We start from the raw sequence: 61,629 nt of genomic DNA on the forward strand, positions 1-61,629 counted from the left end.
AAGTAACTGTAATAAGGGGGAAAGAGGTGAAAGAACTATCCGAATTATTCCTCTTGTATAAGAGAACGAGGGAATTGTAGTTTTATTTGATTTGTTTTTATGCTAAGTTGGTTAGGCTAACTAATGCGAGAAGAGTGATTTTGTGTGTAGGAAGAGTGGTGTATATATGTGTTAATAGTGCGTTGATCTCTGAGCCAAAATTTTTGATTGTGGTTTGAAGACTCTATATTCTATCATCGGTTTGCGCCGAAGACGAGTGTCTCTCGTATTGTAGTTTTCCGATTGATTTTCGGGTATTTCAGACAAACTACAAGGTGTTGGGGGGAAGGTTCATAATTGGATGGTATGTCTGGGTTGTCTAAACTTAACGAGACGAATTTCGACAATTGATAGTCGGTTATTGGGAAGGAGTAGTAACAAGGAATTTTCCGAAAAATATTTCTCCATTTGTTCTTGAACGAAAACTCCTTTCGGGTAGCAATGTACAATGTTACTTCTTTAACGAGCTATTTGTTTACCAGAGAAATCTTCTAGTTTATAAGTAACCAGTGTGCGAGTATCGATTATCTTGTAAGGTCCAATTTTTTGGTTGCAATCTTTTTTGATATTCCTATATCTGTGGTTTTATTTACGATTAAAACACAACTTTTAATTTTAAGTAGTTGCGCCGTTCCGAAACGGCGATTTATGAATGTGCGTAAAGGTTTATTTTTGTTTAATTAATTGTGAACTTCGTTATAAACTTCTGAGTGTATCTTTTCACGATTGAGAAACCAATGTGCAAAGGTTTTTTCTGTATTTTTTTTAATTTGTGGATGATGACCGAGATGGTCAGTGTGTGAATGTTTGGGGGAAAAAATACGGGGTGCACTGGATGAAGGTTTACAATTTCCAAAGCTATCTGTTGTGAAAGATAGAATAAACCTTATTGGTCTTTTTGGTTTCTGACGAAATACAAGTTCATATTGTGATAAATTCATATTGGTTCTAACTTGTGAGTTAATCGCAAAAGGAAATGTTTTTACTCTCTGTGATCATGTGTTGTATTGTCAGTCTAGAACTTTGCGAAAAAATGTGTTCAGCTGAGGATTTTTATTCTCAACGAGTCTATTAGACCATGGTCCGTATGGCGTTCGTGGTTTAAATTGCACATTATATGTGGGGCAAAAATGTGTAAACTCTGCGTTAATGTATTCATTTCCATTATCTGTTACAAAAATATCGGGTATTCCGCATTTGACAATCCAGTGCTCAAATAACACAGTGAGTGCATTTATTGCGTCATTTTTGGGAGAAGGGTGAAGAACAACAAAATGTGTGAAGGCGTCTACGATAACATAGACATAGGAAATTCCATCCGAAGACGGAGAAATTGGGCTTTTTTGTGGAGCCATGAGGAGGTTTGGCATGGATTTGCTCGTTTGGCAATTCAAGCAATCTTGTGTAAATATTGCGATCAGTGTTTTAATATTCGGGAAGTATTAGTTTTCTGTTATTGTAGCGTGTGTTTTTTCACGATCAAGATGGCCTGAAAGATCGTGAGAATTTGCAATATGAAATACTGTTAAAAGGAGCGAGAGTGGTAAACAGATTTTTGGTGAGGTGGTTTCTTGTATATAGTATAAGAGATGATTCATTTCATTTATACTTAGGTCTTGGAAAGGTCAATAGTAATGTAACAATCCTTTGTTTGCTCGGATAATTAGTAAAGGGACAGGTGATTTTTACTTTTCTTCCAAAAGAGAAGTTGTCTAATAACCGGCTACTGTTGTTGTGCTTCATATAGAAAAGTATCGTTTATTTCTGTTTGTTCGTTGCAAAAATAATTATAGATTTATTGAGATTTAGGTATAAAATTGTCCAGTGCTGGGAACGAAAACTTAATGGTGTTTATTAACTCCTGTTTTATTCGTGTTTCGAGCGAGATCTTTGTGTTGTACAATATGATAGGTCTCTAACAATGAGTGGATTTGATTTAAGCTGTTTTATTCTGCTTTATTGCAAATGTTCTGTGGGTTGTGCCTTAGTTTTGAATTCGTGATACGAGACAGGAAGATAAAGATCGTTTTCGAGTTTTACTTTAAAATAATTATCTTTGACTTGTATGTATATTGGAAAGTGTAGTGATTGTGTAGTAGTAATCGTAGTTATTGTGTTAATACATTCCTTTGATACAGCATAGTGACACTGTATACGTTGAGTGTGGTGGTTATGTGTCATGAAAAACTTTATTGTATCTGGGATTTCAACAGTTCTCACACGGTATTCGTCTTGTGTTTTTGTCGTTAGTGAACGACTCAATAAATCCAGAAGTGAAAGGTTTTTCCCTTCCGTCCAAACTATGCGCGGGTTTGGGATTTTCATTCCAAGTAATAGAAATTTTTATACTCGATGATTTAGTTTGTTTTTTTTGTGTGAACAAAAAAAGAATTGTTTTGTGGTCAGTGTGTAAAATAATTGGGTGTTGTGACCCCTGAATAAAAAATTTATATTCTTAAAGTGCATAAATTACTGCTGAACTTTCGCGAAGAGTGGTTGAGAGTCTAAGTTCGGTGGTATAAAATAAACGAGAGTTTGCTGAAACTAATTCCATTTTTCCTACTGATTTTTTTTTGAGAAGTGCAGATCCAATTCCATAGTTAGAGGCATCGAATAGAATATAAAAGTGTTTTCTGAATAAGGAATTGCGAGGCGATGTTTGCCGTCTGTGAGTTCTTTTTTTTGTCGAATGTTTGTTGTAGTTCTGAGGTCCATTCAAAATCTGTTGTATCCCGGAGTTGGAGATAAAAAGTCTTAAATTAACTTGTAAGTTATATATATATATATATATATATATATATATATAAATTTTGAAATAAAAATGAGAAATCCATCGTAATTTTGAATCTTTTTTATTTTTTGGTGATTGTAATTTCAGAAATCCATCATTTTTGGATTTTAACTGGTGTATATGATTGTTTAGAGTTTGGTGTCCCAAAAATTTAACTGAATCTAAGAAGAAGAAGAATTTATCTGGAGCGATTTTCAGGTTTTTGTTTTTAAGAATTTTGTGGCAGTGTTCAAGTATTTTCAACATTGTGTCTGTTGTAGTCTCTTGTAAGAAAACATCGTCAAGATATATGATGATTTTATTTTTGCGAAACAGTGGTTTGAATATACTACTCATGAAAAATCAAAAGGCTGCTGGGACAATTGAAATGCCCTAAAAAAACGTTTTAAGCATTATTGTTGTCCTTCGATTTATTGTCGTGAGTCTTTGTGACAGTTTGTCTGGCGGCATCTGGTTGTATTCCTGCTCATGTCAGCTATAGAAAAAAATTGGTCCTTTAATAACTGTGAGTGTTATTTGGATAGGGTCTATGGGCCAGCTCTTTTTTTGTTAAACAATCATTGTGTTTAGCTGGCGAGCATCTAAAACGTTTTTAGTGATTCTCCTTTTTAAGAATAAATACTGGGTTAATAAAAGTATTCCCCCTAGTAAGTGCATTTGTGTTCAGGTCAAAATGTTTTAAAATATCGAGTAAGTGTTGTACTCGTTCTTGTGATTGGAGAGCGATGCGAGTTTTGCGCTATTTTTTAAATTTTGCTGTTGTTTTTAAAGGTAGATTGAGTTCTATTTTGAGTTTACATACTTCGAATTTAGACCTAGCGTAGCATTGTTTAAATTGTTTGAGAAGTTGTGCTAATTGTTCGAACTGTAGTTGTGTTAATTTTGTATGTTCAAAATTAAACATTGTGAGAAAATCTTGATCCGTTTCTGTGAATATTGAAACGTCAAATGGTTTATGAAAATTTTTTTGTTGTGATTTTTATTCACGTGCGCTCAAAATTAAAGGAAAATTGCGAGAAAATCTCGATCGGTTTCTGCGAACTTTGAGACATCAAATCGTATATAAAACTTTGTTTGTGATTTATATTCACGTTCTTTTTATTTAGTGAGGTTCATTTTCTTAGGTGTTTCAGTTGTATCGTGTGTAAGGTAATTTAAAACGTAAGCATCAATGAGTTCTGTAATTTCATTGATGCGATTTTTCGTTGTTTGTAAATCATTGAGTGGAACATCCTATTGTGCGTATCCAATTAGTCCTATTACAACTGTTAGTAGATGATTTTAGGGGATTTGTATTAATATTTGGATAAATTATTGGTACGGATATTCAAAGTTGTTAATTTCTATTATAGAGAAAAATATTTTTGCGAAGTGGTATAATTGAAAAATTAGATGCATAAAGAATAGTGCCGTTGGCATATTTGTTTTTACATTCGTATGCAGTTGAATAATAAGTTACAAATCTATGTTCAAATGGTTGAAAATATAGCGATTGTTCACAAAAGACAGGAAATAACCGTGAGTAGTATGGGGGTAACTTTTTTGAAGAGTCATTAAATTTCAGTGATGTCAATTCATGACTTTGTTTAATCTCTAGTTTATGCGATGAACGTTTAGAGGGATGCGTGTTGCTCTTTGTTTTTTAAATACCGCTGTTGCTTTTAAAGGTAGATTTAATTCTACTTTAATCATTAACTACATCGGAATTAGATGTAGCGTAACATTGTTTAAATTGTGTGAGAAGTTGTGCTAATTTTTCAAACTGTGGTTGTGTTAATTTTGTGTGTTCACAATTGAAAATTGTGAGAAAATCTCGATCAGATTCTGTGATTTTTGAAAGGTCAAATGGTATATGAAACCTTTTTTTCGTGATCTATATTCACGTTCTTGTTGTTTAGTAAGGTTTAGACAATAGAGTTTTTTAAGTGTTTCTGATGTGCCGTGGGTAAAGTAATTTGAGGTATAAGCATCCATGAATTCTGTGAGTTCATTAATGCAGTATTTTGTTGTTTGTTAATCATTTAGTGAAACATCTTGTTGTGCATATCTAATTACTCCTTATACCAGTGTTAGTGGGTGATTTAAAGGGTTTTGTATTAATATTTGGATAAATGATTGATGAGAATATTCAAGATTGTTAAGGTCCATTATAGAGAAGTACTAATTCTTACGGAGTGGTATAAATGAGAAGTAAGATGCATAAAAAACTGCCGTTTGCGTTTTTGTTTTTACATTCATATGCGGTTAAAGAATAAGTGAGAGTTCTGTGGTTGAAGGGTTGGAAATAGAGTGCTTGATCACCAATAACAAGAAATAACCGAGAATAGTATGCAGGTGATTTTGTTGAGGAGTCATAAAATTTGAGTGATTTCGATTCGTGTTGGTTTTGAAGCTCTAGTGTATGAGATGAACACTTGATGGAATCGACCTATTTTTCTAGGAAAGGTGTTACTAGTATGTTGCATTTTGTGTTAGATACGTTAAAAGTAACTGTGAAAGAAGTACTACGAAGAGTTCTATTTCCCTTTACATCTGGGTAGAGAGTAAGTTTTATTGCGCCATTCGATTGTAGTTGAGATTTATTTCTGCTGAGAGAACAAATGTTGATATTTTCAGTTATAATTTCTGGTATTCTATAATTTCATTCCAAGTATCATAATTTAGTACAATCAGCGTGGCAGTTGATCTTAGAAGAAAGTCAATTTCTAGATGGGGTGGGAAAATGTTTTCTTATAATCAAGTGTTTGTTGTGTATAAATTGTTGGTGGTAATACACAAATCATACTTTTACTTGATGGAGAGAGAATATATTTTTCTGTGAGAGTGTTACATTCCTCCTGGCAATTAAAAAATTCGTTTTGGTTATTCTGATTGAGTTCTAAGTGTAAATCATTAAATTGTTGTTCTAGAAGTTTTTCTTCTGAGACACTTTATGTTTCAAAATTTTCTGTGTTTGACATTGTGTCGTCTGTTTGTTCTTGGTCTAAGAGTGAGTTATTGTAGTTTCTAACATTGCAAAGTCAATTGCGTGAGAATGGTCGTTGTGAACGATTTCCATTTCTATTATAGGGAGGTGATTGTAGTCTAGAGTTATTTGGATATGTGTTATTAGTGTTATAAATGGGTTTGTTCTGATAGTTGGAGGGTCTTGGGTATGGTGAACCATGTCTAGTCGGTGGTTTAAAATTACTATTACCGTAATAGGGTTTTGAATTTGAGTATGATGATTTGTTGGGAGTTCTAAGTCTTGAAATATTGTGATGTTCTCTACTGTTGCATCTTAGGCGATAAGAAAATGGTAGTGGTTTACGGTCATATTGTTTGATGTGAACTGTTTGTTTGGAGGGTTTTGGTTACCTTTCATCGCTTGGTTGAAAGTTTGTTTCTGATGCAATAATTCTTTCGTTGTTTGTATATCATTGAGTGAAAGATCCTATTGTGCGTATCCAATTAGTCCTATTACAACTGTTAGTAGATGATTTTAGGGGATTTGTATTAATATTTGGATAAATTATTGGTACGGATATTCAAAGTTGTTAATTTCTATTATAGAGAAAAATATTTTTGCGAAGTGGTATAATTGAAAAATTAGATGCATAAAGAATAGTGCCGTTGGCATATTTGTTTTTACATTCGTATGCAGTTGAATAATAAGTTACAAATCTATGTTCAAATGGTTGAAAATATAGCGATTGTTCACAAAAGACAGGAAATAACCGTGAGTAGTATGGGGGTAACTTTTTTGAAGAGTCATTAAATTTCAGTGATGTCAATTCATGACTTTGTTTAATCTCTAGTTTATGCGATGAACGTTTAGAGGGATGCGTGTTGCTCTTTGTTTTTTAAATACCGCTGTTGCTTTTAAAGGTAGATTTAATTCTACTTTAATCATTAACTACATCGGAATTAGATGTAGCGTAACATTGTTTAAATTGTGTGAGAAGTTGTGCTAATTTTTCAAACTGTGGTTGTGTTAATTTTGTGTGTTCACAATTGAAAATTGTGAGAAAATCTCGATCAGATTCTGTGATTTTTGAAAGGTCAAATGGTATATGAAACCTTTTTTTCGTGATCTATATTCACGTTCTTGTTGTTTAGTAAGGTTTAGACAATAGAGTTTTTTAAGTGTTTCTGATGTGCCGTGGGTAAAGTAATTTGAGGTATAAGCATCCATGAATTCTGTGAGTTCATTAATGCAGTATTTTGTTGTTTGTTAATCATTTAGTGAAACATCTTGTTGTGCATATCTAATTACTCCTTATACCAGTGTTAGTGGGTGATTTAAAGGGTTTTGTATTAATATTTGGATAAATGATTGATGAGAATATTCAAGATTGTTAAGGTCCATTATAGAGAAGTACTAATTCTTACGGAGTGGTATAAATGAGAAGTAAGATGCATAAAAAAGTGCCGTTTGCGTTTTTGTTTTTACATTCATATGCGGTTAAAGAATAAGTGAGAGTTCTGTGGTTGAAGGGTTGGAAATAGAGTGCTTGATCACCAATAACAAGAAATAACCGAGAATAGTATGCAGGTGATTTTGTTGAGGAGTCATAAAATTTGAGTGATTTCGATTCGCGTTGGTTTTGAAGCTCTAGTGTATGAGATGAACACTTGATGGAATCGACCTATTTTTCTAGGAAAGGTGTTACTAGTATGTTGAATTTTGTGTTAGATACGTTAAAAGTAACTGTACTAGAATTATTCCGAAGAGTTCTATTTCGCGTTACATCGAAGTATGGAGTAACTTTTATTGTATCATTTGATTGTAGTTTAGAGTTATTTGTGCTGAGAGAACCAATGTTGATGTTTTTAGTTGTAATTTGTGGTATTCTATTATTTCATTTGATGTATCAGTGTTTAGTACAATCAGCGTGGCACCTGAATTTAGAAGAAAATCAATTTCTAGATGTGGTGGGGAAACTGTTTTCTTATAATCAAGTGTTTGTTTTATATAAATTGTAAGTGGTAAAACCCAAAAATTACATTTACTTGATGTAGAGGGAAGGTATTCTTCTGTGAGAGTGTTACATTCCTCTTGGCAATTTAAATATTCGTATTGGGTATTCTGATTTAGTTCTAAGAAAAAAAATCATTAAATTGTCGCTCTAGAAGTTTTTCTTCTGAAACATTTTGTGCTTCAGCATTTTCTGTGTTAGACATTGTGTCGTTCGTTTGTTCTTGGTCTAAGAGTGAGTTAATGTAGTTTCCTACATTGCAAAGCCGATTTTGTGAGGATGGTCGTCGTGAACGATTTCCATCTCTCTTATAGTGAGGTGATTGTGGTCTAGATTTGTTTGGATATGTGTTATTAGTGTTATATGTAGGTTTGTTCTGATAATTGGAAGGTCTTGGGTATGGTGAACCATATCTACTCGGTGGTTTGAAATTTTAATTACCGTAATAGGGTTTTGAATTTGAGTACGTTTATTTGATGGCACTTCTATGAGTTGAATTATTGTGATGTTCTCTACTGTTGTATCTCAGGCGATAAGAAAATGGTAGTAGTTTACCGGTCATATTGTTTGATATGACTTGTTTGTTTGGAAGGTTTTTGTTACTTTTCATCGCTTGGTTAAAAGTTTGTTTTTTGAAAATTGGGTTTTTCAAGAGGTTTTATATATCTCTCATCAGGACAAGCGGAAATGCTGTGTCTCAATCGTGAGGGAGAGTGGTTTCAGGAAGAGTGATTTCCCTGAATGTTATTAATTGACGAAGAAAGAGTCGAATTTGCGCAAAGTTTATGTCTATCTTTGTGTGTGTTTGTGATATCTCCTTGATGTCATTTTCTGCTAATTGTGCGAATATACGCTTTGGTTCCAATGCAGTTGATTTGTGTCTTTCAATCTTTTTAAAGCTATTCTGGCCAATGGTGGATCAAGTGCGTCATTCATTTGTGCACTACGCATATCTGGAGCGTTATTAACATATGTTTTTCGAGTCATTTGTTCAATTCTAAGTGCTAGTGTTTTTATCGGTTCAACAGAAACACGTGTTACGCTTTCTAAAAATAGTTTCGCTTGTGTTTGAGATCGTTGATTATCGAAGGATTTTTGTAATTCACGGCAAAACGCTTGCCAGTTCTTTTTTTTCTAGTGGTAAATGTTTATACCATTGTTCTGCCGGGCCAATTAGGGCCGTTTTTATCACGGCAATTCGTTTCCGGATCCATGCTTCATGATATTGTGAATCAGTCCGTTCTGGTCCTGCCGTCATTACCATATTTGCTGTGATGGCATTTAAGAAAACCTCTGTTGTGCAAGTAGGATCAGTACCATCAAACGGTCATAGAAACTGTTGCTAGTCACTGATCCTCTTAAATAAGGATACATCATTTGTGTATTTCGGCCAACTACAGTTGACGGTGTTTCTGTAGACGCAGCCTAGGGATAATAAGGAGTTAGGGCGATTGTTATTAGTTGATTATTGTGTGAATTGAGTTGTCTAACACGATTCACTAATTGTTGTGGAGTATTTGAATATTTTGATTATTTGTTAGTGTTGGTTGAGTTGAATTATTTAGTTTAATAGATACAGTGTTGTGTTAAAGTGTACAGAGTTCTATCTTTGTAGACGTGGTAAAGGTGTGTTTACGTTTGGAAACGTCGGTAGAGTTGTTTTTAACGGATCTGAATTTTGTGTCAATTCAGTCGAGCTCACAGGTTGTCTGTGTTGGTGATTTTGGTATATATTTGTGTTGCTAGTAGTATCATTAGAGATATGATTGTAATCATTAGTTTGGTAATTATTTTGGCTTTATCTTCAAAGTCATTTAATATGTTCACTGTATTTATGGAAAAGAGTGTTCCATCATCTAATAATGTGGAATTAAAGTCTGTTTCTGTAGTTTTGTTAATACAAGTGTCTGTAGTTTGTGAGTGGCCTATATTATTCATATTGTTTATCCGTGATGCTTTCAGATAGACTATTGTGTTCTCTGGGATGTTTGTACAAGTAAATGGTTGATTCTCTGCGTTATAGTTCTTTATTTCGATTTCTTTATGGTTAATGGTTAGTTTTTGTATAAATTCCGATTGTACATCTGTTATATTTACAAAGTTATGTGGGAACCAGTTTGAATAACAAATTTAATGTAGTGTTTCTGGTAGTTTAGATATTAACTGTGAGTATTATAGAGTATCACAAAAATTAATGTGGTCTTTCTGGTAGTTTAGATATTAACTGTGAGTCTCAGCTATTAGTTCTGTAGCTGGAAAAGTTTGTCTCACGAGATTTTTCCAAAACCTGTGTATGTACCAGGATAGAAGTGTAAGAGAATCGAGAATGTCTTCTTCGTCTAAGTCTGCGTCTTTTACAGAGCTTATATATGTTTTCAGAAAATCTGTTAAACCTACTACTTCTTGTCGAGCCATTTTGTGTACCCTCTCTTTTCGTGATTGTAGAACGGCAGTATTAAGTGTAGAAGTGAGACGTTTAAAGAATTTAAAAGAAGATTTTCGAATTATACCCGTTTTATCTGAGGGTTGTATTTCTGACCATATTCCGTTAAGTAATTCAAATAGTGTATCTGATAGTGGTTTAAATAGAGTGTCAAATATAAGAGAAATATATGTGTTTGTGTGAGGATAACAAATAAAAAGAATCGAGCCCTTTGTGAGTTGAGCTCCGTAAATTTCAGTTAGATATGAGAGAAAAGCAGTTCGTGAAACTTGTGATGCGTTCTCTGGTATAGAAAGGTGAGGCATTTGCTCTACTGCAAAGTTGTTATGGTGTGTTTAAAAGTAGATTTAATTTTTCTTGGTGTCGATAGTGTTAACCTTCAAAAAGTAAAATGTCACGTAGAAGACGTTGGTTCTGTTGTGTAAGGCAAATTGTAGTTCGTCAGAGTCTGTGTCTGTATTAGAGAAAGATTGACCAATGTGATGGTTCATTTTCTCAGCTTGTATTTTGTGTTTTTGTTGGGGTTGTGTTCCCCCTCTTTTCTAAGTTTTAAGTGATTTTAAAAGATTATGTAAACTCTTTCTAAATTTTTTTCTCAAGAGAGAATATTGTGTTTTGTGTGAGTTCTTTTTACTGTTAGAATTTGTTAACTCACTGGTCGCACCAGTTAAAGCAGACCATCATTGGGCTCCTTTTACAACCTTAGGGTATAAAGAGTTAGGGCTGTTATTTCTACGCGCGAAGTAGACTTAGCTATATCTCTCAGATTAACCGACTCGATAAAATGCTGAAGATATACTTCAAATATAAGGATGTATAAAAGAGTTAAAACCGAAGTCAGAGGTATACATATCGTGCAACTACTCTAATAGACTGAATATATTTAGTAGAATTCTCTCTATATAAAAGAGAATAGTGTGTTCTCAGTCTCTGATTGGATGGAGGTGTACATCCAGTATTTCTACTGCTACAATATTGTATTAATTTTAATTTCGCCAGATTGTACGAGGATTGAACAATTTTTATCTGAGAACTCATTTTAACAAATTAGCAATGCGTTGTGAAGAATTTTTTTATTAATACATTTTCTTCATGACCGTAGTTTTATAAACTTCTCGAAAGTTCAAATAAAACAAGCAAATGACAGGATATTTATCCAACATTAGTGTGTAGACTAGTAATTTGTTCTAAAAATATTCCGATGCGTTTCCTTAGTTAAAAATTTTGATTTTCCATAACATTTTTTTAGCGAAATTCAGAAAAATAATGAATTGTCAAACTTACTTGAATAAAGACAACAGATTTTGTGGCAAAGCTTTCTAAAATTTTTCTCAGGAGTTTTTCTTGCTATTATTTCAAGTTATTGAGGGTCAAATTTACTCGCAAAATTGTTTATTTTTAAGCATCTTTTCAACTTGAAAACTTCAAAAATTTCAAACAAAAAACTTATAACTTAAATCTGATTTTGAATAGAAGAAATAAATCATTACCTCTATTCTACTTTAATATTACGAAACATAATTCCGTCTCATTTTTATAATTTTGCATCTGGACTTGTCCAAGCAATTCAACATGCTTATCTTGGCCTGGTTTGACTATTGTATCAACAAATTTAGTATTAAACCTATACAACTTTTGGTCAAAAAAGCGGTGTTATAAAATGTTTCTAGCCTTTGTGAAAGATTCTGACAATTTTTTTCAATCATGGCCTACCTCAGGTTTAGCTGTTTATTATGCCTTATTATTATAATAGAGCCTCGGCCGTGTTTTACCTTTTGATTAATGAAGATCAAGAAGTGATACGAAAAAACCAAGAAGTGGTAAATCCATCACGAGGGTTGTTATAGAAAATTAATGGTTATGACAAAGTTATGACAAATTTCGGATCTTTTCCTCTGCGCCACCCCCCCCCCCTAGTGGTTGTAATTTTTGCACCCCCAGACGCACGTCCCATTATTAAACGTTATGATTTCCTATGTAATGGAACGCACTCTATACGTGTGGGGGGAGCACAACGTAATGCGAGCACAAATTCAAAAAATCACGAAGTTTTTGTAAAATTAATTTTCTTCATGACTCAGTTCAAGTCATCTGGTCCCTGAGGTTTTCTTTCTTTTTGAAGATCTGGAGATTTATACTAAGTTTTTCATACCTATCGGTGGATCCCAGAACGTCCCTTTTTGCACCATAATAAGATCGCTCCCATTGTACATATTCGGATCCCATTTAGCATACTCAGAATGATAAAAATGGTAAATGAACATCTTCACCACTATTGTTCCTCTTCTTTCGTCAACATCTAATATCTGGAACAAATCTCCGGACAAGTAGACAGTGTTATTTGTAAGCTGAGCTGGTGGGTGAAAATTTTGGAAGTTGTTTGTTAAGTTACTCCAAAGTTGATTCATTTCTTCTACCCCATTCGGTGCAAATACTTGGTTATAACAAGTTAATAAGACGACTAGAAAAAGATAAATGTGCATCTTTATATAAAATTCGTTTATTTATAGATCATAGTCAACTAATGGGATAATAAACGGAAAAAAATTCAGCAATTTTTCAAAATTCAGCTACAATTAGTTTATAGCAGATAAATTATATGTATGAAAAAGGCCAAAAAAAACCTTAATACTTTTCAACTTTCCATTGTTTCTAGTTTTGTAAATCAATCCTGTGCAAAAGAAGTAGGTAAATTTTCACAGATTTCTTGATGAAAAACTAAAAAATTTTAATTTAGGTGTGTAAATAATGATTAAAGCGCACGAGTTTTTTCCAATAAACTTGATTGTTTGGTGGGTAAACAAAAGAACGTTTGCCCTAGAGGTATAACTATTTAAATTTTATTACAGCTATTTATTTCTTCCACCAAATTCGGTAGAAAAAAGAAAGTAGAGTAATTTTGTTGTAATTTGATTCTGAACTGAACGCTTGGAAGCGCTCTTAAGTTTTCATTTCTGCTATAATTGTCCGTAAACCGCGGCAATGTTTGAGGATAATCGATTTCTAATTATAAACTCAAATAAAAAACATTAAGCTGCTGCTTGATGCTGTTTTCACAAAAAAAACTATTAAAAAATTAAAACTGTCGAAAGTAAAAAAAAATAGCAAATATTGTTTTGAAGCAAATTGACGGATGGTTGTTTGGTTTTTCATATAAATAAAGTTTATCATAAAAATAAAGTTATGTTCGTGGTAATATTCATCTAAAATTGTTTGTTTTCGAACGTTAATTACTCGTGAATGTCTCGCATTTACTAGTTATTAACGTTTGAGAGCAAAGAGTTTTAGATGAATATTACCACTAACATAACTTTATTTTTTATGATAAACTTTATTTATATGAAAAACCAAACAACAGTTTTAATTTTTGACAATTTTTATTCCTTAAACTTTTTTACTCTGATATCTGAGACAGAAAACTTAAACGGACAAATGAAAAATAGAGTTTTCACAAACGTTAATCCGGATTTTGAAACACCTCACTAAGAAACATAGAAAACGTGGTTAACATGTTGCGCCATGTAATATTAAATTAACCATGATACGGAAGAGAAATGTCCGGTTGCGAAGTTAAGAACCAAACCAAATCTTCAACTAACACAGCAGAACATCAGTTTTAAGCTTTTGACCTCCATCAAGTGAGTTGGGTACTATATGTTCTGACCAAACATCGTCCAAAATGAGAAACCAGACCAAATTAACCTGTGATCAGAGACCCTCACAGACTGAAACGACTTCTGATCAGCCTCAAAATTTGGTCATAGATCGATCTCTCGAAACCTTTTTTCGCTTGAACTGTCTCCATGATCATAGACTCAAGTGCACTAAAAACCGCGTCGGTTCAGACACATGTGAGCTAGAATCCACAACTGATCAGAATCAATTGCAGTCAAATATGATGAGACCAATCTTCGTTCTTCAAGTCGCTCTAGCAACAATAGCTCAAACACACAATACATTTGTATGCATTCGACCGAATTTGAACAGAAATCGATTGGGCCTGAGACCTCAATTTTGATTTGCTGAAGGGCATTAAACAAAGAATTTTACGGCAGATTAATTTCAGTATAATCACACAGTTAAGTAATAGTATAAGATTCAAAATCGGAAAAGGATTAAATTTTTCTCAACTGCCTTTACCACCGAACGTAATCATAATCGCATTTTTTTGGAAGTGCTTTCCCTTTTTAGCTATTTATTTGCCGAGTGGAAACTACTTACGCGTAATTTAAGCGTTTTTCACGTTGGGCGTCAAAATACGGCGGGAAGTGCGTGCCACATTCCTTGTAGCTAGTTTTGTTGTGGTACCGGTCGAAGCTAATAATATTTTTAATTTCAAAGAAAATTAAAAACGTTCATACTCATTTGTTTTCAAAAATATAAATATACTATTTGTATTGTTTGAAGTATGGAATCGGTAATTTTTGAGGGAATGAAAAACCGTTTTTCGTTTATGGCAAGATTAAAACAACTTACCTTTTCTTATCACTATTAACCAAGGATAATTATCGAATAGCTATTCAGCAGTCAAATATATGTTTTTAATAGCAGAATCTGGCGATATCTTAAAAAAGGTGAATCATGAAGAAGACATTTTTTTATCCTACAGAGTTTAAAGATTTAAATGGTTTTGACGCTTAGAATTGGTTATCGCTTAAGTGGTCATAAGAAAAAGAAAGTCTCCGCCACTTAATCTTAAACTTACATTTGCAGCAGTTGTAATTTTTTTTCATGATAGTCTCTACGGCCTGGTTCGGAAAAAAGAGAGGAGAGATTTTTTAATCTTTTAGAACAATACGTGCCTCTATGCGTTAGTTCTCAATGAACGTTTCACTATCGCTTTTATCCGTAATAACACTAGTGTATCAAATGAACCCCGATTTCAACAAAGTTGTAAAATGGTAAATTATAGCCTTTTGGGATCTGTCATTTTTTAAAACAAATTATCAAATTTGGCTGGGCTGCTACAGATCACACAATACGGGATCTCTTTATGTATGCCAGTCAAACTTGACAAAAGATATAACAAATCGAAGGCAAAGATATATGCCTAAGACCTGTCTGTGCTATAAGTCTCAATTTAAAATTGTTGGGGGGCTGAAAAGTTCAATTAATTAAATAGATAGTTTAAATAAACAAGCTTACACTGAGTAGTATTTAACCGGGTTGAGCTGCTACTTGATTGTGTTGTTGTTAAGTGAGTGCGTCGTTGAAACTTCTCCCAATCGGTTTCTCGCAAGAAAGTTCTGTTTGAAAATTGGCTAAGTTAGAAGTCTTTTCCATAATTTCTTCTCTGTTTGAATTTTTAAATTTATGTTGTAGAAAAAATGAAGCAGTTGTCTGCTGCTGGTCGTCGGCTCTCTTATTTGTCTCTCTAATTTTATTCCGTCCCACTTCGCTGAGAGAAACAAATAATTCCCCTCAGCTCCGTTTGGGCCGATAGGGAGCGAATCACAAACTCACGTTCATAGTGAGGTTATTCTTAATTTTCCTATTGGCCGAGAAGGCAAGAGAATTAACTCTTTTTTATCTCACGGAAAAATTATTGAAACTCCAAAAAATAAAAAAAAATCCAAAAAACTGAGAGCATCAATTATTGATTTCGTAGGCGCCTGTTTTCTGCTTTTCCCCTCTTCTAAAACCGCAGCAATTATGGTTTTCTTGGGGGCTTTTTATGAGACTCTATTGTCTTTTCCCCTGAAGCAATCTGCTTCATCTTTATTGAACTTGGGGGGAGAGATCTGCATTTACCTGTCAAAAGCAGAAGTAATTTAAATCAAAAGAAACTGTGGTTTTACAGGCCGCCTACGTTCAACAATGTACATTTTTTATCCTGGATATAAGCGAGGAGATCCAGGCCTAAAGTTGTGTTATTTAAATAAGTCGAACTGAATTGTTTAAATACTTGTGTACTGGTAGTCTTAACAAGCGTTAGTTTATTTAGCGCGCGGCGAAAGAATGGTTAATTAGCGCCTAAATACGTTCGCTCTAATGCGGGATTAATTATCCGTTCATTTTTAACGGCTCTCGTAATACTACAGCTCACCCCGATTTTTAGTAAGAAATAAATTTAATAAATTTATCTACATCATACAAAAGTTTTAAATGAAAGTCAGGTAAATTGTGAGTTCTGTTCAAGTTTTCGTTGATTGAGTTGAGATGGCGGCAGTCATTTGAGTTGGAGGTGGCAAATGTTAGTTGGTTGCGACAGGTTGTAAAAGTTGATTAGTCACGAGGTTTGATGGCGTCGTAATATAAAACCAATAGCAAAGGGCGATAATGTTGGGTTATAAAATCAATCGCAAAGGGCGATAAGGTTGAGTTATAACATCAATCACAAAGGGTGATAATGTTGAGTTATAAAATCAATCGCAAAGGGCGATAATGTTGGGCTATAAAATCAATCGCGAAGGGCGATAATGTTACGCTTATATTAATTAAAAAATTCTGGTGGCAAAATGATCGGGCTCGTTACAGGACTGTCATCGTCTTCGATTAAAAGGACTTCTTGTACATCGTCCTCAGTTGGTTCGTACTTATCCCTTGACTGTCGCTTTTTGTGTTTTTTCACCTTTCTTTTGAGCTCGGAAATTTTGGCTTTTTGTTCTTCGTTTTCCTTCATTAATTGTGTTATTTTCTTTCCTAGCTCCAGATTCTTTTCTCCAAGTTTTTTGTTGGCATTTGTTATTTCTAATTGTTTCAAGGAGAACGTTTTTAACATAGTTTGCGCGTTGGATTCGCTGGTTTTTTGGAGTTGATGGGCAACGACATATTGGCGCCGCCAATAGTCGTTAGGTAGTTGCTTCTCCTCAGGTGGTTTCTGTGATTCCATTTTCAGTTGTTCAAATTTCAGTCGCAATTCTTGCAACACTGTTTCCTTTTGAAATATTTCCTGCCTGAATGTGGTGTTTTCCTCTATTATACTACTGGTATTGATATTTGATAGTTCTGGCATCTCAACAGGAAAAGCGGAAATTGCGTCGTAAGGGACTTCAATATATGCGTCGAGCATGTTATTCCTAAGAGTATAAGTGCCCTTCTTAGGGTCGCGATTTTTAATTCTCCATTTGCTGTTTTCTGCGGGAAGCGAGAAGGTTTTCAGGACTGGAATCTTTTCGCTGTTGACTAATAGCTGTTGGTGTCCGTTTAACTGGATGACGTTTATTTTACTAGCAACCTCAAATTTGTTTTAGTTTGGTTTTAGGAAATAGAGGAGGGTGTTCACGTATCTCGGGTTCTCTTTGTTCATGTTCTCCTCTCTTGGTTTTTGCAATTTCAGGCATTCTGAAGGTATTTTCCTGATAGCGTCGGGAACGAGATCTTCAATGTTGTTCATCTTAAGAATTTTGTTTTTGTGACTACTAATTTGTGGGATGTGATTGATCTCTTTCTGCTAACTTGCCAGTTGTATTGTGGGTGATATTCTGAGCTGTTTTGGGTTGTTGAAGATTCTGTGTTTCGAGGTTTGAATGGTGGGCTTGAGAAAATAGGAGGTAGAGAAGAATGGGTTTCTGTTTGTTCTTGTTGTGTTGTCACTTGTTGATGTTGCCTGGGGAATACTACGCTTGCGAGTGTGGGTCTGGCAGTCATTTTGAGTGTTTCCTTGTTAATGATCTAAAATATTTTGATTTTGATTAGCCTGTGTCATCAATATCACACATTATGGCTTCTTTTCATGTTTGCAAATGTATTGCTAATATAAAAAAGTATTATATTGTAAAAATGTTTTTGTAAGGTTTTGTTGCTAACTGCTCTATTTTAAAAAATACAATGCTAAATGCATTTGTTATTGAAGTTTGATAGAAAAGTTCTTGTTTTGCTAAATGCAAAGTTAACTTTAATAAAAGAAGGGGGCAATAATAAAACAATTTTTATACTTATGCCAGGCGGGCAGCCCTGGCACAAGTACGTCTTTCTCCGCTGCCCGGAGGTGTGAGTCTTGGGGCGTGTGTCACACTAACACGGCTGCAACGACCCGTTCAGCTGGGGAGACAACCTTGCTGAGCTGAAAGAAAAATTTTTCGGGTCATTTTTGAAAATTTCAGTTATCTTGTTAGTGTTCTGAATTATTTAGGTTCAAAAGCCAGGGGGGCAGGCTGGAGAAAGCTGAGGTAACCCCTTCCCGAGGAAAAGTTAGAAGGAAAAAAGGATCGTTTGGATTTGAGTTGTTTTTAGTTTATTAGACAACGTCGTCTAAAAAACTTTTGCAAATGGGACATTTTTTTTGCTTATTTATGCACACCCGACAGAATCGGTGTTCGTCATGTTGGAAAAAATGTGGGTGTTTTGTTACTCCTAATTCTTTTTTCATTGTTTTGCATAAATTGCATCGGAAGTAGGATGTAATCAGGACGGGAAGACATGGTCGAAGACAGATGGGACATTTAGGGTTTGTGTATCTTTTAAAAAGTGCCTTTCTGCAAGGAATACATACATAGTGAGTGTTTTCTTTGGGGAATTGCTTGTGTAGTTTTTCTACAATAACGGTTTTTCGTGAACATACGGGGCAGATAATGTCCTTATGGGGATAGAGCCAACGGAAACTGTCGAATAGGGATTGTGAAAGACCCATCGAGTGACTGTTCTCTTATTTTCCTTAGACAAAAACAGGAAAACCTTTGAGAAACTGCAGTAGGATGAGATTAATGAGGAACGATATGGCAAGCAAGGTAATTAGGATTAGGATAAATATTTTTGTGGATAGGTCTAGATTGGTCATTTTCAGTATCTGGAGAAAATTTGGCCAATTGCGGAAAGGAGGTAGTGATTAATAAAAAGGGATATTGCCAATGCGCATAATAGAACAAATAGAAAAATAAACAATGTTATGGGGTGCATTTGGTCTATTCAATGAGTAGTGTAGAACTAGGGTGAAAGAGGTGACTTGCTCCTGGTAAAAAATGAATGGAATTAGGGATATCGAGTGGATTACAAATAAAACTGGGGAAAGAAGTAAAATTTGGGAAGTTCTTGGACGCATTTTAGATTATGTGGTTGTTTTTTCGCATCGAGGGCATAATTTATAATCTTCTACGCAAAATTTACAAAAGTTGACGGGCTCATGGTCACTGTGATGAAACGTTTTTGCAACAGAATATTGAAATCTTGTTTGTTTGCAAATATCACATTGAAACCAGTTAAAGATTGAAAAGATAACATTAAATTTAGAGCATTTAGGACAAAAATCATAGCCCATATCTTTTATAACATATTGGTAACAGAGCAGACACATAACGTGGAGTAGTTCATTAGGGGTGTTCTCGTGTAATTTCTTGAAAACAATTGTTTCGCGTCTGCAGCATAAACAAATTAATGAGACCGGTTTGGATTCTATAGTATTGGTTTCTTTGTCAATGGTATTAATTTTCGAAAGATTGTTATTGGAGGGGATTATGGGATTGGCACGGTTGGAGGATTTGGTTGTTGATCATTTTGGGATGTTATTGTTTGGTCTATTACTAATATAATTATAAACATCAAAAAGTTGAAAGGAATACTTACAACTACGAGGAAAACGGTTAAAACGAAGGAGAAGGCTGCTGCAATAATCATGAGGGCCATTAATAAAAAATCAAGTAATTTGGGGGTAAACATTTTGGATAGTTTGTGAACGTAGTTTTGAATTGAGGATTTTACCACGGGTTGTTTGGGTCAAATGTTTGTTTGCATAAAGGGCATTTAGTAGTTGTGAAAGTCATACACTGCAAACAAATTGATTTTTTTGGGTGCAAGTCTCTGAAGTGGCTGTGGCAGGTGGATAACTTTTTGATTTTTTGGCAAGAATCACACTGGAAATAATAGCAACTACTGATTGTATAAATGGGAGTTACGCAAATGGGGCAATTAGGTTTGTTCCAATATTTAAATAACTCAATTCTACAGGGGATGCAAACAAAATGGGGCGGTTGACCATTTGGGTTTTTGTGTAACTTTTTGAATTGACGGCAAGGAAGGTAACAAATAGGACATTCGATTTTCGTGGTTGCGTCAATTTGTGGTTGCTGAGATAATATTTTCAAATTGTTGAGATATTTGGGTATGCGACTTCTAATCCATGGTGTTCAAGTTCGTTGGGGATAGTTACATTTAAATCTGCAATAGCAAAAAAGAAATTCCAGTGTTTCTCGTTTGGATAGATGTAATAACGATTAATGGTACCTGTGCTTTGGAACATATAAGTTATTTTGATACATGCTTTATATTGTATGAAACAGATAGTAAACCATCTTTCTACTTTAACAATTTTAATTTTTTCCTTACCAATGAATAAAATCATTTTATTTTTAACAATTGGGAAAAAAATGAGGGAATGGGAACAAATTGATTGGAAAAAAAAGGATAGAAATAATGAGCAGCGAGAAAAAAGTAATTTTTGGGGAGAGAAAGCTATGTGAAACAATTTACTTCACTGAAGAGCGCCCGAGTTGACTGGGAAGTGCTCTTCGATATCAATGAGTTCTAGAAAGAATTCCCAGTGCATCATTCCCATGGTGACTCGAGTAGAACCCTTGCATCCACGCTCGTAGTCTGTATAGTGTATGATTATACAGGGTTTAATCTCTGCTGTGGAATTTTCAATGAAAGATCTCTCGAGGGACTCTATTTTGACTAGGCGCTCACCAAAGTGGAACAGCATTATAGAAGATCTAAATTAAAAGGGATTTTAGAACCATTTAAAGCTTGGGATATATTTACGAAGAATGTCCAATAGGGGGAAGATGGTGTTAAGGTAATGGTTCCATCAGTCCAAGTGTTTAAATATTCAAAATGGAGTATTAATTGTGGGATTACTCTGTTGCTTTTTGTCGTGATAAATGATTTTTCAAAAAATTGAGTTTGTATAAGGCAGTTTTGGTATGAGAATATCATTGCTGCTTTTAATTGTTAATAGTTTCCAACTCTTTAAGGATTGAATCGTTTTGGCAAGAATCAGTTTTTGGGGAATCAAAATAAATATTGTTAGGTACACAGTTTGGATTTTCTAGAATGAAGAGGAAGAATTTCCAATGAATTGAGAGAGGATTAATACATATTAAACAATTTTTTTCTCTTTGGATTTCTTTGAGTGTTACTAGCATAGTAGGTACAGGAGTTGGGTATGCATCAAAAGATCGTTGAATTTTTTGCAACTCTACAAATTTATTGTTAACTGCAAATATCATAGTTTAGAATGATACTTAAGCAATGTAGATTGGATGTTGTACTTGAGATATTGAGTTCTCTTTGTAAGCTAGAAAAATGGTGAATTCAGCGAACTGAGGATGAGTAATGAAAATGGTTAAAAGTCTAAAAATATTTGTCATGGGTTTTTTTGCAAAAGTCATTATGCTTATAGCGGAAACATAGTATACGGCTAAAAGCTCAAAATTTTGGTTTCCGATTCTGACTTGTAAGTTTCTATTAGTTAAATGAATCATGTTTGCGGGTCTAGCTCATTTGGCAAACTATTAGGGTCGAATTGTGCTAAATGCACGAAATAATTCCAATACAACGAATGAGGGGTTAAAATCACACTATCGTTTTCCCAAGTGTCCCAAAACTCGAAGTTTATAACGATTTGAGGGAAAATTTCTCCGTGATTTTCTTCAAAGTTTCCTTTATTTGATAAATTGTAACAAGTCGATCTTGAAACAAAAAGTACATTAATGGAAGCGTCTTAGTTGTTAAATGGTTTATTGCTCTTCAATTCAAAACTATGTATTAAAGTATGTAAATTTAAAAAAGGATAAAAAAAGGGGTGTCAATTATTTCTGAAAATAGAATTATTGACAACGGTTGATATTTATAGATAATATATCAATCGGATTCAGTGTAGCAAAATCGAAGTAGGGGGAGAGTGCAGGCAATAGCTAGATAGACATAGTTGGGATTACATAGTTGAAACTGGATTATAAGAAATAAAAAGAAAGAAAGAGATCCATACATGTCTCTCAATGTTGAACTTACAAGAGAATTCAAAATCTAGTAATATTTTTCTTCAGGCTCTTAGAAACAATTTGTATTCGATTCCAATGTTTACGAAGGTAATTGTGTTATCAATCAGGGCTCCTAACAACGAGAAATATTGAAAATTTGAATGCGGTACGTCCAGATCAATAATGTCTCTGAAATAGAAAGATGCAACTCTAATAGTTACTGTAGTTTTCAAGGCGGAAATACTTGATGATAATATTTGTACGGTGTATTGTCCAAATCGAATGAATAAAGCGTTAGGCTGTTTTATGAATTTGGGCTGCATAACATAGCATTCTTGAGGTGTATCTAAACAAGATATTAATTAGATTACAGGGTCTAATACAAATAATTTTTATGCTTTTTGAGATAAATTATTTTTTTTATAAAAGGATGATTTTTTTGTCTTAGTCGCAGCTTTAAGGGGGTGCCACCACGCTTCGAAGGGTAGCCTCATTTTGTGGTTGTGGTTGATGTGAATCGAGATTCGGGTATGGTTTATTATTTTCAGTATGACAATGCTCATCAATTTTAGTTTCTCTTGGTTGGTCCTCAACGCATTTGTAATTTTTTTCTATGGTGCTGTAGGGTTGATAATTACTAATCGGTAAAAATTGATTGTTGTTTTGTGGGGCCGATGGTGTGGTTTCGTTAGAAAATACCGGTGTAAAGAACGATAAAATACAAAGATTATAAGTTGCTCCTAATAGAATTTTCCAAAAACCCATTGTTTTGTTGGATATTTTGTGGATTTCGAACGCTCTAATTATAGTTACAATTACATCAGTAAGGAATTTTATGCACAAGAAACAAGCAAAATAAACTCCAATTTTTTCCAAATAGAAAGTGATAATTCCGAAAGTGCCTTTGAACTGCTCGGTAAAAAATGTAGGTGAGAGTAGAGAGTCTAGATAAATTTGTCTATTTACGCCCATCGCGGACGCATAAATATCTTTTTGAGAGTAGTCTATGCTTCTTCCTTCTAGAACTTCTCTTGAAATTTTTGTCAAAACTGATTTTGATGCTTCCGAATGCAAGATATTGTCCCAAAAATATTTTAGTTGATTTGGTGTGTAAATTCCGGCACGTTGTGATTCGTAACCGGTAAATTTTGGAACAGAAATAACAACTCTTGAAGAGAATATTTTTGGCGGTTGCAAAGGAACAGGTGCTGGCATCAAATGGTACCATGAATTATCATTATCAATATCTAATTGGTAGGCATTTTTGTAGCCTCCAATACAATTTACTTCGTTAGCAAATGGATAGGTTTGTCGAGTAATTGTCTAAGAACATCGAGCGGTTGCCGGTTAACATGTATCCAGCTAAACGATTATTTTGGATAGCCTGCATGAGTATCATTTGTTTTTGAGTTCGATCAAGTTCGCATTTGTCTATGACCAAACCTTTCCATGCTTGTTTTATTTGCATGTAATTATGATATATGACAAAATCCATTTTTACCGCAAGGTTAAGATCATAGTCTAACTTGTCTTTGTCTAAGTGATCCCATGCAACAAAACCATTGTCGGATGTTCGGATCTGATCATCTGAAGGCTTCCTATTAAACCCATTTACACTTCGGCTGTTGTCAGAATCAATACGAAGTTTATGAAAAAATTGTTGAGTTTTTGATAAGGTTTGCCAGTCTTCATATTAAATCCGCCTGTAGAAAAAACATATAAAGAATCTAAATTTGTTCTGTAAATAAACTCAGGTTTTCAACACACCTTTTCTTTTTCATCAACTACGCTAACTTTTATATCCATTTCAGCAGGAGAATACGTTCCTGGTCCTTCATAGGGCGTTTCCGGTTTTTCATCACTCACTATGAAATACTGTACGTTACCAAGTTCGTTCTAATGTTTAAGCATTTTAGCTTTTTATGAAAATCTTTTAGTAACTATACAATTTTCCGGTGCCTCCCAATTGTATGCAAAGGGGTCGAGTGATGTCGAATGACAACCTCCTTCTGAGAGGGCACTAGAAAGTTTTAGTCCTTGACTGTTATAGACAGTTCTGTCATTAAGATCAATATCGAGTAGTGTTTCTTGCATCAGGTTTTCAAAAGAAAAATGTTTAATTTGACCACGGTTATCACAGGATGTTGATGAATCACCTTCAAGATCAACTCCATGGTTTTTATAGGAGACAGTTTTTATTCCATGCCCTATGTCAATTTCCATGTCATCATAATCAAATTCTGTAATAGTAATTTTACCAGTTTTGTTAGCATTTAAACATTGTTCAGGCGAAACAATAATATCATATGTTAATATTGGAGCGTTGTGTACAATTGAAGAATGGGAAAACATACCACAATTATAACGAATGAGCATTGCAGTGACTTTGCACATAAGAGCTTTGACAAAGGTCCGATAAGACCGCTGATAAAGTGTTACATGTGTATCAACCATCTGAATGTTTTCGGGTGTGATTTTGCAAGGAGAAACTTGTGTTAGAGCATACATTTTGTTTTCTTTCATTTTAGAACAGTCATAATGAATGACCCTTAGTTTGTTAGATACATCATTAATATCGTCAAGGAGGGGTTTAGTAGAGTTAATAACTATAAAAGGAGTACAAGAGTAGAAAAGATTTATAAGTAAATAAGAAAAATAGAGTTTTTCAAAACAAGGATATCTTTTCATCCTGTTCTTTTTTTAGCGCTTCAAGCCGGGGGTTAAGGCTAAGAGTTGTAGTAATAGGCACGTCCAGAAAATGTTGACTGGGTTTTTGGTACCTAAAACAAATTAAAGTAAATCCGGCTTGATATTGTGATGGCGGTTTAGTCGAGCGACTAGAAGTTCGCCTATTATTATTATTTTCTGAATTTTGTAAATTAGAAGGTCCTTGTTCCGATCTATTAGGGCGGAGAGGACTTAAATTTGGGTCTAGAAGTATTCTAGAATTGTGCTGTGGGCAAGGAGTTGAACTTCTTGTTCGACTACCGCTAAGCAGGTGTGTTTGGACTGGAGGTGGGTTGTCACGACCACCTGAACTTGCTTCGTTGAATCCAGAATCGAAATTGGTAGGAGTTCGGTCAGGGTCGAAGTTCTGCACAGGGGAGTCTCTTCGTATGAAATTCTCCACGGGGAAATATTCGGTGTTAGTGGGGCTTTGGAAGGAGAATTTAGTCAAAGGACTGTTGAGTTTATTCATCTGACTTGTCATTAGATTATTATAAAATGTATCACAATTATTTTTATCTATACCATATTCTAGGGTTAACTCTGGTATAGTTTCAGTAGCTGGGTAGTACTCGACTAGGTGATTTCTATGAGCGACCTTCCTGGTGACCGAGTTGCTATCTAAAGTTAATTCATAGTTAACATTGGTTAATTTTTTAGCTACAGTATAAGGATCTGATCTTAGCTCGTGTAGTTTTTTGACGTTCCTAACTCAATTTGATGGTTTTCCATTAGAACTTTTTGTCCAATTTCCAGTGGCTTACCTAACTTGTGTTTGTTTCTGTTTTTATGTGCGCGGTTATTTTTTTCTACGCTCTTTTTATAAGCGTTATTGTATATTTGTTTGAATTGGTTTTCTCGCATAAGCAACGAATTGTTAATAGTTGGTTTTAGAAGTTTGTCGATTTCGGTGTTTTTTGAAGTCTGCAAGGTATGCCTGTGAAGAGGCAGGTCGTTGCAAAACTCGGAAGAGCCTTTGAGTTGTGAATTTCGTAGGAGTCCTAACTTAAGTGACAGAGGTATCTGTGGTTTTTGTCCGAACACAATTTCATAAGGTGAGATTCCAGTACTAGCATTTGGAACCATGTTATGAGAAAAAGCAAATTTTGGTGCCAGTTCATCCCATTTACCTCGAGCTTGTTCTAGAAAAATTCGGAAATGTGCTTCTAGATGTTTGTTTTGGATCTCGACTTTACGTTAGTCCAAGGCGCATAAGCAGTTCGAGGTGCGGGTGTTATACCTAATTCATGAATGTAACTCGCAAAATCTTGGTTCATGAATGCCGAACCCTTATCATACCCAAGTTTTTGTGGTATTCCAAAAGACAAGATGAACTTTTCTAAAGCTTTTATGGTGTGTACTGCGTCTGTGGAACGTACAGGGTATACTTGAATGAAACGCGAAAATGAATCAACAATAACAAAACAATGATGTTTACCGTTCGATGGAGGATTTAAAGGTCCTTTGTGATCAATGTGGACCGTATGAAAAGGGAATGGGACTGTATCAGTCCACTTTTCGAGAGGTGCTTCGTGGATGTCTCTCCGTTTTTGTTTATTTTTTTGGCATTCAAGGCAATAAGCAGTTAGGTTTTCGATCCATTTATACATTCCGGGCCAATAAAAAAATCGTTTTACATTAGCAAGTGTTTTATCTAAACCTACATGACCTGACAGTTCACAATGAGCTAACTGAAAAACTTTAAAGAACAATGACAATGGTACACAAATTTTTAAGTATTCAATATCTGGTTCGTCTGTTTGTTGTTGAACAAATAAGATGTTACCTACAAAACTCAGTTTCTCAAAGTTATTATTATACGACATTATGGTTTTAGATTGTCGGAATTCAATTTTCTTTTCATCTGTGTTATTGTCCGTCCTTAATTGGCAATTTTGTTGTATCACTGGGTCTTTTAATTGTTCTTGACAAATTACCGATGTATTTAAATCAACTTCTTTAGAGAAGATTGTCAGTTAATCGATGAGTTCTCTTGCATCTTGTATTTTTGTATTTTTGGGAAATTTTTTTGCTAATTCGGTTTTATCTATACCAATTAAGTGTTATTTTTCACGAGAAAAACTTTATCGTATTCTAGAGGGAATCTGTACTCCGAGTCTGTGGTATTAGTTTGATCAATGTACAGTTTGTCAAAATCTAATTCCGGCAACTGGTTCTCATTGAACAATTCAAATTCCGAAATTGGGTCAAAATTTTGTTCGGTTATTCTTTCATCAGGGTAGGAATCAATTTCTGTATAGTGATCAGACGTTTCGTTATCCTCCTGTTCTGAAACAGGGGTTATTTCATGTTTGCGGTGACGCCTATAGTGGTTAATTGATGAACCATACGAGAAATCTTCCGAAATATTGTTTATTGAGCAAATTCTGTTTTGATTATTGTCGTAATTTTGCTTTATCATTTTGTCATTTTTGAAAATGAATTTGTCGATACCCGTTATGCTTTGTTTTAGGATTGGAAAAAAATCATCTGCTGGTCCCTTTTCATTATCACGCAAAATGAAGCATTTTTCCTCGTTACCATGCTCGTCGTAAAAACTAATGTCTTTTGGTATATCTTGTGTTTAAGTTGATACTTGTCCAGATCTTTAAGTTTTACATTGCGACTTAGGATGTCGGGAAAAGCTAAGTTTTTTCCTTCAGTCCAAATAATTTTCAAGTTCTGAAATTGAGATATTACTAACTGGTATCTAAAAAACCTGTGAGAGAATTTTCCTCTTCTACCCCATAGATACATTAAAGGCTTATGGTCTGTGTACACATATACGGGTTGGGGAGAACCAATTAGGTAATGCTCATACGTTTGTAGTGCAGATATTACATCGCAAAGTTCGCGTGCTGTGGTACTCATTTTTTGTTCCTCTTTAGTGTAAATTCTAGAATTAAAAGACACTATTCGTTTCCCTTCTGGAATTTCTTGAACGAGAATTGAGCCTACTCCTATAGAAGAAGCGTCTACATGCACGTGGAAAGGGTGTTTAGTATCAGGTATTGCTAAGATAGTATCTTCGCTAATCCTGTCTTTAATGTCATTAAACAGTTTTTCGTGTTCCGTTGTCCAGACAAACTTAGTTTCTGTGCGGGTTAGGTCATAGAATGGTTTGCAGTCAACATGCAAATTTTTGATGTACATGCTGTAGAATCCTATACAACCTAGAACTCTCATGACGTCACGTTTGTTTTCAGGCGACTTAAGTGCTGTTAAGTCTGCTACTCGCTTCTTGGCTGGTTGTATTCCATCTTTACCTACTACGTGTCCTAAGAACTGTACGTTCCTAAGGAAAAATTTAGTTTTTTCAGGTCGAACTTTTAATCCTGATTTCCTTAAGAGTTCATGATACTTGTCAATTATTTCAAACATTTCGCTTTCATCTTGTGCTTGCATGATGGTGTCATCAATGTACGTTATAGCTTGTTTTTTTCTGATTAATGGTGCAAAATGAATAGTCATTATACGACTGAAGAAATTAGGTAGACCCCATAGACCGTAAAATCCGCGTTCAAATGTGTTTTGCTTTGGACCAATTACAAAGCTTACCAGCTGTTTGGTTTTCTCAGTTAGAGGGACTTGGTTATAAGCTGAACAAAGATCACTGGTTGTGAAGAAATTACCTTAAAGTCTAGTTAATGGGCTTCCGATTGGCTCGAGTGGCCATGAATATCGGCTAAGATCTGTTATTGAATTCAAATATCGGGCATCTATAACCAGTTTTACTGTGTTCCCCTTGGGTAGGATTATGATTGGATTAATAAATTCTGAACCCATTTCTTTATCATTACCCATTTCCCGAATTATACCTGTTTTACAGAGTTGTTAACAAAAGGTTTTCTAGTTTTTCTTGATAATGTAATGGTACTTTGGATGGTCTTTGTTTTGTTAAAGTTGAATTAGGTAAAAGTTTAACATGAAACTTTTGTTTTATCTTTCCAACCTCGTATTTGTGTTGAGAGTAAACGTCTTTATTTTTAGTTAAAGTCCTCAGTAATTTGTCTAAGTTTTCGTCATTGATATCAGCTTGACTGAAATCAAATTTTTTGAGAAACGCTTGATCGGTCTTGTCAAATCTGTTAAGTTTTTCTTTGGGAAGTTCAACGGGTCTGATGTTTTCATCTGTTGTTTCTAATTGTGGCTTAAGATCCTTGAGGTCGTCGTTAAAGTCTGTTTCTAATTCGTAGTTGTTGGTAAAATCTTGTTGTCTTTTTCGCTTTTCTGTTTTCTGTTGTTTTTCAGGAGTTTTGTTTGCGAAGAAATTTTGAATTTTTGAAATTTTTGGACCCTGTTTTTCACTAACATGGAATAATTGATCCCAATTTGTGTCACTATTCATTAGGTGGTTTATGAATGCAACGTTGTCAACTACAGAAAATTCTGGGTCTTGTCTAATTTCAATGTCTTCTAAAGTGTGCCCAATAGGACCCTTTTGGATGACAACCTTGTTGTTTCGAGGATTGTTTAGCATTATTGGTAATTCTTTTTCTTTTCTAAAACACTGAACGTTGTAAGTATAAATTCCTTGAGCTTGCAGTTCACTTCCAATTACGAAGGAGGTTCCCTTCCTAAAAAATTCATTTGGTGGTCTAATTGATATTACTCGAGTTTATTTTGGTGCTAATGGTAGTTGCTGGTCAAGAGTTACAATTTTGTAAGAACTAATGTATGGATAGCTTTTCGTTTGGTATCTAGATAATTTGACGGCTACTTCAGGGTAAGTTTTTAAATCAATTTTTGGAGTGGTTAGGTCAATAGATTTTATTGTAGATTCAAGGAAATCCATTCCCAACAAATTCGGCTTGCAACCATCTTTGGCTAAAACCCATGCGGTAACTTCCACTTGATACTTTCCTTTAATGTCGAAAGAAGTTTTGAAAGTAATTCGACCTAGAAGTTTTAGTTTCTCACCATTAACCACTAAAGTATGAATTTTTGAAGCTTTCATTTCAATGTGTTGTAATTTACATAGTTCAAGATAAGTGTGGTAATTAATTATAGAGCTTGATGCTCCTGTGTCCAACAAAAACTGTGTTTCTAAGCCGTTATTTTTGTTTTTGTCTCCGATGGATTGGTATAAATTAATATAAATATGTGAGTAACTTGCTTTGTTATCAGCAGTGTTTATGAACGGAGACCTGACTAGTTTAAATACTCGTCGTTGTGATTCTCATTATTGTAATAGCCTCTGGGAGTTTCGCTGGTAAAGTGGACTCGAGGGCTTCGCCCTTCACTGCTATCTCTTGAATGAGTATTATTGTTTTGTCTAGTAGGTGTCCTATCCCGGTCATGGTCTCTACTCCTATCACGATATCGATTATCTGATCTTGGAGGACCGTTGATTTGTCTGTCCCTACTATTTTGCCTATTGCTATCTATGTAAGAGTTGTTTCTATAGTTACTTTGTCGTTCCTGTGACCGGCCATCGTTGGATGATGATCGATAATTGGTTGAAGAGTTTGATGGGTACGGTGAGCGATGTCGGTATTCAGACCTAGAATTGTTTTGTTAATTTGATTGATTCTGGTTATAATTATTTCTGTGTCGGTCCCTAGAGTTTTGATTGTCATAATTGTTTGATCTGTAATTTTGTTGGCCTGGTGAATGGCTTCGACTACGTTTATAATTATCTGTGAACTTTTCTCGTTGCTGAGGTGGGTTTCGATTTTCGCTTTTAAAGTCCTTGTACTTAAAACAGAATGGTATTGTGTGACCTGAACGTTTGCAAAATTTGCAGAATCTAGTTTGGTTTTGTTTGAATCTAGGATTGTCGTTATTGTATGTGGCGTTTATTTTTTGATCTTTCATGAGATTTGCAATTTCTATGAGTTGGTTTTTTAACCCTTCTATTTCTATTTTATTGTAAATACTACTTGAAGCGGTACCCGTGAATTCGCTGCTAACGGAAAAGCTTGAGTCCTTAGTTGCTACATGGTCCTTTAATTGTTGCCATGTTGTAGTTGGATCTTCTATTAACAACTGATGTGCCTTTTGTTTGAGTGCGGGAGGTGTTAGTCCTCTTACAAAGTACTCCATACATTTAGCGGTGCGCTGATCGTTGTTAAAATCAGGATCTGGCCACCCTTTTTCAACTGTTTGTGTTACCCGGTGAATATAACTTTTTATCAACTCTTCTGGTTGTCTTTTAATACTCTCGACTTCGATTCTTTTTCTATACTTATCTTTTGCATCAGTGAAACGGGCAATAAACTGATTTCTAACTTCGTTTCATGCTAAACCTGGTGCTAAGGTTTCAAACCATTGGGCTGCTGGCCCACGCAAAACCGAACCGAATAACGCTTTTTGTCTAGCGTCGTATGCTGCTTGCAAATCAGCATCCGCAGGATCTCTGGTTCCTAGCGAGAATTGGATTTTTCTTTGTATTAAACTGAAAAATTCCTGGGCATCTTCAGATGGATCTAAGCCTGTAAATTTCTCTAACGCTATGTCAGGGTACGCAACAACGTTCGCTGCCATGTTTTATTTTAGTATATGAAAAGAATATTTTATACGAAAGTACTATTAATTTGGGTAATTAGTGTAGAAAATATTTTTGTTATAAGAATTAAGTAATAAAACACTAAGACTAAAGTAGAAAATTGAACTGTTTGTTTTGTGTTATGAATTTTATTTGTTTAGGCCCGTTTAATGATTGTATTTTAAATTCAAAGTTTTTGCCGTTATCAGTGCTAAAAATTTCGACCCAAGAGTAGATATCGGTTTGCTCAACGGTAAAATTTAATAACCAAGGATAAGTGCTTCCAGAGTGTTTAAATTCAAAAGAGTATTGGTGAAATCTATTTATTTTTGAAAATCTAATTTGTGTGACAAATTCTGTTTTTATAAGTAACTTAACTCTATCTGGTAAACTCGGATCGTCAGGAGAAACGTTGATGTATTTGGGTTTAATGATTTTTAAGATTTGTAAACCAAACGGGGAAGTTATATTTTGGTGGCTCATCCACACACTAGGTGATAGCGTTTATGCTAATTCTATCACACTGTTTTGATTTCTTAGAGCAACCAAAAGTTCATTAAAGTTTGGGTTAGTCCACTTATAAGTAATGTAGATTTCGGTCTGTGTTTCGTTAGGACAATGATGGTAAATGCATAAAAAGTTTCTGTTCTGATCAGTTAAATAATATGAAACTTTGCCTATTTTGTTCTGTACTTTAATACTTATGTTTAAATTCTGAACATTTACTTTAATATATGACATAAATAACATAGAACAATTGTCTTTTTTCTGTTTTATTATTGTATTTTTGTATGAAATTACACAGAAGACAGTATAAAAACGTTTAATACGGGTCGTTTAGTACATCAGTAGTTGTATTTTAGTAGCTATTATTATGTAGAAATGTGTATGTATAATGTTTCTAAAGTGGTTGAGTCTGTTAATGACCGTATTTTAGCATGAAACAACAATTTTTCTATGATAAATTTGTGTACAAATTGGGTTAAAAAGGCTAATTTACGCTTTTAATTAATTTTTGGCTAAATTTTCTGCAGGAATCTCGATCACACTGTTTTTAGTTTTTAACAAATTAGTAAATTCTGAAAATTAGGGTTTTTAGATGCGTAAGTTATACAAAAATCAGCGGGAGAATTATGTTCAAACAAGTAAAAAATAGCTAAGAAAGTAATTCCGTCAGTAATAAACCGTGTTATTTTACCCCTTCTAGTGTTTTCTATTGCTGTTAGATTCAAATGTTCTACAATAACTATTCCAGTTTGGTCCATGCACTGTTTAAAACCTTTATTGGTGAAAATGCTTGTGTGAAACCGGCTAAACTGGGGAAATTCTCATCAATTTTTGTTATTTCCAGGCTACAAATCTATGTTGGGGGGATAATATAATGTAACAATGATGCTAATTTGGCTAATTTTTTTTGTAAAATTGATTAAAACTGGATAAAAATGATGTTGTTACAGCTTAAATCTGATAAGTTTCCCTTAAATTATGATAAAAATGACGTTAATTTTGTTAAATTCTGGTTAATATTTGAGAATTTAGGTCAAAATGATGTTTATTTGGATAAAATTTGATTAATATTACCCCACCCGGGTTAAAAAATTGATAAAACAGAGTGAATGTTCAACTAAGGAGGACTTATATTTAAACAAAATTGGGTTAGTTAATGTGAAAATGCAACAATGTGTGCTTAATTGTGTAGAAAATTAGATATAAATTACATTAAACACGTATTGGGGGGATGAATTTTGGTTAAATTTACGTTAAATTGTTTGAAAATGCTATATTTTGGGCAAAAATTTAGTAAAAATTAGACATATGTTACTCTAAATATGATTTGGGGGGATGATTTGCGGTTAAAAATTGGCTATTTAGTGTGAAAATGCTAAAATTCTACTGGGAAGTTGGTGAAAATTGGCTAAAGTTTAGTTTAATTAGGTGTTGGGGGGACGAAATTTGGATAATTTTTGGTTATTTGGGGTGTAAATACTAATATTTTACCATTAATTTGGTTAAAGTTGGGTCAGAAATAGACTAAACAAGTTTTGAGGGGATAAATTCTGTATAAATTTCGATTATTTAGAGTGAAAATACTAAAATTTAACCATAAATTTGGTCAAAATTGGGTTAGAATTAGACTAAACAGTTTATGGGGGGATGAATTTTGTATAACTTTCAATTATTTAGAGTGAAAATACTAAAATTCAACCATAAATTTGGTGAAAACTGGGTTAAAATCAAATTAATTGTGTTTTGGGGGGATAAAATCTGGTTGAATTTCGGTTATTTAAAGTGTAAATACTAAAATTTAACCATAGATTTGATGAAAATTGGGTAAAAATTAGGCTAAATAGGTTTTGGGGGGATGATTTTTGGTTAAATTTTGACTATAAAATGTGAAATTACTTCAATTGTTACATAAATAAACTAAAAAATGGACATAGATTACCCCCACCCGGGTCAGAACAATTTTACAAGAGCAAAGATTCAGTTGCCTGTTACTATTTTAATGTAAATTTACTGTATTTCGGCCGTAAATTTGATATAAATTACTCTTTTTGTTTGTCTATTAGTGTGCTTTCACTTCTGTGGTAGTGGTTATTTTACTATTTTAATCCGATCGGATAGAAAAACAAAAATTCAGGCGTGATTTTTTCCTCTGGTAGCACCAGTTATCAAATTTGGCTGGGCTGCTACAGATCACACAATACGGGATCTCTTTATGTATGCCAGTCAAACTTGACAAAAGATATAACAAATCGAAGGCAAAGATATATGCCTAAGACCTGTCTGTGCTATAAGTCTCAATTTAAAATTGTTGGGGGGCTGAAAAGTTCAATTAATTAAATAGATAGTTTAAATAAACAAGCTTACACTGAGTAGTATTTAACCGGGTTGAGCTGCTACTTGATTGTGTTGTTGTTAAGTGAGTGCGTCGTTGAAACTTCTCCCAATCGGTTTCTCGCAAGAAAGTTCTGTTTGAAAATTGGCTAAGTTAGAAGTCTTTTCCATAATTTCTTCTCTGTTTGAATTTTTAAATTTATGTTGTAGAAAAAATGAAGCAGTTGTCTGCTGCTGGTCTTCAGCTCTCTTATTTGTCTCTCTAATTTTATTCCGTCCCACTTCACTGAGAGAAACAAATAATTCCCCTCAGCTCCGTTTGGGCCGATAGGAAGCGAATCATAAACTCACGTTCATAGTGAGGTTATTCTTAATTTTCCTATTGGCCGAGAAGGCAAGAGAATTAACTCTTTTTTATCTCACGGAAAAATTATTGAAACTCCAAAAAATAAAAAAAAATCCAAAAAACTGAGAGCATCAATTATTGATTTCGTAGGCGCCTGTTTTCTGCTTTTCCCCTCTTCTAAAACCGCAACAATTATGGTTTTCTTGGGGGCTTTTTATGAGACTCTATTGTCTTTTCCCCTGAAGCAATCTGCTTCATCTTTATTGAACTTGGGGGGAAAGATCTGCATTTACCTGTCAAAAGCAGAAGTAATTTAAATCAAAAGAAACTGTGGTTTTACAGGCCGCCTACGTTCAACAATGTACATTTTCTATCCTGGATATAAGCGAGGAGATCCAGGCCTAAAGTTGTGTTATTTAAATAAGTCGAACTGAATTGTTTAAATACTTGTGTACTGGTAGTCTTAACAAGCGTTAGTTTATTTAGCACTTTTCTGGACACGTTCCAATTTTTTAATTTACAGTATGCTTGTTTGTCAAACATATAATTAATACATTAATATAAAAAATTTTCGAGCTTTTTTGGTAAGCTTGTGTAGTGAAGAAAGGTTTGGAGGGAGGGGTGTGGCGAGAGCAGTCAAGTTTGGTTCTACAACAGCAGATTATGTAAAGAACTATTAGGGGCTGTTTCTGCTGCTTTGCTCTTATTTTACCGAGAGTTGAGGAAAACAGAAAAAAAAGTCATGCTTGCTTGTTCTGATTTAATTTGAAAAATCCACTCGAAATTCGTAAGTCACTAAAATGTACAGTATTATCACAACGGAGGAACGAAATCAATTTCTCTGTTCTCTGATCTCGAAAAAAGCGTTTTTGCGACAAATCTTGCGCGGCCAATTTGTTTTAGCGTCTAGTTTTTATTTTGAACTTCCATATATGAATTTGATTTATTCAGCTGATATGCTCTGTTCGGACCTCAAATGAGTCTGAAACATAAAGCTTGTCTATGAGTTTGATCATATTTAATAAACTGTACAAACCAGCATTGTTCAAACTGAGCAAAATATGATAATTAGCCATGTTCAGATGAAGATCATCAGGCAAGTTCCAGTTTTCAGAATAATCGCAGAGGTTAATTAGTTTTTCTCACTTTTATCTGCATGTTTGGTCTTAGAAAACAACTGTTTTTTTATTGTTACATGGTTCGGTGCTGTTTTCAACTGATAACTGATGATACTTTTGCCTATAAAATGACGCAAAATTGCAGGTTTTCGGTGATTTGCAATTTTTGGCATGCTGTCTAATTTTACTAAATAAACTAGTCAATTTGAAAACAAACGTAAATGTTGCCTTCCATTATATCCCCATTTTTGGCCATTTACCAATCTGCAATAAACAATTTTTCAGAAATGTAATGTAATTTTTGTTTGATAAATGGTTTGGTAGTTATATTTTCTGATAATATGTTTTGGTAGCACTACTTCTTTAAAATGAAACCAATCCATTTTTTATCTCCGCCATAAATTTTTCCGCAGCCGTTATTAACAATCTAAGACTTCATTAGTTATCAACTGCATTGCTAACTGATTAAGAACCGAAAATGAAATACTATAGAAGTTGCTCTTATATATATCCTCAATCATCTGAATGAAATCAACGATTTTCTTTATTGAAAAGTTAAGATAGGAAATTTTTTGTATTATTTGTATTCTTTTTAGTGTTAGAGAAGATCTTGAAAACTAATCTGCTCTTTTACAATACAGTGCAGACGAACGCGAGAAATAGAGGGCTCTCTGATTTTAAGGGTTAAAAACAAAATGCAATTGTTCACATTTTTTTTTGAAAAACAATCTAAAATTGTTTTTGAAATCTCAGTATTTCTAAGTCGCTCTTCAATCTGATCTTCTCTAGCCTTTGAGTGTTTGTGACAATTGAAAAGCGAAATAGTTTTTTGATCATCAAACTCTACAGTAAAAACAGAGAGTTTTTTTGAAATATGAATAGAGAGAATTTTATTTATTTTTCAGTTCACATGTCAATAATTAAAATTTTCTATTTCTATTTAAAAAAAGAACTCCAAAGAGTGAAATTGCCGAAAGGTAAACTTTACTGAAAACCATTTTTTCTTATCACTAGTAAAAAAACTGCCGTATACATCAGACACAAAAGGAGGATCTTAAAAAAAATTAGAAAATATTCTTAATATATGCAATGAATTGTGTTTTTAGATATGTTTAAAATTGTTTCAGCAACCTTGAGAGGCATGTTGGAAGATTTTGTGCAACGCTCAGACTCGCACGAGCCGTTTTGTTATATTTATTTTTTTCAAAAAATTGAAAATAAACAGCTTCAATTATGAATTTATCTACTGGCCAATATTCAATACAGATGAGGGCACATATCCTTGCGCATTAAGCCTGGGTGACTGAACTAAAACCCATTTCGTTTGAAAGTTGTTATAACTTGGGTTAACATAAACAGTTTCTCCTGGTATTACTGTTATTTGGTTTTGGTTCATTGCATCATACCGCTCTGTGACTACAAAAGACTTCGCAAATGAAGACATTCTTGGGGCGTTTGGGTTTGAAAAGTAGTCGGGTTTTGGAACCGGAGGCTTTGTCGGGTTTCTGTTAAATTCCAATGTCCCTCCCATATATGGAAATCTTTGCTGATATTGACCAAAGCTTTCGTTAACCGGTTTATTAAGGGGCAGTGTGAACGAATTTTCATCTTGACCAAATTGTGCTTGATGAGATACCGGGTTTATATGACGGGCTTTTGGGTTAAATTTTGGGGTTGCGTTTTCAGTTTGAAAGTTTGTCTGAACGCGAAGTTGTTGGTCGATGTTAGAGTCACTCTGAAAAACGCGTGGGTTTGTTCGAATCGATTTGGGGTTAAAACTGGGCTGATATTGTGTGAAATTTGGTGTCCTGTCTAATTGAGGGTTTGTAGGGGGTCGTTGTTGCTGAATTTGATGTTGTTTTTGACTTTGTTGATTTGGTTGACTTGAGAGATCTCTTGGAGGCATCCGGGGTGATTGAATATTCTCTTCTTGTTCCAAAGCCGCCATGACTTCTGTATAAAAATTTTATAAAATCTCATTGGAGAAGTATATATCTGAGCCTATTATACTTTCAATTCTGATTGGCTCAAATATCATTTCATAGTAGTTCAAAGATAAAAGCTCCTAGTTGTTTTTTAGTGGCTTATATCCTAGAAAAATTGATGTAAAGAGTACTTAAGTGGTCTTCAACAGTGACCCATAATAAAAACTTCTCACATTGAAAAGAATCCACTTCTTAGTTGCCAGAAGTGTGCAAGAATAACATTACGACGCCAATCCTACATTTTGAGCAAGCAAATCTGCTTGCTAATGTCAGCTTTGTCCGCTCCCCCTTGTTTTAAGATTCGGCGTTATAGGCTTTCGCGGACCACAGTGACAGTGAGGTAAACCATTGCAAATTTACTCAAAATTGAGAATATTTGTCACTGATATCCGCAATTGATTATTCCTTATCCCTTTGTTTTGAAATTTAATCATATTTCTTTCACGCGAGAAGTGGTGACAAAATGTCGTCCCTCAAGTTCGCAAACGCAAACTCTGCTGAATTTGTAGGATTGGCGACGTAATGAATGGATGAGTAACTTTTAAATCACGTTAATTCTGTTAGATTGAGTTTATCTTCGAAAATTGTAGCTGGTGAGCTTAAAAATTGTTTTGTTTGGAATGAATATCGAAACGTATGTTATTGATCCACACATCTTGTAACAAAGTGCCGCGATAAACTTGGCATCTAAACTTCTAAATATAAATTTCTGCAATTCGAATCAAGAGTTCTGAGAGAAAAACTTTGAGCGGGAAAACAGTGCTAAATCACTTGCTGTGGGCTAAACTTTAAATTGAATTTGTTTATTTTACAAAAAACGTCATTAAAAAATATACTGTTTATTTTGAGCTAATTAACGCAAAGAAATTAACGGCAGAACTTCATTATATTGGTATCTTTTTGAAGTAATTCAAGATTCAATCACATAGAGTAATCATAATAACACCTTATCCTCCACATTAAGGCAAACGCGTTAAGCGAATCTTTTATTTAAAATAAGGGAGCGATAGTGGTTTCGATAATTCTCAAAAGTAATTTTAGTTTGTCTAAATGAGCACGCTGAATTCACAAATTTCTGTAGAATCTCTATAAATATTTGAAGTAGCCAAATCACTTCAAATATACAAACTGCATAATTTGCATTTTTGATTTTTAAATAATTTTTGGATAACTGAACCCCATAAGAGTTCAAACGTTGACTGCCGGGAAATTGTAGTGGTATTACCATAAAATAATTGTATTAGACAGATTGAATTGTGATAAAATTTTCACCGATGTTGACTAATTTTTTTATTTGGTTACTTTAAGTAAGTTGTTCATAACTGTTAAAATCAGATCGCAGCTCAAAATCTCAAATCGGATGATAGTTCCGAATAACTTTTAGACCTCAAATTGACAGCTAAAAATGAAGCTACCATTTTTCTTCATTTGTTCAAAATTGCTTCAACTTGCAAACTCGTTCAAAATTGTTCTTTACTGCAGAGTAGCTGATGCAACTATCGAATTTTTGGCCATATCATTTACCAAAATTTTTAAAAGAAAAACAGAATTAGGTAAGTGTTCGTTTTCAGAGTGTTCTTGTGTCAAAAATAATAAACATAATAGCTTAATCTGAAATCTGACGACGCAGCATTTGGATGTAGAAAAATAATTATTTTTAGGAACCTAGACACAAATCCATCGGCTCTGAACTCTAATTGCCCAAATTTTTTCTTAATTATACAATGATCGTATAAAACCGAAACTTCAATCAGTAAAAAAAGCTCTGCTTTGAGATTAGACATCTTTTCTTTTGACACTCGCTTCTCACCAATGTTTCTATCTGAAGGGTGGAATGAAAATTCAGGTGAAAGAAATTTTATCACACTTTCAGATTTTCCTGGTAATCATTGTGCTCTTCCTTGTTATTGCATTGACGAATTATGCAACATTTATGTAAAAGTTATGTAACAATTATGCAAAATTTGCGATCTCAATGAGAGTAGATCAAACACGGCGGCCCGGTAATGTGCGATCGCACATAAGGTTCCAACCCCGTTCATCCACAATTTTGGCATAATTGTCTACCAAATGAGGAACAGATGGAAAAACAAAAAATTCAAGTATTTTTCAAAATACTGGTATATGAACGAAAAGATAGCCTCCAAAGCAAATAACTCAGTGGAGTAAAAAATGATGCATTAGATTGATGAGATATGCCGATATTAAGAAAGCAAGCGAAGACGAACGGCAAAATCAAACAAAAACAATAACAAACATTAATTACATCAAAAAATTTATGACCATTAAAAAAAATTAAAACTTAATAACAAAGTCAAAATAGCGTCAGATTAAACTGAAAATAAACAAAATAACTTGTAATTCACCAGAACAAAATGGTTATTCACCAGTTCATAATAAAGCTTGGTAACAATTAGACAAAAAATAACAAAAACTTTAAAGTTAGAAAATTCGCTGAAGTTTTTCTAAAAAAACAGTTATTTTCAAAGTAAGGAAAACCATTAGGAATCAACTAAAACATCCCATAGGTTTACAACTACCAATGCCTCTATGGAAGGGAATTAAAAACTTTTGGTATTCATTTTTTTATGCAGTTACAAAATGAACAACAAATAGACAACAAACTAAATACCAAATAAAACTTGCCAGAAAATGCTTTGGAAGCCGTAACGCCATACTTTGGCCCCCAACATATGTTCAATTGCACCTTCGTCGAACACCGATAATGTATTATGTGGCTGCTCATTAATGAAATTAAGCAACAATTAGACAAAAAATGCAAAATTAATTATAACTTATTTTATTTCGAAAAAAATTTATTTCCGAAGACATAAAAGCCGATAATTACAAAATGAAAAATTTGAATAGGTTCATCCATTCCTCCAAAGGAGACCCTTGAGACCTGCAATTATCCAGAAATTGTCTTACGTCTACAAAAAGAATGTCAAATATGACAAAAATCAAAAATTCATTTACTTTTTTTGTGAAAAACCCGTGTGGAAGCCAGTAAATTCATAACGATTTCTCTTAAATCATTAGATTTTATGACACCAATCCCTTTTCACACCTTCCCTTGAAATGTATTATGTGACCTCTCATTAATGAAACTAGGTAACAATTAGACCAAAAAGAAAAAAACAAGATTATATAATACTTGTTTCTATCGAAAAAAATTTATTTCCAAAGACATGAAAGCCATTAATTACAAAATGAAAAAATTGAATGGGTTCGTTTACTCTTCCAAAGGAAGCCCTCGAGACCTGCAATTATCCAGAACAAGTCTAACGTCTACAAAATGAACGTCAAATATTACAAAAATCAAAAATTAACTGACTTTTTTTTGCGAAAAACCCGTGTCGAAGCCAGTAAAATCATAACGAATTCTTTAAAAACATTAGATTTTGTGACACCAATCTCTTTTGACAACTTCCTTTGACAAAAATAAGCCATCTTTAACCTTTAATTAACGAGACCAGGTAACAAACAGACAATAGAAGGAACAAAATTGCGAAAATGAAATGTTTTTTTTTTTCATTTTGGAAAACAATTCTTTTCAAAGTCATGCAAGCCATTATCTATCTTCTAATATCAAAACATCGGCTCATCAACTTTTCCAGGAAAAGGCAATAAAACGGATCATTGTGCCGGAAATTAAATACGACTAAAAAGATAAAGTAAAAACGACAGTTAAAGACAAAATTAAAAAATTCAATTAAATTCTTCGAGAAAGTACTGTCGAAGCGGTAAAGAAACACAATCTATATCGTTAAAGATTTAAAAATTATCAACTGTGCCTTATATTGAACGCAAAAATTGTGATATATGAACTGACAATAACGTGATAATTTGACAAAACTAGAAATATGAAAAATGGGCAAATACCTAAAAATTAAAAAAAAAATAGTGAAATCTAGTATTATCAAAGCCAGAACACCGTAACTTAATGCGTAAAACCGCAAATAAGACTTAATTTGAATTCAGCAGAAAAAAGGAACACCCTTTGATTGCTGACACAAAGCTACAAAATGACCAAATTAGGAGAAAAATGGAGGCAAAGTTCAATAAGCCATTTTTTATTTAAAAATCAAATTTTTTAAATGTCAAAACGACCATAAGCTTTCAAGCCTTCAACTAGATAATATATTTTTGAGCTAATTAGGAAGCCAATAGGACCTATCACTAGTGAGCTTTGATTTGTAATGTTCTGTTATTTAATTAATATAAAAAAGATCGAATTTTTTTTTATAAAAAACCGACTGACGACAATCCGAATTATTTTTTGGATTGTAACGGTCCAAGATTGGTTCCGAACTAGTTATTCTAATGTTGATTGTCCATTAGGAATATTTAACTTTTGGAATGTCATAGATATAGATATTCTGTTAGTTAAAAAATCAAAAATAAATGCTGCGTTTTTGATAATCAACGAATAAAGTCAGCAAAAAACGGCAAAGTTTTATTTACAGAGCACTCTCAACGGAATTTGAAGTGGAATTAGCACCCTTTTCAGTCTAAAAGTATTGTGTTAGTGGTCTTTGGGTGTGCACTTCCTGCAAATTTAATCAGAGTGGAATAAAGAAACTTATTTCGTGCTGTTTTTGAAGAAAAAGTCTGAATTTTGTGAATTATTTAGCCGGAATTTGTGACCAAAAAAATTTCAATGAAAATAGCCGACAATATATTTTTCTCTAAACGTAAAATCAACAACATGTTCTTGAAAAATTTTATTAAATTTTATCTAAATTGGCGAAATTTTAGTCAAAAATTCCGAAAAAAGGTGAATCAAATCAACGGAATTCACTCTATTTTCTCGAAAGTTTAAACCTCTATGTCTCCCTGTCAAAAACGAAAATCAAAAAAATCTTTTTAATTCCATATTCTACGCTGAACAAGCTTTCTAATGACACCAGTCTCAACTCTCTACGATGAATATATCGATCGGCCAAAATTGACTGAACAAAAAAAACCCATTTGAGTATATAGTTCCTGCCCCCTCAAGAGGGGTCGGAACAAAAATAACTTTGAAATTTTATCTATGATTTTTTGGAAGTATTCCGTTTCAAATCTATTTCGTTTGTGGGGTGGGGGGAGTTGAATCAGAATAGATAAGGGCATATAATTTCTACAACGCCAACATAACACACACATAAGATGTAATCGGTGCATAAAAACACTGGGGGGGGGGGGGGGGGGGAGGGGAGGGCAAAACAGAATAGATCCGACTTTTGTAGTTTATCGAATCCACTTACTTACCCTCATATGTTCTTGTAAAACACGTGGGCACAAAACCCTGTAATTGTATGCCGTCTGAGCCGTAGTAATCCATAATGCCATCTTGCCCGTTAGTTTGACCTCTGCTCACCCAGGACCAGTCAGGATCGTCTGAGTTCAACAAGGTCACAATGTCACCTCTCTCACAGGCCAGGTCGTTCTCGTTCAAAGCTAAATGAAATTTTCAAAGAAAGCTAACCTCGACTAAAGTAAGCTAGGCTTACAACTCAACTAATGAAAAGACCATGCTCGAGCATAAGAAGGCATAATTTTTTTTTAATCCAGGAGATTTACAATTAGAAAAACCTTGTTCATAAACGATCATTGTTATCAGTTCAACCCATGCAATCACCCATGCAATCACAATAGTTTCCTTTTTGGAAAAAATTGTTTGAGGTAAAACTTCCTGTTCTGGGCAATCACATTTCACCCGCCACTGTGGTACAACTAGTATGATAATTCATTAAATTTGGGATCCCCACTCATTGGGTGAGTCAAAAACTTATCACTATAGATTGTCCCCGCTCATGGATGACACACTATTCAAGGCCGACTCGCCTCTTAACTTCTGCAACAAGGGTTCAAAGATCTGCTCCCGTTTCATATGTGTCTATAAACTCGCATCCCTTGCAAGGAGCATGATTGCAGACCCCGAATTGCTGTAACAGAGACTGATTGAGATAACCTACTGAAGGCTAACGACAACCCCGCCGGCCGCAAACTTCTGTTATCAGCCAGAGTAGCGATTCGTTTGAGGGTCTTACGAACTGTCTCTGAAAATCCTCCAAACGTGTCGAAAGCCAGAGGAATGAATTGAATTCCGACTTAACAACAATTCTGGGCGTACTGTTCGTGCTTGTTGTCCTCAGCAGCTGACAGTGCGAAACCACTCTTCTCCGACGCATTTATAATGAGGCTTGACTGCAAGGGAGAAGTGACGGTAACGTCTAAATCTGCTGGTTGACCGGCATTCCATACAGGTAAGAAGATATCGCCCGGTCTGGAGTTATGTTATTGTCGGGTAGTGAACTTTTCTGTTGAGAGATGGGCGACAAAAGAGCTCCCGAGCAAGCTCAAATAAATTAGTCTCCTATACGATCCTGTTGAGAGATCATATCACCGCGACCATGCATGACACCGCATGCTCGCCCATTACAACTAGAGTCCCAGATTTACAAAAAGAACATTTTCTCTCGTCAGTTTACACCCAGTCGATATTTGAGAGCAACTCGGAACTCATTGGAGGATAGGTGTAGTCCCAGAGCTGGAATGGGGGCTGCTGATATCCAGGCACCAGACTGCGGTAGAGAAAGAGATTGTAAGCGGGCTTTTTCTCTTATGGAACTTTGTTTTCCTAACAAGTTGTGAAAGGCTGAGTTATCAAGTTCCTCCTGAACTTGTCTTTGAGAGGGATATGTTGTCTCAATTTCGCTCAGTTTTTCAACTGCTTTAACAAATGAGATGGCTTCAGTTGGATTTTGGCCTGTTAATTTTTCTACAAGAAAAGAGGAGTGAAAAACAGATCCAACGTATGCAGCCTGAACTTGATCTGCTAATCGTCTTATTCCTACACCGGTTTTATTGATTGGAAGGCATGCTTGGTCCCAAGAGGTGTCTGACATCAAAACTCCACGAATACCTTCAAAGGTTGCTTGCTGAACCGAATCAAATTTTCGAAGGATTTTACTTGATTCATCCGAAGGAGAATTGCATCGCAAAGAGTAGACCATTTTGAGAGCACCAAGGCAAAAAGGCAAAATACCAAGAGCACATTGAGGATCGTCTACATATGCAAAATTGTCTAGAAGTTCCTCTAATTTTTTAACGCGTTTGAGTAAACAAGAGGAAACAAAAGCATCAGATCCTATAGCAGCTCCTAGAATTTCAATTCCATCTACACAGTTCCTCTTGATCGAACTGTCAATTTTTGTCTATTTTTTGTCAATTTCGATTGACCGTAGCTTGCACTTAAACTACCTGAGTTCGAAACCAAATTTTTCTCCTGATTCTGAGAGAATCTCTAACGCTTTACAAAGTTCGATCTCGGTTCCTGCAATAATTCCGTCATCAAGATACCAGCAATGTTGCAAGAGATTTGGTGTTTTGCTTTCGATTTCGTCAATAGGAGGCCAGATCACCTTGTTGCAATCCTGTCTGACTGTCAAAAGTTGAGCTGTTGAAGAACGACTCATTATGTTTCGAGTAGTAAAAGGATGCAAATGAAATTATACTAGGCTTCAAAACTTTTTTTGAGCCCAGGAGATGACTGCGCTTCATTGAATTAAATGTGTTTCTGAAATCAATTTGAAATATTCCCCCAATTTTTACTCTCTTCATTCTTTCGAAGGTTGTTTTTGTGGCATGCACTATGCTCTCGGAACCTCCCTTGACAGCAACTCCCAACTGCTTTGAACCAAACAAATCAACCGCCTCGATGGCTGCTTCTTTTGCAATGAACTTGGCAACAAGGCGCCGAATAACTTCACCCCCAGCAATAGGTCTAATGCCGGTTTTCTTTTTAATCAATGCTGTTAATGTAGAAGTACAAAAAGCTGGAGCCACAAAACTTGGGAGCTGGCCCCTGCTGGCCAAGTTAACTAATTTGGTTAGGGAATTCATTGCCCGTTTGGATTGATCAGAAATTGAACAATTGATTGCGTGGAGAAGATGCTCTGGGTACATTTTGGACGGCCCAGCTGCTGTGAAATTCGAAAAAGATTGGAGCTGCAAAAAGGCTTTTCCCTCATCGAATTGATAAGCTTCGCAGCTATAGTCTTCCAACGGCTCAAGAATTTCGTTTTCATCTGGATGCAGTGGTTGAGTTCAATGAGTGTTTTTCTGTTGTCGGGTGCTATTCCCTCAGATGATAAAACTTTTGCCGAACGACCAAACTGTCCTTGAAGACAAAGTGTTTTCGCTCGGGAGGCAAGCACTTCCATTGTGCTGTTACTTTTATTTTTTACTTGCTTCATTGAAGCCGCTTCGTACCAAAGGGCAGCATAGTCATCCGATCTCATCGCTCAAATCTATTCATCGTTGAGTTTTCCTGCTGTTGTTTATTTTTTATCACCTCTGTTGGAAGCACGCAAAACACATTTGCTAACTGCGAAAAACTTCTTCCAGTTATCAACACAGTCAGGATTTGAGATGCAGTCCTCTATGATTGACGTAATAATCCCGGACCATGGAATGCGAAACTTCACGGTGATATAGCGGATCGTTGGAAAATTTTTATTGCAAATAGTTTTCAAATCTTATAATTTGCTTGGATTGTCACTGGGGCCTGATGGGCCACTGCCCAGTGTTGCAGATTTAACCAACTCGTCTATGCGGGCAGATAGATCTTTCGGTATCTTTTTCACTGTTGACAAAAGTTGAGTTAATTGTGAATACGCCCAAATTGATTTCGAGCACACCCATTCATCGTTGTTTGGACCCCAATGCGAGTACCTCACCTTGGACCTGACCAAGTCGTGCTCCAAGATGGAGACTTTATATAGGTTATCTTTTCCGTCGGGATAAAAAAGGATAGCTCCAACTGGAATCAGGAAGTGAGATATGTCGTTGTTTATTGTCAGTTCGCTTATCTGCTGTGTTAAACCAATTGAGGTGTCAGACATAACATTTTCTACTGAACTGCTAGTTGTTTGTTCCTGTGAGTAACTTTTGACGGAGACATAGAAACTAGCACTTTTTCAATGATATTCAAGGAACATTGAGTAGGGGGCATGAATTGTTATCGTGGCTTGCTTCAGACTGGACCAGATCTTTAGCTCTTAGGTTTTCTTTCATGGTCAAAACGCGATAACGATTCAACAAGCAAACCGCTCCATGAATCGTATGTTTCGATGACCTGAAAGGCGACAGGGAGGAGGGGGGCTGAGGGTGGGCTGTAAAGTTTGGATCCAACCGGTTTTGACGACCTTCCTCGGCCTCAAATCGATAGTCTGGATAATCTCCCTTCACACATCCACCCCAAAATTTAATTTCGAAGACAAAAAAGGAAGGGGTTTTAAGATGGGTCCTAGAGTTGCAGAAAGTTGTTTACAGAATTTGTTTATAAAGATGGTCTATTCAGAAAGTTGTCGATAAATCTAGAGCACGTGATGGCATAGAAAAACCCAGATGGCCTATGTTATGACTTTAGCTGGATTTTAGAAAACAGCTTGACCTTAGTTTGGCCCAAATTTTCCTGTTCGACGTTTGCTCGATTCAAATTAACCACTCTCGACGTTAACTCAGCCCTTATCTTCTGCTCGACTCAAAATAATGAAATACAAGAATTGGGTCAAGCTATTGCCATATTATGAACTGAGCAATATCATGAGTATGGCTTTTTATATTTTTTTTTGCACTTTTTATATCAATCAATCAAAAATCTAATCAATCAAAAAACTGCATTGTTTTTAAACAAAACTGATTATTCATAATTTTGGAATGGATGATAACTGATAAGGCCACATGGTCACCATAGCTAATGGGAAGAAAAACATTACAATTAGGCTACCAAGCTTCATTCTATCAAGTATTGTGGCGATGTAGCCCAGCTGAGATAACCAGTTTATCTTGGGAAAAAATTTTTTCAGCTGTCTTTTAAATTGTTTAGTCTTGCTTTTTTGCTGCTTCAGTATGAACAGACGCAGAAAAATTCCTAATTTTTATAGCAGGGGACTTATGAAAAGACTTTTGCTCGACCCATGAAAAGACCATGCCCAAATGGCGATCTTCATTGGTGGGACTAATAGACTATTAAACTGCCCTTTCTCGAATCATGTAAAGATCAGGCTTTACCACAAAATCGATGGAAAGATCATTCTTGGCCCAAAATTACGATGAAAAACTTTTCCTCGACTTAAAATAGGAAGCTCGGCTGTGTAGTTTTGTGCAATAAAGGCCTTCCCCAATTGAATATTTCCACAATGGAATTTTTCCCAATAGAAGGTAACATAAATCGAGGTCTTAACATCAGTACCTCTTTGATCCCCCCGCAAACTCAGTGAGTATATAGCTTTTACCCCCCCCCCCCCCAGCACAAGTGTCATATTTTTTAATATAAACGTGCTCTATAATATAACATAATTTCTAATTGGGGTACGTCAAATGCACTGGGGGTTCCAAAATAGAATAGATTTGAGCTAAACACGTATAGCTGAGAACAATTTTTTTCTGATTGCATCGTGTTAAAAGTTTTAGAAGATTGATTTGTTAGTCTCGATTAAGTTTTCAGGACGCGTTTTCTGCTCTAATCGAGTTATCAGTGCCATTTTCATGAAATTGCTTTTGGAATAACTCTACTGGTCTTTTAAAATTAATAAAAATTGGATAAGTTCCTGTATTTTTCTATCCCGAGCCCTCCCCTCCCCTCCCCTCCCCTCCCCTCCCCTCCCCTCCCTTCCCGTTCCAGTGCGTTATGAGCCATAAATGAGCCAAGAGTCACAGAAAACGTGCCATTAGTTTAAAGATCACTGTCAACAGATATAAACACATATGGCACAAAGCATTCAACTTTTAAAGCTCCTTTTTTTAATTCATACCAGTGGAATAAGACTTACCGGAACTTTTCCGTCGTTGGTCCCTCCCCCAGCCTATTGGGTGCATAATATTTGCACCCCCCAGACGCATGTATCATATTTTTTACATAATGATTTACATTGCAATAGCACGTGCTCCGTAACTGGGAGAGCAAAACGTACAGGGGAGGGGGGGGGGTTGGGGGGGCAACGGACAAGATCCGACTTACCCTCGAAATCAAACATCACCACTAGAAGTCCTTTGTTCTCTCTCGCAAATGGCTCAGAATCAGAAATTGTGAACACCCTTTGACCTTCTAGATTCTGCTGAGAACCCAAGTCCGACATCGGGTCAAAGTAATTGCCCGCTTCCTGATGACGATTTTCACCCGAACTTTCAACTTCTTGACTCTTCGGGCGCTCTCGTCTTGTCGCCAGCCAATCAGATTTCGAGTGCCTGCTCGGTGACCAATCAAGTTGGTCCGTTTTTACACGTGAGCAGTACGAAGCCGGAATGTATCCTTCTATCCGAGTTCTGACGTTTACAACGTAGATCCAGTCGCCTAGTCTTTTTATTTCTTTCAGCTGGTCATTTTTGAAGGCCAGAAGTTCCTCCTTTTTGCCGGGTTTAAATGTTTGAGTGACAACTAAAAACATGCATTATATTTTTCTACCAGCTCCTACCCCCTCCCCCCCCCCCCCCCCCCCCCCCTCCGATGCCGGTAAATTCACCCGGTCAGAGATAGGAACCTATATGATTTCATGAGATTTTAAATCAGAACTAAAAAGGTAAGAAATAAGTAGTTTCTGTTTTTTTAAGTCTTTCAAAACAGTTTTTGCATTTCGCAAGATCGAAAGGCAATTAAATTAGAGAGCAAAAAAAAAACAAACGCAAAAGCGTAATTTCATTGAGAACAATTTTTTTTCAGGTGAGTTTCAATTTGAGTATTTTGAATTGCGTCGTGGTTTTAATGACTGTCTCACTTTTACCATTTGTTATATCAGTATATAGTTATAAGTAAGTATATAGTTATCTCCAGCACCATTTCTTGCTTATATCTAGCGCTGTAACTATTTGTTTAGACCATCAGCATTTTTTTTTACAACCAAGATATTTATATCAATAGACTAAAAAGTGATCTTCAATTTTGAACGAGTTCACTTTCCGTACAATTTGGTTCATTGAAAATCTCCATTACAATTGAAGTTATTCAATGATTTGTATTGTATAGGACTGTAATTTTGCACAAAAAAAGATTTTTTGGCATATATAATATTAGGAATATAGTAACCGTATAAAAAAACGCAAAACAACCGAGAAACAAATCAACATAAAATGTTGATCGGTTTAAATTCTAAAATTCAATTTAGAAATCAATATTGGTATAGATTGTTTCAGCTCAGCAGACGACAAAAGAAGAGGCCCTCATATTGAATCAAGCATTCTCGTTTCTATCTTTTTAACTTTTTATTCTTGTTTCTAGCGTAGCTAATCAATAAAAGTTGGGATAAATTTCTGATAGATAAAAGTTCAAATCTTCAGTGCTGATATTTAATAGTAATTGCTACGTTTATGCTAACTAAACGTATGTCTTTCTACTTCTCAAACAAAACTCAAACTGAAAACTTTGGTGAACTTAGTAATGTCAGGTATGAGGAAATGAAAAATCCTAGCAAAATTAAAAACTCTTCTTGAACGCACTTGAATCTTCATGCTGTAAAGCTGCTAAAAATATATCTCGTCAACGCGAAATGCGTTAAAAAAACACAGTTTTTTTTTAGCTTTTATTTTATATGAAGTTTAGCGTTTAGTTTAACGTCAATCACACATAATTTTCACCATTATTTCTAAAATTTTATCTTACAAAAGTAGAGTAAATTGAGTCGCCGAATTTACATTAACTTGACGCGTAACATTTTTCAGCTATTTTAACATAAAAGAGCCAATTTTAGAGCTGATTTTTTAAATATGATTAATCCCAGTAAATTCAATTGTCTGAATCATGTACCATTTAGATGCGTACACGCCAAAAGTCAGCTAAAAAGATGGCGAAAGACATGGCTGTGATAGTGGTGTTTCTGGGGTGCGGAAATTGATTCGATTATCTTGCTGATTTCAGCAAAAATCCAACTGATGCAACGCTTTCACCGCAAACTTGAATAACTGTTTTTATAACCAGGTGTATAGAGAATATTGACGTTAGAAAAACTAAGGTAAGGTGACGCAACTATAGAAAAGGAGATAAACATGGTTATTGTTAGTTACTTGAGTCTCATAGAGAGCAACCGAAACGTTGAAACGTTGTGAGATCTACAGTAAAAAGCGGTTAAATGTTCGCAGATACTGTGAAACAAACCTATTGTATTACACAGTCTTTTGGTGAATGTGGCAAAAGTGATGAGATCAAATATAGTCTACATCTGGTTTCACAAGAATACTTGGTTAACACCACAAGGAAAAAAGATGTCCAAAAATTTAGCCGACGTGAACATTAGCCGAAAAAGTAGCAGAAGTAAATGCTTCAGATCATTTTTGTATGCAAACATAAATGGGACGCTCAATGATCTGTCTATTGGATCTTTTCTGCTTTTCTGCTAGTGCCCCTCCCCCCTCCCCTCCCCCCCCCCCCTCCCCCTCCCCCTCCCCTCACCCTACATTGCCAAAATTTAGGCCCTTCCTCCCAACAAAAATTTAACAACAACCATATATGTTCCATATTCAAGAAAATTATAGTTGTAGACACCTTTACAAAGCTCTTAATTACTAAAAATGCAATAATAAAAAGTTTTTGGTTGATTTTTATATTATATGCAGTGACTTTTTACTATACGTAAATTATTCTCAATCGCTTTATTAGTGTTTTCTAAATGAATATTTACTCGTATGCATACATAATGTTTAAACATAAACAAAAAGAAAGGGGGTGCCTAATTTACTGGGGGCGCTAGCGGAAAAGATTCTAACTCGCTTACACATGAAAATAACTCATTTGGCTATGCCTCAGTGGCCTATGGGACTTGATATGAATCTATCACAACCAAAAAAAAATTTTACCGAAAATGTCATTCTCGCAATAACATTTGTGCGTTCTCAAATCTAATTGGTTCATTTCGTTGGTTTTCCGTGTTTTAGCAAAATTGTCGTAATCGGCGGCAATGCGAAAATCGCCGACCAAATTGCAAATCCTTTGTCGCTATTTTCGGCAGCGAACTCCAGCGACAATAACAATGCAAAATTTAGCTCGAGAGATATTTTCATTATGTTTGGTTGTTCCAGTTTCTTCGGTTTTAAATGTAGGAAATCATCAATATTTTCAATTCATACTTTGAGTTTGTATATGAAATAGTCAAAAATTGTTGAAACTTTTATTCACAGGAATTTCTTGCGTACATCCTGGAGGAAATTGTTTGAAAGAACGACATACCAAATGAAGATTCCCTGCGTTTGAAAAGCAAACATACCGACAATACTGAATAAAAAAACGTAAAAGCTATTGTAGTTTCTGTCAAATTAAAATCGAACATGTCAACAATTTTCCTACTATTAGAATGGACCGTTTTTTTATAAGAGCAAACTATTACTGAAAATTTTAGAGCTGCCCTAAATAGGAAATGATTCGAAGAACTAACCCAAATCATAGTCAACTGGAACCTGTTCTTCCCCCATCAACTGACGTCTCATCGTCTCCCGTCTCATCAAAGCTTCCAGACGTCCGGCACTCGAAGTCATTTGAGCTTCGTTTGAAGCTTGTACAACTGGGTTGGCAATAGAGTTTTTGGTTGAACTGTTGATCGGGTTTGTCTTGTCACTGTTGTTACTGTGGTTGTTGTTGTTATTATTGTTGTTGTTATTGGTGTTGTTGTCATTATTATTGTTGTTGTTATTGGTGTTGTTGTTACTATTATTGTTGTTGTTATTGGTGTTGTTGTTGTTACTGTTGTTGCTGTTGGGATTTTTGTTGTGACTGTTTTTGTGTTTCGAGTTTTCCTTGGACATTGTACTCCTTCTCTGGGCTGTGCTCATAGTCTGACCTAGAAACAAAATGAGGGTTTGAAATAATCTGGCTTATTTTTTGCATCTTTTTCTGTTTCGCAACCCACCCTTTACCATATGATCCCACGCTACAAACTATGTGGTTTTGTTTAGCACGAAACAATGTAAATAAAAAATCGCTCATTTGGATTGAGAAAATGCTCACAAAAACTTTACCAATTTTTTAAAGGTCATTTTTAAAAAGCAATCAAATTTCACGAATTGTCCACGCGCAATAATACAGACAATAGTTGCTAGGTACGCAAAAAAAAACATCAAAATATTTTTTAATTTATTGAATGTCAAGCAGGAACTCTTGGTTCTTTAATCTGGTCCGACATAATCGCAGTACTTTCTTAAATTTTGTTTACCTGGTGTGGTGTTTCTTGGGAACTGCGGGGTCATCGGTGCATCTAAACAAAATACCATTTGAAATCAAGGGTTGCTCATGTACATGAAGAATTTAATCATTGCTTGACATAAACTTTGCCAAATTTCAAAGAGCTGTCAAATTGTTACAAAAAATTTATTATTTAATAAATAGGTTACTTTAGTTACCAAGTCCTAATATTTATTTAAATTTTAATTAGATATTTTTTAACATTTTGAATTTTTTTAAAAAATTTTTTGTAAACGTGCAAAGTATAAAGATGATTGGTGGAGTTTTATCAGAGCTGGTGAGAAATAAAAACGTAAAAAATGAGACCTGTTAGAATATCGATCAAACTATAGTCTTAAACTTAGTGAGAATTAGAAAGAAAGTTTGACTTACCAGATTAGAAAGACAAGCAATATGACTTCGATCAAAGAAATTATATAAATGAATCGTCAAGAAATGGTGCTTAGAATCAATATTCGGTTCAAATTGATGAATCTAGATAACTATTATTAGAGTTAGATTAATTGATGTAAAATCTTCCCAGCATGTATTAAATGATGATGATATCTCCGGAAGTGTGAATGAATTCTTATAAAAGTGCAAATGCATTCCATTTATGGTTCCCTTAGCGACTGATTTGCAGAAGCAAACCATATTGGGTAACCTTTGCGACCCCCACTATAAATCAATGTGCTAAGATTAGTTTTGTATCTTGACTTTTTCACACTGATAATGGGTATATATAGAGAGCTGATTTTTGAGTCCTTTCTCATCCCCAAATTCAAATCACCATCTTGATCTAATAATCAGATCTCTCCTGTAAATCTCTAAATTCTACTGTAAAATATCATTTTGTTATTCTCTCATTTTTGAGAAATTAATTCTTTTACTTAGTTAAAAACGCTTTTTATTCCGCTTGCGAAAGTCCATAACCCAACAGGTTATGGGCCCAGAATTTTTCTAAGTCATAAAATTGATTTCAAAAACAAAACCAATTTGTTGTTGACAGTCATAATCCTTTTCTGCTTAGTACCTTTTCTTATCACAATTGTTTTGCCTGCTCAAACTTCAATAGATCAACAGACAGTGAAGCTGCTGACCTACACAGGAAAGGCACAGGACTTTCCAATCTGGAGCACAAGATTTGTGGCGATGATGCAGACGAAGGGACTCTACAAATCACTACTGGGGACAGAGGAGCAACCCAATGAGCCTGCGCCACTGGCCAATGGGGCAACCAATGATGAGAAGAAGAACCACAAGGTGCTGAAGGATGCATATGAGAAGGAAGTTGCAGACATCAGGGAGAAACGGAACAATGTGTGGTGCCATCTGGCACTGACCTTAGATGCAACAACCCTCATGCTGATGAGACATGATTGTGTAGGAGATGATGGCATTGGAGATGGAGCAAAGGCTTGGAAGCTTTTGCAAGAGAGATTTCAGAGTGTGGAGACGCCGACAGTGGTGACTTTAGTGGCACAGCTTGCTCGACAGCAGCTCGAGGATTCTGAGGATTTGGACAGCTTCTTCATCAGAGGACAGGAGTTGCTCACAAGGCTACAAGAAGCAGGGGAAGCAGTCTCAGAGACCCTCTTCAACGCCTTGGTCCTCAATGGTCTGCCAATGAGGTATGAAAGTTTTGTTATACAGGAAAGCTTCAACCCGGCAACGAACTTCACAGAGTTGCGGAAAAGGCTGCAGAATTTTCATGAGAGCACGGTGCAGAGAAACAAGGGACAAAGTGGTTCAGTGGCACTGGCAGTGAAGCGTGACTTCAAGAAGGGACCCAAGAAAGGAAACTGCTTTGTGTGTGGGATCCCTGGACAATTTGCCAAGGACTGCAGGAAGAAGGAGACAGCACAATGCAGCAAGTGTGGCGAGAAAGGTCACCTAGACAGGGCATGCAAGAGACAAAGAGATGGAGGCAAACATGAGTCAGTGGCAATGGGTCCAACAATGGCTACACCAGACGAGGAATGCTGGGCAGCTCTTACCCAGTGGAAGACAGCAGGCATGCTAGTGGACAGTGGTTGTACAGATCACATAGTGAAGAACATCGATCCGTTTCTGGACTTTGTGCCCATTCAATCAGTGGTCAGAAATCCCAACGGAGAGGCTTCGAGAGTGGTGGGCAGAGGCTGTGTGAGGATCGGCATACCCTCAAACAAAGGGGAATTCCAATGCGAACTCAAAAAAGTTCTGTGTGTGCCGGACTACTCTTCAAACCTCCTATCAGTCTCAAGATGCACGGAGTGGGGACATAGCTTCACTTTCGAGAGAGGAAACAGCTGCATGAAAATCCAGAAGGGAACTCGGGTAAAAACTAACACAAGAAAATAATTTGTTTTACTTACCCTGCAGCGTTCTAGAATTCAAGATGAGTTCCAAGGAAGTGACACAGACGATTGGGTCATTTGAATCAAGCGGATGTGGTCAGGAATGCACCAGAGACAGTGGGGGAACTCGATGATGTATGCAATGTGTGTGCTTTGGCCAAGATCACAACGACTCCAGTACCAAGAGTGGCAGAGACCCAAGCAGAAGAGAAGCTGGAGAGGGTGTTCACAGACGTGATGGGACCTTTCAGAGTAGAGTCACTGTCAGGGTTCCTGTTCTGCATTGTGTTTGCAGACCAGTACACGAAGTTTGTGTCTGTGGACTTGCTTAAGGCAAAGAGTGAAGTACTGGCCAGCCTGAAGAAATTTGTTCTCAGTGTGGGGACGCCCAAGAAGCTGAGACAAGACAATGCGAAGGAGTTTCTCTCAGAGCAGTTCAAGACGTACTGCTTAGGTGAAGGCATTCTACAGGAAAAGACCATACCAGAGACGCCACAACAGAATGGGTTAGCTGAGAGGTGCAACAGGACACTGCTGGAGATTGCAAGATTTTTGCTCATTGACTCAGGACTTCACAAGATGATGTGGGGAGCAGCAATTCTTTACGCAGCAAGGATCAGAAACTTGGTTGAGAGACGAGGAGAAGAAAAATGCCCAGCAGAGCTGATGAGAGGTATAAAACCTAAGCTTCCAATTAGTAAATTATCTATTTTTGGTTGCACAGTCTTCTTGAGGAAGAGGGACAGAGAAGTCAGCAAACTTGAACCCACGGCACTGGAAGGAAAATTTTTGGGTTACACTGAAGGAGAAAACGGATACCTGGTGTACATACCCAACACACGCAAGGTGATGGCAGTTCGAGATGTGATCATCAAGGAGTCTGAAGTGGGCTCAATCCCTGACAACAAAGAAACGGCTGACCTACTAGATGATGGGTCGGAACTGGGAATCTGGCACCCAGATGATGGTCATGAAGACGATGACAACAGAGAACGACAGGACACATCTACTGCAATAAAGGAGGAGTGGCATGACGCAGGGAGCGTGAATACTCAAGAAACAACACTGAGACAAGAGGCCTCGGATGTTGGAGAAACAGCACTAGATGAAGGATCTACTGCAACAAGAGGGAGTCACAGAGACTCAGAGTCACTGGAAGACAGTGACACAGAAGACTTCTCACAGTTAGAGACAGTTGGCTTCAATGAAGATGCACTGGAACACGCGGACAGAGCAGTGCCCAGACGAGGGACACAAGCAAGGAATGTTCCGCAATTTTTTGGAGAAGTCAGGACTCATCTCGCTGTGACTGAGGGCGACTATGTGGCACCCAAAACAGTCTACGAAGCCATGCAAGGTAACGATTGGGACCAGTGGCACCGGGCAATGAAGGACGAGGTCAAGGCACTCCAAGACAACGAGACTTGGAACCTAGTGAGACTACCCACAGACAGGGACGTCATACCGGGCAAATGGGTCTACAAAGTGAAATTGGGACCCAGTGGTCAAGTGGAAAAATACAAAGCGCGCTATTTGGCGAAAGGCTTCAAACAAGTGGAAGGACTGGACTACTTTGAGACTTTTGCGCCTACCTGTAAGCCGGAGACGTTCAGGATTCTATTTCAGCTATCTGCGAAGCAGGGCCATGTGATGCACCAATTTGATGCCAAGACTGCTTTCCTGTACTCACCAATCGAGGAAGAAGTGTATCTGGAACAGCCACAGGAGTTTGTAAAACGCGTGTCAGATGGGGAGAAGTTAGTATGTCGACTAAATAAATCAATTTATGGTTTGAAACAGGCTGCTAACAACTGGTACAAAGAGCTGGCAAACTTCCTACTGAGACACGGGTTCACCAGAAGCAGGAACGACCACCTTGTTTGCAAGATCAGAGGCAGAGGATCACACCTTCATCTTGTTCTGGGTTGACGACATCATAGTAGCATCAAGAAGTATGACAGTGGTCTCTGATGTCAAGAAGGCACTAAAAGCAACCTTTCACATGGAAGACAGAGGGAGACTACACTGGTTTCTGGGTCTAAGAATCAGAAGAGAAGAGGGCAAAATCACAGTCGACCAAGAACGCTACATAGAAACAATGCTTGAGCGGTCTCAAATAGATCAATGTAAACCCTCAAGAACTCTAGCTGATTTGAATTTGAAACTTCAGACAGCACAGAACGGAGACGAAGAAGTGGACCAGAGGATCTACAGAAGCTTGGTTGGATCACTTCTCTATCTGGCCAAACAGACGAGGCCAGACATCATGTTCACAGTCAACATTTTGTCCAGACACATGAATGCACCTACCAATCAACACTGGATGTGCGGAAAACGACTTCTGCGTTATCTTCAAGGTTCAAAAAGTTTAAAACTTACTTACACAAAAGAGGCTAGTTATGATTTAGTGGGGGAAAGTGATGCAGACTGGTCTGCAGACGTGAACGACAGAAAATCAACAACGGGCTATTACTTCAAGCTCAACGGACGTGGCGCAGCACTCAGCTGGGTTGTCAAGAAGCAGGCCACAGTTGCTCTTTCTTCATCAGAAGCAGAATATCAGGGCATGGCAGCAGCAGTTCAGGAAGCACTCTACCTGAAACAACTTCTAGAGGATTTTGGCATCCACCAGAAACGTCCAATAGCAATTGGAGAGGACAACCAAAGTTGTATCAGACTTTGCCAAAACCCAGTCATGCATAAGAGGAGCAAGCACATCGAGACAAAGTTCCATTTCATTCGTGACAAGACGGACAATAGGTTACTTTAGTTACCAAGTCCTAATATTTATTTAAATTTTAATTAGATATTTTTTAACATTTTGAATTTTTTTAAAAAATTTTTTGTAAACGTGCAAAGTATAAAGATGATTGGTGGAGTTTTATCAGAGCTGGTGAGAAATAAAAACGTAAAAAATTAGACCTGTTAGAATATCGATCAAACTATAGTCTTAAACTTAGTGAGAATTAGAATGAAAGTTTGACTTACCAGATTAGAAAGACAAGCAATATGACTTCGATCAAAGAAATTATATAAATGAATCGTCAAGAAATGGTGCTTAGAATCAATATTCGGTTCAAATTGATGAATCTAGATAACTATTATTAGAGTTAGATTAATTGATGTAAAATCTTCCCAGCATGTATTAAATGATGATGATATCTCCGGAAGTGTGAATGAATTCTTATAAAAGTGCAAATGCATTCCATTTATGGTTCCCTTAGCGACTGATTTGCAGAAGCAAACCATATTGGGTAACCTTTGCGACCCCCACTATAAATCAATGTGCTAAGATTAGTTTTGTATCTTGACTTTTTCACACTGATAATGGGTATATATAGAGAGCTGATTTTTGAGTCCTTTCTCATCCCCAAATTCAAATCACCATCTTGATCTAATAATCAGATCTCTCCTGTAAATCTCTAAATTCTACTGTAAAATATCATTTTGTTATTCTCTCATTTTTGAGAAATTGATTCTTTTACTTAGTTAAAAACGCTTTTTATTCCGCTTGCGAAAGTCCATAACCCAACAAGACCCAATTCTAAAAAATATTTATAAATAATAATGATTGATCAAACAATCAAAAGGAAAGATAAAGTTAGGACTCGTTTAAGAATATTGGCTCAAAAAAATTGGTGAAATTGGGTTCGAAGGAATAGGACTGCGTGAAAATTATTTGAAATTTGAAAATTTGATATTTGAAATTTGAAATTTGAAATTAGTTATTTGAAAACAATTTTACAAATATATATTTTTGAAAAAAATAATTTTAACAGTTTTCAGTATTTGAACATACCGTTTCCTGCAGAGGGTCGTGATTTTCCATGTTTTGTAGGACAGAAAAACGCCATTTTAAAACAATCAAACCTTGTTTATAAATCTTTAAAACCATATAATAAAATTTGATTAATGACAAACATTTAAAACCGAGCTGCGTTGAGTATTAAATTTGAACACTTTCATATTAAAGCAAAACGCACTATAGTATCTGTGCATTTTTAAAAAGCAAAATAACAAAATAAGCCTCTGTTATAAGCTGCATATTAGTTTTAACGTAAAAATCAAAAGTATTTAATTAATCTAACTAAGTTTACTGTAGCAAGAAAAAACGATAGGTTCAATAACTATCACTTTCTAGAGCAATGTTTCTTGTTCATACCGGTAGGTCTTTGTAGGGGGTCATGAAAAAATCCGCCTATTAAATTGAAGCTAAAAATTTCAAATCAAATTTGTTTCCAAATCAACCATTTCGCATTAGATAAATGAAAAATTGCATATTGAAAAAAAACAAGCACACGAAAAAATAACTTAAGGTTCAGACCGATTTCAATTCAATAAGATTTTGCCAGCGCAGCGTTTTTTAAGAAAACAAAAATTAGCAAGATCACTAAAGCCGTTCTGTATAGATTGTCATGAAAAGATCCGCCTATTCAATTGAAGCTAAAAATTTTAAATCACTTTTTTTTAAAAATGGAAAAACCCTTCCCAAGTCAAGGTGTGCGTTAATGATCAGACAATTAGGGCAAGGCAAAGACAATCAAGGGCAAGACAATCAAGGCAAAGGGGGGAGGTAAAGTGCGTTTTCATTACTTATACGAGCGCCATATTAAAGTCTGCTTACATGAACGAGCTTCCTAGTCAAATTCTGCCTAACGTCTGATAATTAACGGGCTTTATTCTGATCATTAACGAGCTAATCTAGAAACGCGATTACTTCTTGTGCCGGCAGCTTTTAGGATAATGATATAACATTATGTCGAAAAATTATCTCAAATTGATTGAAAAAACAACTTATAAGATTTTGCTGTTTTTTTCTGGTGGTGTTTCCCTCCTTTCTCATCCGGACTGGGGACAGGTTACGGCGGAGTTACAAACAAACAACTATAGGCGAATTGAGTCCAAGCAAACGGTAAAAATCCGCACCCTAAAACTCTCTCTAATACATGAATACATACATACATATATACAAACATTATGCACATATACACATACATTCAAACATACAAACAAACATACATACATATATACTTACATACATACATACATACAAACATGCATACATACATACATACATACATACATACATACATACATACATACATACATACATACATACATACATACATACATACATACATACATACATACATACATACATACATACATACATACATACATACATACATACATACATATATAAATACATACATACATACATACACACATACATAAATACATAAATATATACATACATACTTTCATACATATCTATAAATGTATATATATATATATATATATATAAATATATAAATATATATATATATATATATATATATATATATATACAAACATACTTAAATACACACAAAGATACATACATACATACATACATACATACATACATACATACATACATACATACATACATACATACATACATACATACATACATACATACATACATACAAAGATACCGAATCTGGCTAAACCAATTATGCCGAAGCTTTCTTAAATTTCAAAACAAACAGACCGACGATTTCTTACGTTTGAAACGTTTGAAACATACCAAACAAACCGAACATACCGAACAAACCGAACATACTGACAATTGAAACCAAACATACCAAACAAACCGAACAAACCGACTTTTTCTCGAGTCGTTTTTTGTTCGGTCTTCTGGACTAGACAGCAAACATTGTTTCCTAGATAAAAGTATTACAAAAATACTTAAATTGTATTTTGTTTGTTCTTACAAAGTATATATTAGTCATCAAATGTCAATTGTACAAGTTTTTCCTCTTAATATGCAAGTCCCAGAGAAAAGTTTTGTTACTAAAAATTGTTTCTTTATTAAAAACTAAGTCAAAGATCACCCGAGCACAATTTTTTTTAAAAAAACGGGTTAAAATCTGATCATGGCTGGCTATATTAAATGGGTCTGATAATGGCAACAATAAAAACGAGTTAAAAAGAGCTCGTGTGAAAAACGGGCTTAAATCTGATAATGGCTGATTATTGTCTGGATGGGTCTGATCTTGGCCGATTTTAGTCTGGATGGGTCTGATCAATAACTCACACCTCGACCTGGGTTAAGACTCTCCCGAGCATTTTTTGAACACAAGAATTACACCAATGAACGTAAAAAGAGACGTAAAAGGGGTTAATACATTTTTCTTTGCTAGAATTTGCATTTCAAAGACGCTAAATATCTTGCTTTAAAGCATCTACCTTATTGTGAAAAATATCTACGGATGGCTGTGAATGCAATGAATGAGGTAAAAAAAAACTGGCATTTTTTACAAAAAGATAGTTCTAATGCTCTAAAATTTTAATCACCACTCAGTTTTTTATGTTGCTATACAGCCCCCTAATATGTAAACGATTTGAAATTAAGAGAGCTAAGCAAAAGGTGGAAGGTGTGGATTAAAACTGACTGTGATTGCCTTT

The 61,629-nt window shown here is 35.3% G+C and overlaps 1 protein-coding gene across 1 annotated transcript; it reads right to left on the minus strand.

Annotated features, from left to right (window-relative positions):
* Positions 1–36,887: 36,887 nt before the first annotated feature.
* LOC142346020 (uncharacterized) lies at positions 36,888–59,188 on the minus strand. Its single transcript, XM_075398499.1, has 6 exons — positions 58,979–59,188; positions 52,833–52,874; positions 52,059–52,460; positions 48,659–49,075; positions 42,901–43,089; positions 36,888–37,615 (listed from the first exon to the last, which is right to left on the minus strand). Exons 1-6 carry the CDS (start codon positions 59,031–59,033, stop codon positions 36,906–36,908), a joined length of 1,815 nt encoding a protein of 604 aa, XP_075254614.1. The 5' UTR covers positions 59,034–59,188; the 3' UTR covers positions 36,888–36,905.
* Positions 59,189–61,629: the final 2,441 nt, after the last annotated feature.

Source organism: Convolutriloba macropyga, chromosome 9, assembly GCF_964194025.1.
Source record: "Convolutriloba macropyga chromosome 9, txConMacr16.3, whole genome shotgun sequence".
NCBI classification, from domain to species: Eukaryota; Metazoa; Xenacoelomorpha; order Acoela; family Convolutidae; genus Convolutriloba; species Convolutriloba macropyga.

Excerpts from the sequence above, each read along its gene's own strand:
- LOC142346020 (XM_075398499.1), bottom strand. The coding sequence starts at position 59,033 with ATGGCGTTTTTCTGTCCTACAAAACATGGAAAATCACGACCCTCTGCA. Across the intron at positions 49,076-52,058 it reads TCCAGTTGACTATGATTTGG|TTGTCACTCAAACATTTAAA; the intron begins GTTAGTTCTTCG and ends GCATGTTTTTAG. Across the intron at positions 37,616-42,900 it reads TTTTACAAGAACATATGAGG|AAGTCATGGCGGCTTTGGAA; the intron begins GTAAGTAAGTGG and ends ATTTTTATACAG.